General features: G+C 31.6%; 2 protein-coding genes and 1 long non-coding RNA gene across 6 annotated transcripts; all 3 read right to left on the reverse strand.

Annotated features, from left to right (window-relative positions):
* Positions 1–20,347: 20,347 nt before the first annotated feature.
* On the reverse strand, positions 20,348–22,460 carry LOC148624980 (uncharacterized). The gene is made up of 3 exons (XR_015920178.1): positions 22,243–22,460; positions 21,794–21,862; positions 20,348–21,089 (listed from the first exon to the last, which is right to left on the reverse strand). It is a non-coding gene; the product is annotated as an uncharacterized LOC148624980 (long non-coding RNA).
* Positions 22,461–31,548: 9,088 nt separating this feature from the next.
* LOC148624981 (uncharacterized) lies at positions 31,549–38,161 on the reverse strand. Of its 3 annotated transcripts, XM_088568154.1 has the most exons (7): positions 38,017–38,161; positions 37,061–37,139; positions 36,133–36,321; positions 34,372–35,188; positions 33,999–34,035; positions 33,659–33,712; positions 31,549–33,174 (listed from the first exon to the last, which is right to left on the reverse strand). In XM_088568154.1, the coding sequence occupies exons 4-7, from the start codon at positions 34,933–34,935 to the stop codon at positions 32,789–32,791; spliced, it is 1,041 nt and encodes a 346-aa protein (XP_088424280.1). In that variant the 5' UTR covers positions 34,936–35,188; positions 36,133–36,321; positions 37,061–37,139; positions 38,017–38,161; the 3' UTR covers positions 31,549–32,788. The 3 variants fall into 3 exon arrangements, with proteins under 3 accessions (XP_088424280.1, XP_088424282.1, XP_088424281.1); XM_088568156.1 differs by lacking the exon at positions 37,061–37,139 and having other exon boundaries at positions 38,017–38,149; XM_088568155.1 differs by lacking the exon at positions 38,017–38,161 and having other exon boundaries at positions 37,061–37,512.
* A 4,586-nt stretch (positions 38,162–42,747) lies between these two features.
* On the reverse strand, positions 42,748–53,455 carry LOC148624982 (uncharacterized). Of its 2 annotated transcripts, XM_088568152.1 has the most exons (11): positions 53,318–53,455; positions 52,060–52,627; positions 51,759–51,795; positions 51,423–51,479; positions 51,049–51,077; positions 48,150–48,200; positions 45,555–45,621; positions 44,274–44,626; positions 43,984–44,020; positions 43,699–43,758; positions 42,748–43,363 (listed from the first exon to the last, which is right to left on the reverse strand). In XM_088568152.1, the coding sequence occupies exons 2-11, from the start codon at positions 52,597–52,599 to the stop codon at positions 42,975–42,977; spliced, it is 1,620 nt and encodes a 539-aa protein (XP_088424278.1). In that variant the 5' UTR covers positions 52,600–52,627; positions 53,318–53,455; the 3' UTR covers positions 42,748–42,974. The 2 variants fall into 2 exon arrangements, with proteins under 2 accessions (XP_088424278.1, XP_088424279.1); XM_088568153.1 differs by lacking the exon at positions 48,150–48,200.
* Between the last annotated feature and the right edge of the window lie 2,469 nt (positions 53,456–55,924).

The raw sequence follows: 55,924 nt of genomic DNA on the forward strand, positions 1-55,924 counted from the left end.
TCATTTATCGAAATTTGCAGTACAATAGTTTTTAAAATTCATTAAATACCATGGCTTCATTCATTGTATTGCGCATGGTAGAACTTCTTGATGCTAAATTTGGCTTTCTATTTCGATACTTTAGGATTTGAGATATTTTTGCTTGCAATTTATTTCCTGATTTATATCTTCCTTTATTTTGTTTTTAATGCTGCTGATGAGAGGTTACTCCTTGAAACATGTGTACAGAATTTCGAATTTGCAATTTTATATGATTGCTAGTTTTGTATTATATGCACTTATTTTCAGAGTTCTTACACAACATCTTAAAATGCGCAATTCTTTTTTTTTGAAGAGGAGGAAGTCCTCATAACGATATCTAATGAGAAATAAAGTCTTAACTTTGAAACACCGATAAGCTGATTTCAGTCTAACAGGAAGTCAATTTTTCCGGAGCTTCCCATACAAAGTTCGGTATTTTCGTATGTTCTTCAATGAGAAGCGTTCATTATATGGTCTTAAATAATTATTTAAATTCAGACACTTTTTTTCGTTTCTGATATGCCATATACCGTCTCACTAATTAGTGAAAAGAAGTGTCAAGCAAGAAGATGATTTTTAGATATATCTATATATTTAACTTCGTATTCTTACGAGTTACATCTGACTCATATTATAATAAATTATAAATTCATATGAAGTTAGTAGTTCATATTTATAACTATTCCGATGTAAAGAACATATACCAAAAGTTTAAGAATCGCGATAAGGAATGATATGTCAAAGTACCAGTAGTTGGTTTTAACCAACATTTTAACCAATGTTTTTTCTACTTAATATTATAAACAAATATTTTAATAGATAAATAATAAAAAGTGATTTTTTACTGAAAATATAATGTTTCAACTTTTTATTTCAAACGGAATAATCAAAATACTATAATATTTTATTAAGAGAACTTAACGCCGACGTGACAAGAAATAATTGGATATTTCTCCCATATCAATGATTTGGTCTGATTTCTATTCTATTTCGATGCTACATCCGCAATTGCACGTTTTCTATTTAGTTTTAAAAATTCATAAGAAGGAAATTCCCTTAACTGTAAAGATTATGTCACTTTGCAGTATTGAAAATACCCTGCATTATCAAACATGACGGGCTGTTTTATTATCATTTAAATCTATTTTAAAGAAATTCTTTTATGCAGATTTATTTTAGTAAATATATCCATTTTAAACAAGTTACTTGTTTTCATTTCTTGCTCTGCTGACTATTAAACGGACCGGTAAACAACTTAAAACATGAGTGAATATAAAAAAAAAAAGTCAGTCAATAACTTTATTGTGTAGATTAAAACATGCTATCATCGTTAAATTTCACAATGTAAACTAGCTTTTTCTGTGTTTAAAAAGTTTCAAAATTCATCGTTAACTGCATCATGAGAACCGATTTTTAGTGGAATTCGGGTTGCATATGTACGTCTGTTTCTATTGGGCTAATATGATTTTAGGCTATGCCTATGATGGACGTAGCTCATTATTTGTTTACGGTACACCATTATGTTGCTATACTAGGTGGACAAAAGACCGAAAATTAAGACATTAAAAAGCGCATGTTTCCCTGTTTTGACTTCTGGTCCTTTTTGGTCTCTTCTGGTCTTTATTTCTACCCATCGTATGCTGCTATGGACGAAGTCTCATTCGGTGAGGAGAATATGTTCATGTGTCCGACTTCCTTCCGCGAAAACTTTATACATTTCTTCACAACCAATAATTTCCAAATTATTATTGATTAAATCGATGATTATAAAATCGTATCCATCGACGTATTAAAAGACAAAACAGCGCCTCCACACTTACGCAGTCGTCTACTTCCGTGTCGACATATTCGACTTCCGTCAAAATGTTGTTAACGCTCCGTCCATACTATTTTACTTTTCTCATGTCCCTTGTTGTTTGTGTCTATCTTCACTAAAGAGCCAAGAAAATTCCTAATTTTAGCTGTGCGAGACAGAACACGTACGCTCTCCCGTAAAAATTGGCACATTTAAATAAAGTGTTAATGAACGATCATACCTTACCAATATCGAATATGTGTTTGAAATTTTTTATGAAATGATCATTTCATTGAGAATAAGCGGTGATTGATTATTTCATGCGGTTTGTTTATACTGTTTTGAAGTGACCTCAATTTACACCTAATCGATCAGCTCTTAAATGCAGGCTATTTCAATTCAAACATTTTATTTCGTTAAAAGAAAAAAAAAATCAAAAAACATCTTTTGTCATGGAAGATTGTGAAATGTCAGGTATCCTTGGGTAAGATATGATAGCTACCTAACTCGACAGAGCCTCGTTAGTTACCCTCTTGTGTCTGAGATTTCTTTATCTTGCTCTCGTACAGGTGTTAGATTCCTATAGTATATCTGTCTGGTCGTTAACCCTAGATTTTGTTCTTTTTGATTATCGTTCTGATCCTGGTGTTCTTGATTTCCATTTCTCATTTTCCAATGTACAAATGTACTTAAATTTAATGTCTATCTCTCTTTTAAATGAATAAAATGTAAATAACACCATTTTAACTGCATGAACATGGTATAATCATCATTTTAGTGAATGACAACTATTATATATACATAGTATGTATATAATTTTAATTTTCTTTTTTGAACTAAGTAGCTAAATGTAAATATGTGTTTTTAGCTTTGCATTCAAATTGTATATGACTATCCCGTCGAAGTTTCAGTATTTCAGTAGACGGACGGCTATAGTTAAAAGATATCATATAAATTGTGAAATTTAACAAGAATAAGGACGATACATTTGCCATCCTCCCAAGTCAGAGTTTTGAGTGCACCCTCGCTCCCTCAAACCCCTGACATCACTCATTCATATTTAGCGGGTATCGTGTATTGTGGAGGAGGATGTGTATTTGCATGCATTTAAATGTTACGATTTATTTTTATTATTTTGAGTTATCGCCCTTTGTCTTGGTTCTTCATGAACTGCTTGAGTCGTATTCCTTTGTTTCTGAAAGTTTTAGTTAAAGGAACTACGTGTCAGAATACTTGTTTCGGAAACGACAAAAGTTGACTACCTCATGATTTCCCAGTATGACTCATCTACCGACTTCATCGACTTTTACCATTCGTACAAACTTTCGAACGACTTGTCGACAATTCGTCAACCTAACCACCAAAAGATTTTGATCGATGATTTAAATAAGCAATGTTTTAAGATGCTACCGAGAATTTTGATTATTTCAAACAAATAAGGAAATTGTAGAAATAAGTTTACATTATAGCATGAACTACTACTGTGAAATTTAAACTTTATTTTAAGTTTGAAACTTAAGTGCTCCATAACTGGATCTAATATGTTGATTTAATTAAGACTGATGGAAAATCAAGCACCAGTAAATCAATATTATTGATGCCAGGTTTGACAGAGGTTTTCATTAAAATATCTGCCACTTATACCTGTTAATCAGCTTAAAAAAATTGGTTTCGTAGATCGGGCTCAATACTTGAACAACTTAGATGCACACGTTTTGATATTTCTCAAGTACATTTAGCAGCATTATACTTTGTAAGTGTTAAATGCATTTGTTACTGCCACAGGAAAGAAAGCGAGTAAAATAATACGCTTCGAGGGAACATATAGCACAAGCAGATGCAAATGATATCAACAACGCTTTGTCACACTTGCAATATCTATTATCAATGAATAATTTGATCAAGTAGGTTTTCAAAGATTAAGTTTTCATAAATTGTAACTCTGTAATGCATTGAAACACACATCGGAGGAAGCTTCAAAGAAAGAAATAGTGAAATCCTTCAGAAATATCTTTGTATAAATTATTGATTGATAGATTGATTGTGATATATGGGTTAATTTTTAGTATAGAAGTATTTTATCGTAATGTGTATTACTCTAATATTTTCTCGTTAATGTACACCAGCATACACACGTTATCAAACAAAAGAACTCATTTTCCTTCAATGTTGCCTTCTACTTCTTGTTCTTTTCATTTTATTTTTGAAAGCATTTGAAGGGAATTTCCCTTTACCAAACATTAGGTCATCCATTTGTGAAAATTTCAATTATCAAAGTGTCAATCCCAGCTTGAAGTTTTAATGTGGACCTATTTTTGAAAATAAAATCGTACATATGATAAGTTATGCATGACATTTACAGTTTGCAGGTTGTGAATTTCACGTTTACTGTTTTTGTAATTCTTACTTAATAAAGTGACAGTAATCGGTTTCTAACTAGTAGACAAAAACAATGACAAAATATAGGTGTTATTATCCACCTAGACACAGCTGACAGTTGTCGATCTTTTTCTAGAAATACTGTAATTCAATCTTGAAATTGGACAAATATTTGACAATCTGTAGATTATTTGTAGATTGAAATATACTATAAAAATCTAGACTCAATCGTAGCTTAAACAAAGAAGAAGTGAAAAAAAATCGACTGCGTTAGTAATTATATACAGTCATAATTTCAGTCATGTTTGTAAAATTTGTTTCATTTAAGAATGTAACTTACGAACAATATTTAGTTTTTAATACTGCAGTTATATTTGGCACGTTTAATGCTTGGAAAACGACTTAGTCACATGTGCAGTAACCCTGTGTTTACTTCATTTCAAAATAGTTAATCTATTCGTATATATACCCTTAATTATCTATCTTTTCAATCGACAAAAATTAACATTAACCTACATTCATATCATGTAACTCAGTTGGATACACGTTTTCAATCATGTGATAACATAAGTAAGATAGGTACATTTTATTTGTCAGCAACTTGATTAGAATCACATTTGAAACAAGTTCAATTCCTATATTACATCAAATTATATTTGCCCTGTCATATTTTTAAAATGGAACTTATAAAAACCAACGTAATAAAGTTTTACACTTTAATTTCTCACTTTCATATACATGGGGTTGCTACCAGGTGCACTGGTAGGGAATTTAAAGAATTACCAGGCAAATTTCTCATATTATGTAGTACTCCAAGTGGCAAGAAAACTGACAATAAGGATAAGAAAAAAAAACCTTTCCTGTATCTTTGAAAATTGACACAACATTTAAGTAACTCGATACAAAATGATTGACTTAAATGTATATATCTGCAATCGTGAACATGTCACTCGATATGGTGGGTCAATATCAAATTTTATCAAAATCAGGAAGGACATTCTGCAGAATATCCAATGATGAAGTATAGAATATTTGTGGCCATTATCAAAACTCAATATCTTTCCATGAATTCTAGATTTTATATGACAGTCCTATCAAAACACTTACTGATAATTTACTACAGGAAATTACTGGAAAAACTAGGATGAGATTTTCTTAGCCACCAATTGGGCTCATCTTGTTATGCATATGTACGTCTGTTTCTATTGGGCTAATATGATTTTAGGCTATGCCTATGATGGACGTAGCTCATTATTTGTTTACGGTACACCATTATGTTGCTATACTAGGTGGACAAAAGACCGAAAATTAAGACATTAAAAAGCGCATGTTTCCCTGTTTTGACTTCTGGTCCTTTTTGGTCTCTTCTGGTCTTTATTTCTACCCATCGTATGCTGCTATGGACGAAGTCTCATTCGGTGAGGAGAATATGTTCATGTGTCCGACTTCCTTCCGCGAAAACTTTATACATTTCTTCACAACCAATAATTTCCAAATTATTATTGATTAAATCGATGATTATAAAATCGTATCCATCGACGTATTAAAAGACAAAACAGCGCCTCCACACTTACGCAGTCGTCTACTTCCGTGTCGACATATTCGACTTCCGTCAAAATGTTGTTAACGCTCCGTCCATACTATTTTACTTTTCTCATGTCCCTTGTTGTTTGTGTCTATCTTCACTAAAGAGCCAAGAAAATTCCTAATTTTAGCTGTGCGAGACAGAACACGTACGCTCTCCCGTAAAAATTGGCACATTTAAATAAAGTGTTAATGAACGATCATACCTTACCAATATCGAATATGTGTTTGAAATTTTTTATGAAATGATCATTTCATTGAGAATAAGCGGTGATTGATTATTTCATGCGGTTTGTTTATACTGTTTTGAAGTGACCTCAATTTACACCTAATCGATCAGCTCTTAAATGCAGGCTATTTCAATTCAAACATTTTATTTCGTTAAAAGAAAAAAAAAATCAAAAAACATCTTTTGTCATGGAAGATTGTGAAATGTCAGGTATCCTTGGGTAAGATATGATAGCTACCTAACTCGACAGAGCCTCGTTAGTTACCCTCTTGTGTCTGAGATTTCTTTATCTTGCTCTCGTACAGGTGTTAGATTCCTATAGTATATCTGTCTGGTCGTTAACCCTAGATTTTGTTCTTTTTGATTATCGTTCTGATCCTGGTGTTCTTGATTTCCATTTCTCATTTTCCAATGTACAAATGTACTTAAATTTAATGTCTATCTCTCTTTTAAATGAATAAAATGTAAATAACACCATTTTAACTGCATGAACATGGTATAATCATCATTTTAGTGAATGACAACTATTATATATACATAGTATGTATATAATTTTAATTTTCTTTTTTGAACTAAGTAGCTAAATGTAAATATGTGTTTTTAGCTTTGCATTCAAATTGTATATGACTATCCCGTCGAAGTTTCAGTATTTCAGTAGACGGACGGCTATAGTTAAAAGATATCATATAAATTGTGAAATTTAACAAGAATAAGGACGATACATTTGCCATCCTCCCAAGTCAGAGTTTTGAGTGCACCCTCGCTCCCTCAAACCCCTGACATCACTCATTCATATTTAGCGGGTATCGTGTATTGTGGAGGAGGATGTGTATTTGCATGCATTTAAATGTTACGATTTATTTTTATTATTTTGAGTTATCGCCCTTTGTCTTGGTTCTTCATGAACTGCTTGAGTCGTATTCCTTTGTTTCTGAAAGTTTTAGTTAAAGGAACTACGTGTCAGAATACTTGTTTCGGAAACGACAAAAGTTGACTACCTCATGATTTCCCAGTATGACTCATCTACCGACTTCATCGACTTTTACCATTCGTACAAACTTTCGAACGACTTGTCGACAATTCGTCAACCTAACCACCAAAAGATTTTGATCGATGATTTAAATAAGCAATGTTTTAAGATGCTACCGAGAATTTTGATTATTTCAAACAAATAAGGAAATTGTAGAAATAAGTTTACATTATAGCATGAACTACTACTGTGAAATTTAAACTTTATTTTAAGTTTGAAACTTAAGTGCTCCATAACTGGATCTAATATGTTGATTTAATTAAGACTGATGGAAAATCAAGCACCAGTAAATCAATATTATTGATGCCAGGTTTGACAGAGGTTTTCATTAAAATATCTGCCACTTATACCTGTTAATCAGCTTAAAAAAATTGGTTTCGTAGATCGGGCTCAATACTTGAACAACTTAGATGCACACGTTTTGATATTTCTCAAGTACATTTAGCAGCATTATACTTTGTAAGTGTTAAATGCATTTGTTACTGCCACAGGAAAGAAAGCGAGTAAAATAATACGCTTCGAGGGAACATATAGCACAAGCAGATGCAAATGATATCAACAACGCTTTGTCACACTTGCAATATCTATTATCAATGAATAATTTGATCAAGTAGGTTTTCAAAGATTAAGTTTTCATAAATTGTAACTCTGTAATGCATTGAAACACACATCGGAGGAAGCTTCAAAGAAAGAAATAGTGAAATCCTTCAGAAATATCTTTGTATAAATTATTGATTGATAGATTGATTGTGATATATGGGTTAATTTTTAGTATAGAAGTATTTTATCGTAATGTGTATTACTCTAATATTTTCTCGTTAATGTACACCAGCATACACACGTTATCAAACAAAAGAACTCATTTTCCTTCAATGTTGCCTTCTACTTCTTGTTCTTTTCATTTTATTTTTGAAAGCATTTGAAGGGAATTTCCCTTTACCAAACATTAGGTCATCCATTTGTGAAAATTTCAATTATCAAAGTGTCAATCCCAGCTTGAAGTTTTAATGTGGACCTATTTTTGAAAATAAAATCGTACATATGATAAGTTATGCATGACATTTACAGTTTACAGGTTGTGAATTTCACGTTTACTGTTTTTGTAATTCTTACTTAATAAAGTGACAGTAATCGGTTTCTAACTAGTAGACAAAAACAATGACAAAATATAGGTGTTATTATCCACCTAGACACAGCTGACAGTTGTCGATCTTTTTCTAGAAATACTGTAATTCAATCTTGAAATTGGACAAATATTTGACAATCTGTAGATTATTTGTAGATTGAAATATACTATAAAAATCTAGACTCAATCGTAGCTTAAACAAAGAAGAAGTGAAAAAAAATCGACTGCGTTAGTAATTATATACAGTCATAATTTCAGTCATGTTTGTAAAATTTGTTTCATTTAAGAATGTAACTTACGAACAATATTTAGTTTTTAATACTGCAGTTATATTTGGCACGTTTAATGCTTGGAAAACGACTTAGTCACATGTGCAGTAACCCTGTGTTTACTTCATTTCAAAATAGTTAATCTATTCGTATATATACCCTTAATTATCTATCTTTTCAATCGACAAAAATTAACATTAACCTACATTCATATCATGTAACTCAGTTGGATACACGTTTTCAATCATGTGATAACATAAGTAAGATAGGTACATTTTATTTGTCAGCAACTTGATTAGAATCACATTTGAAACAAGTTCAATTCCTATATTACATCAAATTATATTTGCCCTGTCATATTTTTAAAATGGAACTTATAAAAACCAACGTAATAAAGTTTTACACTTTAATTTCTCACTTTCATATACATGGGGTTGCTACCAGGTGCACTGGTAGGGAATTTAAAGAATTACCAGGCAAATTTCTCATATTATGTAGTACTCCAAGTGGCAAGAAAACTGACAATAAGGATAAGAAAAAAAACCTTTCCTGTATCTTTGAAAATTGACACAACATTTAAGTAACTCGATACAAAATGATTGACTTAAATGTATATATCTGCAATCGTGAACATGTCACTCGATATGGTGGGTCAATATCAAATTTTATCAAAATCAGGAAGGACATTCTGCAGAATATCCAATGATGAAGTATAGAATATTTGTGGCCATTATCAAAACTCAATATCTTTCCATGAATTCTAGATTTTATATGACAGTCCTATCAAAACACTTACTGATAATTTACTACAGGAAATTACTGGAAAAACTAGGATGAGATTTTCTTAGCCACCAATTGGGCTCATCTTGTTATGCATATGTACGTCTGTTTCTATTGGGCTAATATGATTTTAGGCTATGCCTATGATGGACGTAGCTCATTATTTGTTTACGGTACACCATTATGTTGCTATACTAGGTGGACAAAAGACCGAAAATTAAGACATTAAAAAGCGCATGTTTCCCTGTTTTGACTTCTGGTCCTTTTTGGTCTCTTCTGGTCTTTATTTCTACCCATCGTATGCTGCTATGGACGAAGTCTCATTCGGTGAGGAGAATATGTTCATGTGTCCGACTTCCTTCCGCGAAAACTTTATACATTTCTTCACAACCAATAATTTCCAAATTATTATTGATTAAATCGATGATTATAAAATCGTATCCATCGACGTATTAAAAGACAAAACAGCGCCTCCACACTTACGCAGTCGTCTACTTCCGTGTCGACATATTCGACTTCCGTCAAAATGTTGTTAACGCTCCGTCCATACTATTTTACTTTTCTCATGTCCCTTGTTGTTTGTGTCTATCTTCACTAAAGAGCCAAGAAAATTCCTAATTTTAGCTGTGCGAGACAGAACACGTACGCTCTCCCGTAAAAATTGGCACATTTAAATAAAGTGTTAATGAACGATCATACCTTACCAATATCGAATATGTGTTTGAAATTTTTTATGAAATGATCATTTCATTGAGAATAAGCGGTGATTGATTATTTCATGCGGTTTGTTTATACTGTTTTGAAGTGACCTCAATTTACACCTAATCGATCAGCTCTTAAATGCAGGCTATTTCAATTCAAACATTTTATTTCGTTAAAAGAAAAAAAAAATCAAAAAACATCTTTTGTCATGGAAGATTGTGAAATGTCAGGTATCCTTGGGTAAGATATGATAGCTACCTAACTCGACAGAGCCTCGTTAGTTACCCTCGTGTGTCTGAGATTTCTTTATCTTGCTCTCGTACAGGTGTTAGATTCCTATAGTATATCTGTCTGGTCGTTAACCCTAGATTTTGTTCTTTTTGATTATCGTTCTGATCCTGGTGTTCTTGATTTCCATTTCTCATTTTCCAATGTACAAATGTACTTAAATTTAATGTCTATCTCTCTTTTAAATGAATAAAATGTAAATAACACCATTTTAACTGCATGAACATGGTATAATCATCATTTTAGTGAATGACAACTATTATATATACATAGTATGTATATAATTTTAATTTTCTTTTTTGAACTAAGTAGCTAAATGTAAATATGTGTTTTTAGCTTTGCATTCAAATTGTATATGACTATCCCGTCGAAGTTTCAGTATTTCAGTAGACGGACGGCTATAGTTAAAAGATATCATATAAATTGTGAAATTTAACAAGAATAAGGACGATACATTTGCCATCCTCCCAAGTCAGAGTTTTGAGTGCACCCTCGCTCCCTCAAACCCCTGACATCACTCATTCATATTTAGCGGGTATCGTGTATTGTGGAGGAGGATGTGTATTTGCATGCATTTAAATGTTACGATTTATTTTTATTATTTTGAGTTATCGCCCTTTGTCTTGGTTCTTCATGAACTGCTTGAGTCGTATTCCTTTGTTTCTGAAAGTTTTAGTTAAAGGAACTACGTGTCAGAATACTTGTTTCGGAAACGACAAAAGTTGACTACCTCATGATTTCCCAGTATGACTCATCTACCGACTTCATCGACTTTTACCATTCGTACAAACTTTCGAACGACTTGTCGACAATTCGTCAACCTAACCACCAAAAGATTTTGATCGATGATTTAAATAAGCAATGTTTTAAGATGCTACCGAGAATTTTGATTATTTCAAACAAATAAGGAAATTGTAGAAATAAGTTTACATTATAGCATGAACTACTACTGTGAAATTTAAACTTTATTTTAAGTTTGAAACTTAAGTGCTCCATAACTGGATCTAATATGTTGATTTAATTAAGACTGATGGAAAATCAAGCACCAGTAAATCAATATTATTGATGCCAGGTTTGACAGAGGTTTTCATTAAAATATCTGCCACTTATACCTGTTAATCAGCTTAAAAAAAATTGGTTTCGTAGATCGGGCTCAATACTTGAACAACTTAGATGCACACGTTTTGATATTTCTCAAGTACATTTAGCAGCATTATACTTTGTAAGTGTTAAATGCATTTGTTACTGCCACAGGAAAGAGAGCGAGTAAAATAATACGCTTCGAGGGAACATATAGCACAAGCAGATGCAAATGATATCAACAACGCTTTGTCACACTTGCAATATCTATTATCAATGAATAATTTGATCAAGTAGGTTTTCATAGATTAAGTTTTCATAAATTGTAACTCTGTAATGCATTGAAACACACATCGGAGGAAGCTTCAAAGAAAGAAATAGTGAAATCCTTCAGAAATATCTTTGTATAAATTATTGATTGATAGATTGATTGTGATATATGGGTTAATTTTTAGTATAGAAGTATTTTATCGTAATGTGTATTACTCTAATATTTTCTCGTTAATGTACACCAGCATACACACGTTATTAAACAAAAGAACTCATTTTCCTTCAATGTTGCCTTCTACTTCTTGTTCTTTTCATTTTATTTTTGAAAGCATTTGAAGGGAATTTCCCTTTACCAAACATTAGGTCATCCATTTGTGAAAATTTCAATTATCAAAGTGTCAATCCCAGCTTGAAGTTTTAATGTGGACCTATTTTTGAAAATAAAATCGTACATATGATAAGTTATGCATGACATTTACAGTTTACAGGTTGTGAATTTCACGTTTACTGTTTTTGTAATTCTTACTTAATAAAGTGACAGTAATCGGTTTCTAACTAGTAGACAAAAACAATGACAAAATATAGGTGTTATTATCCACCTAGACACAGCTGACAGTTGTCGATCTTTTTCTAGAAATACTGTAATTCAATCTTGAAATTGGACAAATATTTGACAATCTGTAGATTATTTGTAGATTGAAATATACTATAAAAATCTAGACTCAATCGTAGCTTAAACAAAGAAGAAGTGAAAAAAAATCGACTGCCTTAGTAATTATATACAGTCATAATTTCAGTCATGTTTGTAAAATTTGTTTCATTTAAGAATGTAACTTACGAACAATATTTAGTTTTTAATACTGCAGTTATATTTGGCACGTTTAATGCTTGGAAAACGACTTAGTCACATGTGCAGTAACCCTGTGTTTATATCATTTCAAAATAATTAATCTATTCGTATATATACCCCTAATTATCTATCTTTTCAATCGACAAAAATTAACATTAACCTACATTCATATCATGTAACTCAGTTGGATACACGTTTTCAATCATGTGATAACATAAGTAAGATAGGTACATTTTATTTGTCAGCAACTTGATTAGAATCACATTTGAAACAAGTTCAATTCCTATATTACATCAAATTATATTTGCCCTGTCATATTTTTAAAATGGAACTTATAAAAACCAACGTAATAAAGTTTTACACTTTAATTTCTCACTTTCATATACATGGGGTTGCTACCAGGTGCACTGGTAGGGAATTTAAAGAATTACCAGGCAAATTTCTCATATTATGTAGTACTCCAAGTGGCAAGAAAACTGACAATAAGGATAAGAAAAAAAAAACCTTTCCTGTATCTTTGAAAATTGACACAACATTTAAGTAACTCGATACAAAATGATTGACTTAAATGTATATATCTGCAATCGTGAACATGTCACTCGATATGGTGGGTCAATATCAAATTTTATCAAAATCAGGAAGGACATTCTGCAGAATATCCAGTGATGAAGTATAGAATATTTGTGGCCATTATCAAAACTCAATATCTTTCCATGAATTCTAGATTTTATATGACAGTCCTATCAAAACACTTACTGATAATTTACTACAGGAAATTACTGGAAAAACTAGGATGAGATTTTCTTAGCCACCAATTGGGCTCATCTTGTTATGTAAATTATTACGTAAATCCATGACCTATTTACCATACTTTTGTCTTTAATCGATCTGTACCCTATTTTGGATTCAAAACCAACTGTACATTTATATATTGATTTTAAAAATGTGCACACGCGGGTATTTCCCTTAAATAAGTCTGAAAAGACGTTAATATATTTACTATATCATTTTCATTTTCAGGTAATATTTAGTTTTAAATATGTTTAATTTAGACAAAGGAACTTTTATGCACTTAGACGGAGGAAGTCTTCTGAGGTGCTTTTAGATCAAGTATACATTGCTAAGCATTCGCTTGATTGTGTTAAAGCTGAAAGTAATGTAAAATGTGAATAAAGGTATGAAAGCACACATACTCTCTCATCTTATATAAGCTGTAGCAAAGACACAACTTAAAGTATTGGTGATACAGTAAATATCATAGATTTTTCATAGATAGTTTTTGATAAATGAAATAGTAAGAAAACTTGCAGATGCACATAATTGCTCACAAGATTAAAACTAACTCGCATTAAACAATGAAAATCACTACAATATTATAACATAACGTAGATAAATGTACAACTTTATATCTAAGCCAGCACTTCACAGTTTAGTTTAGTTTCGTACTTTTGGCTAGGGATGAAAAATGACATAAATGGAAACCGATGGTTGCTATAGTGATTAAAAATGAAAAATCTATGTTGATAAAAACATTTTCTGAGAAAGGGGACTTTCAATTTTTTAATAAAAATTTAAGATATTTTGCGGAAAATTTGATATTTTTGAACCTGATTTTATCAACTTTTTTGCAAGTTTTCGCATATTTTTGCATGGTTTCTATGGTAACCCTATATGCTGTAGGTAATTTTTTTCCAGAAAATTTTTACTGCATTCTGAAGTCTTTGGCTTGAGCTATTTCTAGATATATAGATTTACAGATGCTTAACAATTTTTTAAAGTGATAAATGTTACAATGTGTCAGATTACAAGACCAAAATTAGGCAGTTATACAATACTGTGGAGTGCTGACAAAGATCTATCATTTAAATAATATTACATGAACAGTACACCCATTTTTTTGTAAAAGAAAATTCAATTATATATCTACTACTATAACTAAACTTTTGTATGCAAAGTACTATATCAAGATAAAGATAAAAAGATCTATTCAAGGAAGTGCAATTGAAAATTATAAAGGGATTCAAGGTTATTTAGTAATAAATAAGAACTTAGTAAATACATTGACATTACATTAAAACATTTTAAATCGACATGGCCATATTGACAAGTACTTTATTATTAGACATATTATTCGACACGAAGTCAAACCAATCGACAACTAGATCAACTCTATGCTAATTTGTAATTATTCGATAAAAATTAACACTGAACACACCGAGAATTTTGTACAGGGTAAATTTCTGTTGTTTTCAATTGTACTTTCATTCAGATATAATGCTTCGACAAAAAAAATAGCAATTCGATGAATTTTGACAATACCTCACCGACAAAAATGAACTATCCACATATTATCGTACACGATATTTTGCCAACATGTACAACTATATAATATGATATTTATTTTAAGTGATCGAATCATAGAAGCCAACTGAGGCCTTTTGTTTTATTAAGACAATCGTTTTTCACTAGTTGTTATATAAACAGTTTTCATGACAGTAGTTATAATTTGAAATTTGATCCCTTTATATTAGTATCTGCTATTACTTCACTTTCAAAAACATTCACGCCTTATATCTTAATAAGTTAGACGTATGGGGTCATTCAATAATTTTATATAATCAAAAAATGAATTTTTTTTTCGCACATCCGTTTCAAGGGGTTATAAGCCGAATCTTTAAAATAGAACGTCGCTTTACTTTGGAAAGAACATTTTTAAGTACTACATTTTGAAAGTTATAGACTTATAAAAATAGTTTAGTTTTGTACTAATACTTTCGTCGACGATTACTCGTCCCATGCATTTTATTTTTAATATCGTCATCACACTGTTTATTATTAATATCGTCATCACACTGTTTATTATTAATATCGTCATCACATTGTTTATTAATTCTACTAGTTTTATATTTCCATTGTTGTGTCACAGTTCCATATTTGCTGTTCGAAGTAATTCTTTATTGTAAACGAAATTCTGTATTAACAGAATTTCCTGACTGGTGAAATCTAGGCAATAATCAAAAGGAAACAAATCTTATATCAAATGACAATAACAAATTTGGAAACCACTGCCATGGTCCTGACATAGTACATGCATTTCTAAAATGACAGTTGGATTAAACAAGGTTTTATAGCGCCCTAAACCCCCTGCTTCCATTACGGTTCATTATTTCGGGTATATTTCAACACAAATGGGCAGCATAAAATTGCTATCAGTCATAATCAGTAAAATCACTATTCAAAACAGAATAGTAAGTATAGAAAGCAAAGTAGAAAGAAAGTGAAAATAGAAAGTAAATCCAAGACACGAGCTCCAAAATAAATGAGTCTTTTATAAAAATCTGCTGTAAATCAATAAACCACGGGATATTATTTGTTTAAAGTATTATAAATACCAGACACATACCTTCTATGAGTGTATTCTTGTATTCAGAGTATACCTTTCATTGTAAACTGGTGATATAATGCAGACCATAGCTATATCTTAAGGACAGTATATGAACTTCGAAATTTCAAAACTTAAACTACCACTGGTCTAAAGACAGGAATTACACAAAATGTCGATATGAAAAAGCACATTATGTCATTTTCATTTGTGATTTATTATACAGCATGCGTTGTAGTGAAAATACGAAAAAAAGAACAATCACTTTGTTGAAGATTACATCTCATAACTGCTTGATACATTACCAATCCTAGTACAACTATACAGTATGTTTGTATTAATATATTCAAATCGTAGAAGCTAACCGAAACCTCGTTCTTTGGTTATATTTTTCTTACTTCATGGTAAGAGCATATATAAAATTAAATCTTTATTTTTTCCTTAGTCATATTTATTTCGAATATCTTAGAATCAGTGCAATAATACATAAACAGGTGGTTGATGACTCCTGATTTGGAGCCAAAGAACAAAAGAATATACTCACTTTATTTATATCAATACAAAAATTAACAATCATAAAGATATTGCAAATTTATTTTCCGTATGTTGTTTCAAAGAGAAATTTTTCATCAGCAGCATTAAAACCAAATTCCTAGAAAATACGATATAAAAAAGAAAATTGTTTTCCAAGAAGTACTCAAAACCGTACTACCTGACCATTTTGTATGAGCTATATTATTTTAACCCCATGTATAATGCACTGAGTGAAGCTTATGTGTTTAAAGGTTTCGAATGTTGTGCTGCAGCAAATTTCGGTAAATAATATAGTGATATATGGTTGGTGGTCACCCAAACCCTCGGGGACATTAGGTTCCCCAGCAGTAGCATCGACCAAGTGGTAATAATTGCATATGTAGATATAAGAGACTATGGTTATATGAAGTATCAAGACGAATAAGAAACCGGAAATGACCTTTTCTGTATAGTTTGAAAACTGACACTGGCTACAAATCGGTTAGCAGTTATATTAGCCGTCACGAACGTATCCTTATATATCGTGTGGTAACGATCTCAGATCCACGACCGATTACGGTCATGTATAAGATTATTTCTTTGAAGAGGCATAGAAAATTCGTTACAACTAGGAAATCTTAACTTTGAAGGTTATGAAGATTGTATAAATGATAGTCTTGTCTCAAATACGTACTGATCATTTTCTAAGGAAATGCTGTTGAATATTCTCAGTAGTAAACTTTTCAGATGATGAGAATTTTGGAAAAAAGTATTTGCTTATCTATCTTTTATTGTTAGAGTCCGGCCTATTTCCCATGTTATTTTTAATTTACATTTCACATTGTTTCTATATTTGTGTATCAAGGTATTTCCCTTATAGATACCTTAAAAAACCAACAATTTATCAATCATTATCTTTTCAGGTTTTTATAAGTTTCATTTGTCTATTGTTAAAGAGTAATCGAGGGAACCAAGGTTATAGCGGCAATCAAAAGAATGTAATCCAAGGACAAAGACCATCTCTCATATTTGATTTTGTACAAGGAAGGCCTCCGATAATCATTTCAAAGTTTATTTTGATATCAATTCAGCTGTTTATTTTTGGTTGGGTTGCACTCGTGAAAATTGGCCTATAAAATGGTGAAAAACGGGTGGGCGAAACACATTTTCAAAATATGTTTCTCAGCAACACTAAATCGTAGCCACTAGATATTTGGTACGCAACATGGGGTCCCATATCGTGGGATGCGACTTCAGATCTGTCGCGCTTTTACTTCCTGTTTACCGACTTGGTTTGATTTATTATAACGCGGTCAATTATGTCTTTGATTCATTTTTAAAACAAGAAAGAAATAAGAAAAAATATTGATATCTTGCAATGTTTTAAGAAAGAGATACCAGCCTTTCATTGAGTATTGCGTTGTCCGTCAAATCATGAAGAGGATTAAGAAAGTGCACCTTCTTTTTGTCTATGTACAAGCTTATATTCTTTGCAAAAGATGATTGATCAAATATAGATAAAACAGCACTCTTAGGCATCAAAACGCTTAAAGAACTCTAAAATGAAGTTTAGATGAGTTACAAACGAGATGGAAGTAGAAAAATATTAACTACCCTTCTTTGCATCCTCTTTTTGGAAGAATAATCAATGTTCTACATATCATTACTAGAAGTGATATATGAGTTAAAGTGTTATTGAATCAACTTTTATATAAAAAAAAATCATAAAAAGTATGAAATTTAAATTAGTGGTCATATGAAAACCATTATCCAAAGATGATATTTACAATAAATATAATTACAGTTTATAATTTTTTATGGACCCATATTAATACTGAAAATGGCATTTCAAACAATTTAATATAAACATTATTTGGAAAGAAGTTTTGTTAAGTAAATATTTTGAAACTGTATCATATATTTATACACATGTAAAAGTATCATCATGACTAAGTTTGTTAATGATAGTTCTATACCTATATAAAGCATTTCATGTTACGGAAGTCTTATTGAAATACTTCAAGGGGAAAAAAGAAATCAAGGTTATAATTGACTAATATATTATAAATAACTAGACCAGTATGATTTTTCGTTTAGTTTTGGCAATAACTAGTGTTTAGGTCACTTGTAATACAGTACGTTCATATATATGATATTGATGTTTTGCCAAGTGCAAATTTTGTCTTGTTTAAATTAAACAATCATAAAACATTATTTTTGGAAGAAAAAAAAAAGGTATTTTTTGTAGCAATTATTTGATACTACTATCACGCAGAAACATTCTAATTATATTACAACATAAGCCTATAATGATGTTAACTGCCTTTTTATATGCTTTGCTGCGTACAGCGCAAGGAGGAAGTTTGACAAGATATATATGATAAGTTTGATACAAGATTTTTTAACATAAGAACGGAAACGAAAACGAAAGTGACACTGGGACAACAATTCTACCTTAGAGTAAAATAATAAAAACAGTCAAAGGCAATATCTAAATCACTTCAATGAGCGGTGAGAAATAATCTAGTTTATCTCCGACTGGCCAAGAAACAACAAAAACACTGATAAAACTCAGACATGAATATTCCTTCTGTAACAAATATATAAACAATGAACAATAATTTTAGTTGTATGAACAAACTAAGAAGGAAAAGAAAGGGGAATTAATGCAATCATTGTTATATTTAACGATAGAAAGATATTCCGGTAATTAACTTGAAAATTAAAAGGCCAATAACGCAAGATGTAAATCTAAAGCAAAATAATGACTAATTAAGCAATATCAATAAATGTAAACCATATCATATCATATTTCTTATAATTCGAATCATAGTAACTTATCTGAGACCACTTTTTATTGGAATACCTGTTGTAATACGTAGGACAAGCTTTATTGAAAATGACGTCTGTATTTGAAATTCAATCTCTGTTTTTATTTCAATTTCAATGACCTTCACCCATGAAATCATTGTTAACGTTTTCGTCGTTGGAAATAGTTATCTCAAAATATATACTTATACCATTATATGTAAGAATTTAGTCTGACCATAATGAAGGCCGTTAATACCTAACCGTGAATTCATGGCGTCACACTATATTAAAAAGATATACGATGTGAAGGTCATAAAAACAGACAAAAAATGCAATATTCATTTGTATAAATAACAGTTTCATTAATATTTCGTATTGTTTTCAATGCATTGTTTGTAATTTTACAACAGAGGACGCTTAGCCTACCGGTGCACCTGGACCCAGTTTTAAGTGGAGTCCTTTTGTTACCTTGTATGTACGATTTTAGTTACTTCATGTTCTTTGTTGTGTGGGTCTGTTTTCCATATCTGGTCTTTGTCCCTGGATTACATTCTTTTGATTACCGCTAGAACTTGGTTCTCTTGATTATTTTTAAGTGTTTTGCAACGTCAATAACTCTATTAGCTGGTTTAAACATTTTTTTTACAATATTACCTTTAACTCATAAAATAATAACAAAGACGGTCAGATTTATACTACATGTGTACTTTCAAATTTCAAAACCCATTTTATAAAAAAATATAAATTTGTCGGGTTGTACCATTCATGACACAAAAATCTCTTGGAACGTTAATGGATAAATCGCATGAAGGTATTTGATGAAAATTTACTATAACGGACTGATACGGGCTTTCCTTAAGTGTATTTTGTGTATTAGATATGTATTCCTTGGAAAACATATAACGTAGAGCAATCTAATATTATGCACAATTAAAGAACCCTGACCTTCCAATAAGAACACAATCTCAATGATCCGAAAAAAAAACTACCTATAACATATTATCGTAAACCATTTGATCTATACAATCGCAAATATATCATATTTCATATATATATTTGCACAGAATTAAGACAGTAACTTTAATTTGAAGTCGTAATCAAATTTTAGTTAAAAGTATTTTATAAGTTGATAAGAGAATCTGCAGATAATGTTAGAAAATAATGAAATGTTAGAGTGATGTCAAGCTACTACTCTAAAACAAAATATAGAAGTCACAAAAAAACATAAATAATACAAATTAAAGCGTACATCACAGACAAAATTAAGGAATAAAACAACTAATTTGATGCTTGGTAATATCTTCTAAAATGTCATCATAAAATTTAAATTCCCAGATATCGGCAAAAAAAAAAAACACAGACGCGTCAACAGTGGAATGATTCAAATATTATATGACCTGAAAATGAAAACAGAAAACAAAGACTACCTACATATATCATGTTGCAAATCGAGTGGAATAGATTAAAACATACAAACTGAAAATAAGGAAAACAAGAGGTCTAACAAAAAAACTAACGCACAGGCAATATGAGGTGCTCCGGAAGGGTAAGCATGTCCTGTTCTACAAGTGGAACTTGTCATATTGCCAGTGAGTTTAAAGTACATTTCTTTGTAAGCCTATATTTCAACTTTTCCCACCTTCATCATAATGTAAAAAAATGAATCACTTTAATTGTGTGAAAATGTTATTGTTTCATATCTCAAAAATCCTGAAAGGGAAATAAGATTTACGAAATCTGAAACATGATATAAAAACAAATAAACGTGAAAAAAAAATCCTGGTATGTCGAAAGTGCTATTTTATAGCGGAATTAAAGTTAATCTTATCACTTCGAAAATTTTAAATCAACGGACATGTTATTTTCTATTAATATTAAGTGGGTAAGGCTAAAAGCATTAGCTTTAATGAAAAGTACATGGAAAATGCAGTTCTTATTTGGTTTAATTCATCTAACCAACTTTATCATCATAATTTCTTCCTGTAAAAAGAAATTAAAAGATCATGAAAGCGAAAAATCGAAAGATGCAAAAGTCTTTTCACTCTGTTTTAAAGTCTTTGTTTGTATCATAGTAAGTGTCTGTTTTAAATTATGATTTATCAAGCTTCTAATTATGATAGAAAACCTAAGGTATATATATAATAATGTTGGATTGTTTTAGTTGAAGTTGGTTTGCAAATGTTAACATTATCACGGTTGCTTAAGAAATTAAATTGAGAGAAGACGGAAAACCAAGGCTTAATTTTCCAACTGGAATAAGTTATTAAGGAAATACTATACACCTTATTATATGAGTAAGAAACCGTTAATATAACGTACACATGTTGCTACTATTAAAGAAAATCTCAATCAAAAGACAAAGCTGTACGGCCAAGGATCAAGGCTTTGTATATCAAATTTTGGCATGTATAAACATTGACTTGACGCTTGCCAATTTATGTCATTAAGTTCGTCAAGGTTATACTTACATATCAGTATATTCGTTTCTATGTATGATTAGGTAATTGGTTATAAGGTTTACAGCAGGTTATAGTTTTATATTAAAAGAGGAAATAAAACAACCGTTTTTTTTTCTATTTATTGGAGCAATTAATTTTTAAAATTTACTTTAACATCCGTAGTACTGTTGCTTCCCGTTAAAGGTTTTGATAACATTTATTCAATCATTGGAATTGTTTACTTACTTCAAACTGTATAATCTTGTGATAATTTGTTCTGCACGTGCTTGAATTATACACCATTTATAGAGTAAGCTGAATAAGTAATTCATAAATCATGATCAGTGGAATAGAATTTTTAATCGTTGATTCGAGCATTATATAAACTTTCCCAATTTAAAATTAAACGAATTCAAATCATTAAACATGAAACAAAAAACAAAAACAAAAAACAAAAAATAAAACAAAACAAAACAAAACAAAAATAAAACAAAACGAAAACTTAACACTAAATACACTTATATTATTACATATTGTATAGGATTGATATATATCATTATCATATTTGAATCACAGTTTCCAGTCAAACAACAAGGAACATTGGTTAAAATATTATTAGTCACCTGTAAACCCCGACACAAACGTATAATTACAATTTTATACTTCTTAGAACTTAACTTAAAATAGATACTTACGACTGTATATAACGATGTCTATAATACTTTTATAATTAACTAAGTACAATAACAGCAAACGCTTCGATAGTTTACTTTATCACTTCAGTTGTTGTATATTTAGTGAGTGAGCACGCTCATAAAATCCCACGCTTGCCCAAATATGCACTCCTTTCCTTTCAAAATTTCTCAATTTAAGAAAAGAAAAACAACCATACAGTATGTTTCTCTCTGACACGAAATGGAAATAAAAAATGCAAGATTAACAACCCATAAAGGTTACCATGCATTAAATTTCCAATTTTTAAAGTTAGGACACTCCTAGAACCATTCTAAAGTTGGCTACTTATGGATAAGATTCTTTGCAAAAAAAATTGAATAAAATGCAAGAAATAATGGAAATAGGAAGAACTAATCAGTTGCATTTTACACTTGCCGTACTTTTGTCATTGACTGACATCTGATAAAATCAATCCAAGCGAAATGAACGAAATCAGTCAATCTATTTGACACTATAAAAATACTATTAAACTCACACAAGTTGATATAAAAGAATTTTGGTTTCTTTCATATTTTACTCTTTTCATCTTTTATATTTTTACCTTAGTACATGTTGCAATATGTACCATTTTACAATTACTTTACTTTTGTTTTCGTTTACAAACCATAACGAACAACTTGACATGCATTATACTATATGATGTTGAGATTTTAGTCGCAGAAGATTGTGAGACTTATAAAGATATATCAATACAATGCCCCGGACCTGTCATACACCACTTACTTGAGAACGAGTAAGTGAATCTTACAACTAAACGACGTTAAATAAAAAATGGAATAACACATCTGATGCAATTAAAATAAGGTTTAGGGAAATAAGCGGACAAATATTCGTTTATAAACTTATGCAATGTAATACATTTTAAGGGTTTGTAAACACGTCATCGACGTTTTATTTCATACGTTACGTAGCTGTAAAAAATAAGGACCATATTGGTTCAAAGACTTGTGGGGATTAGCTGACTATGGGTCAATCGTCTCTGAATAGAAAAACGCTCTGGTATAAAATACCTGTTTTTGCTTTATAATATTTGCTTCTTCTATAGATAACAATACAGTTTTACTGTAATTTACTTCTTTAAATAAACGTTAAGTATGCGAGGAAGATTGATTCTTTTAACTAGGAACGTTTTTATAATACCGACAATAATGCACCAAGATTAGACTAACTCTTTACTTCTTAAATTTTGAATAGTCAATATATAGTATTGATATTTTATACCAAGTAGTTCTTTTGTTGATATCAAATTAAAGGTATTGGACGAACAAAACAGAATAACAAAAACAGTCTAACACATTTGAGATGTATAATTTTATGTTTCACACATTGAGCAAATACCGATGTGTCAAAGAGGGGCAATCCATGGGCGAACACATGTTCGCGAAAACAGAAACGCACAAGAATTACAACATATGTACTTGCATCTCATATGTGACTCCTTGAAGGATTTTAAATTGTCTAAAAAGTTGGCACAAACTTTAAATCTAATGCTTTCTTTCTATTTTTGCACGATTCTTCAGTGAGACTTTACTTTAAAAACATTGAGTTTTGAAGATGTCGAAGGTTAAGGCTACGCGTATTCTCTCTTCTCTATATTTGTACATTTTAGGTCCAATATCAGACTTTCTTCATATTTATTTTTGCAGTTATAAAGAAAACGATTGCTTTATTGAGAATGATTGTTCTCCACATATTATTGCCAATATAAACAGTTAGCTTTAAGAGTAGCTTTATTTAGGAAGCTTTATTTGATATGCGGTAAAATATCGGACATTTATCCTCATCGATACTTATTTCTTGAAATAAATAGCAGAAGGGGCCATTTTATTGTAGTGTATACCAATAATCAATAAAGAAAAGCAGAGGACACTTACCCTACCGGTGCATCTGGTTCATGCTCCCAGTTTTTAGTGGAGTCCGACTTGCTCATTTGCTTTTGTTACTTTGTATGTATGAGTTACCTTACGTTCTTTGCTGTGTATGTCTGTTTTCCATGTCTGGTCTTTGTCCCTGGATTACATTTTTTTCATTACCGCTATAACCTTGGTTCCCTTGATTACTCTTCCATCTTTTTTTATTATTTTAATAATAATATGTTTACTTAGAAATTCTTGACATACTTCCAATCCGATGTCTTAAAACAATTTTATTGGACCAGCCAGATTAAACTGTCTATTTTCAATGCCTGTTTCCAAAAGAAACTTTTGACACCGTTAACTAGTAATTTAAATCGTTTTACTTACATAGGATCTAATATATGAGAAATCAACGACATTATGAAAAGGTGACTTCATATTTTTATCACATTTATTTTCTTCATGATTTATTGGACATGGAGTGAGCAACTCAGGGGGTGATCTCAGTTTTGTTATTTCATGGCAAATAACGCTCTACCAACCGACGTACATTCTTTAGATTCGGTAATTCTTTATACGGGTTGTCTGCCTTTAATCTTTAGTTTCTTTGTTTGGTAGTTTGTGTTTGTTTGTTTGTTATGTTTTGTTCTTCTATTTTTAAATGTTGTCCGAATTATTTTGTTTGAGTACGAACTTTGAGTATATATATACTGACTCTGAAATGACAAGATTCGATCAAGATACTCAGGAGAATTTTATGTTTTTTTCTCATTTGCCTTTCCATATTGTATTCGTATTTGCGACCAAAAAACAAAGGAACAAAAACAACATAATCAGCCCAAAATAACCTAACTAAAACAACGAATATCCCCTATATCAAAACTATTCAATGTTGTGACATTTCAACACATTTGTCACCGTTGATTAAAAATTCAAAATTTGGTATTGAGCCATGATTGCCGTGATAATAATGTACCTCAAGATACAAAATCTTAATGTTGATATATTCATACAGGCGATTATCTGATATAGCACCAGTATATTTAGATACTTACTCAGTTGCCTGATACACTAAAAGATTCCCCTCTGGATATCTTCCGGAAACGTGAAAATCAGAACAACGTTTAGCATTAAAAAAAAAACGTGTTGCGTCATAATTATATAAGAAAAAAATCGAATTGATAAGACTTAGAAGTCACCGAAACAAAACTTTATCACGCACTAAGTCCAAGGGCCTATATCATCCGTTCAGATCTTTCTTTAGCTATTGTCAAAAAAGAATTTAATGCAGTGGATATTCTCGTACTTGTGGGTATCTATTTTTCGTAGTTTGTAACCACTTCGCTAGCTTGTATTGTTTATGCCGAAATTGCGGATTTCGTTGGGAATTGAAACTACTGCTTGCTCTTCTAAATGATTACACTGTAGCTGCCATTTTGTTTCCATTTTCTAACTTTTACTGCCAGACTTTACATTTTCATTTGATAAATAGAAAGCACTGTCCCCAAACAGTTATATCTTAAAACCGACAATTGTCCATTTATACTTTTAGAAGAATGTGCCTTTTGAATAAAAGTATTTCGATCTTGTCAAATTGTGCGTATCAAATTCAATTCTTTCTCTAAAATATTAGCGTAATCTTATTTCTGTGGAAACCTTAATTTTGCAAAATCTATTTATTGCAGGAAAAATGTGATGTAGATAGTAGAAACAAGTTTTACGCACAACTCTTTGGTGACAGTGGAAACTTTCTGAACAGATTTAAGTATACAAAATCAAGTCTAAATTATACCCAAATTCGATGCAAATTTGGTCGCTCCCTTATCGGAATTCGAACCCCTTTTCTGCTCTAACGTCTGTGGCAACTCCGCATGCACCGAATCCAACGCTCTGGACAACTCGACCAACTAGACTATATGAAAAACGATGTAACTGATGGTATTGAATATATGTTTGCGTCTCAGAATGTAACGACTCTATTAGCTGCACTGTTCCATCGGATCATGTTTGATATATTGATACAGGGGTGATAACGTAAGCATGTAAGGCTCTGAAAAATTCCATACGATTTTGGAACTGTCAAATTTGCAAAGCAAATTTTTGGTTGTTCCCTCTGAGGAACTCGAATTCGTACCGCCGTGACATCTTTGGCAACACCGCTTGACTATCATGACTTATTATTTAGTTAAACCACAATAACTTACTATACAATATATTATGTTACAGGAATTAAAATGCAAAATCACTGAAGTAATAAGAACAATTAAGATTACACCGTTTGAAATAAATATTGGCACCTACTCAATGTTGTCTACGTATTTTATTCTTGTAAGTCACCAGGAGCAACAAACTATAATCTAATACGTTTTTGATCGTACTTAACAACAGATCGTTTGATGTATCATTGAATCGTCTTTCTTTGATACTACGTAATAACCGTAAAAAACGCTCTACTTCTTCCCATTGCAAAAAGCCAGACAGTGTTAGCTGTGAAAAAGAAAGTAGAATTGCACTTTATGGAAAAAGAAATAAAAAGTTTTAAATTGGTAAGTGCAAAGAAAAAAACTGTTGAAAACAATCAGCCAGGTGTATCCGCTAATACTATACTTAATTGACTAACATCTTGATGGTACATTGTGAGGAAAAACTTGTATATTTGACTTCATAACTCATCCCTTCTATGTTATGACTCAGCAATGCTCAGGATCCTGATTTGTTAATTTGTTATAAATACACGTAAACCAGACTATTAATTTATTTGTTCACATAATTAGAAACGGATGTGTTTTGGTAATTGAAGTAGATGTAAGCTATTTAAGAAAACCAAAGTTTTTCCAAGTACTAAGTTATTTCCGAAAAATTTTGAACCTGCATGCATGTAGTACATGTTTATGTACCTTGAAAGCAAATACATAAGTTTATAACAAAATACACCTAACGTAGCTTATCTTGTCTATATATCTATATGACTTTTTTTTGGATAACCCCCTGTACCCCGATTTGAAAATTCCTGAACAACCTGCGGAATATGGCCGAAAAGAGTCTTGATAATGTTTGAATGACAAATTATCATTTCAACAACAATAACAACAAACAAAAAAACCTGTACAGTAAATTTGTTCTAAGAGAGCAAGCATTAGATTTTTATGGGACTACCATAAAACATTTTATCCTGTCTTTTTGTTCCGGAAAAACAGGTCCTACCTTTTTCTTTGGTGCAAAGTGCCAAATATTTTGGAATCATAAACGACAAAATAGTGATAATAAGTCAGATTCTACGTTTTTGTTATTGTGTTGTTTTTTCTTCACATTCTCGTCTGAAGTTTTTATTTCAGGAAAATTCTAAGCTTACCAAAACTGGGCAGATATGAAAAAGTAATCCATTTCCACTTTATTTATACTTAAGAAAAGATCAGCCTACGAAGAGGAGGAGGGTACCACAACATTGAAAAACCACAGAAGTCTCAGAACATTTTAAACTTCTTTTGACGTTATAAAATTGGAGTTACCGTAGAAGTTAAGAATATACCTAGTAATAAAGGTCAAACGTTGTTCCGTCAGATTTTTCAAGACAAATCTCCTAACTTTTGGTAACGTTCATGTTTTTTTTTCTTCACTTTTTGCTTTTTGTTTTTGACTTACCATCTGATTGAATTGTTTTCTGTTTTATTTGGTATCAATATATTTATAATGTAATGATGTGTTTTATTTCTACTAATTTGGTTGTTCCTGAATTAAACATTTACCATGTAATGCAGTCAAGAAACTATTTTTTTTAAATAATTACACACAACGTGTCATTTAGTTATTGTTTATGATGATACAAATATTGAACAGAAATAAAGAAGAAACGGGGAATATGTCACAGATGCAAATAAACGTAATGTCTAGTGAATAGGCAGTTTAAGGTACTCCCATCAGAATAAAAAAAAATGCCTGCACCAGCGACAGACAATGTATCGTTTTAGGGGTAACTGGTATCAAACTTCACCCATTGTAATTAATAAACAAGAGAGCTGTAGGTTCCTGACCCGGAACAAGTGCAAGAGATGCGACAGGATTAAACTGGTTTGAGGGAAAAATGTCAGATTATAATCTTACTTCTATTTTTTTCAAGAGCTATGTTAGGTCGAATTCAAAGTCTTTAAATTTGCGAGTTTTTAACGCTAATCAAATTTTATTCTCGCCCCATATCGGTCTGGGAAAGACTTACAGTTTAAATTACAAGATTTACTTCCCTACCGGTGCACCTGGTCCATACTCCCAGTTTTTAGTGGAGTCCAAATTGCCCATTTACTTTTGTTACTTTTTATGTTTTATTTTAGTTACTTTATGTTCTTTGTTGTATTTGTCTGTTTTCCATGTTTGGTCTTTGTCCGTGAATTACATTCTTTTGACTTCCGTCAGAATCTTGGTTCTCTTTATTACTCTTCATATCGTCATTGTGAACTGTTGGATCCTATCATTGGGATTTGTAATGTTTTTTTTTTCTTTATTACAATCACTATAAACAAACAGCTTGATAACCGATCGTAAATATATGTCGATGATTCAAAAATGTCTACAACAAAAAGACCTTTTTCCACAATGACGGAAAAACTATTTCTGAAAGTATGGACTATATGAGCTTCTATAGGTACATTGTACAACAAATTATTTTGACAGCATTCCAATGAATGTTGTTACCTTTTTTTCAAATTTCAGTTATTAGTTTAAAATTTGGCGTTAGTTATTTAATATTCTCCAACTACAATTATTTGAATAATACTTGAAGTTTGTCTTTCAGTGAAGGAGCCTCAATCTTCTATCCCTTCAAGATACAATGCACGTTCGTAATGTAATATCACTTACAGCACGAATGGAAAGTTTGATTTAACTTGGTTTTAGTATATATTTCCACACTTTGAATTTTTCCTTGATATATTGATAAATGGAGGATTATTTTATTTTGATAACAATTTTGTGTTATTAAATAATGAACAGTTGCCATTGATTAAAAAATATATGTTTCAGTTTTGTCTGTTGAAGGTTCAACCAATATAAACTATATTTTACTTTTGGAAACCTATAAAATTTAAAATTTAATCCAAATGGAATACTTATTAAATGATATGTACAAAAAATCTAGTCTGAAAATTCATTTTGAACGTGGAAAGTATTTTTTCTTGATTGTAAAGAAAAACAATTATTACCATCGACACTCTGTTTTTGTAATAAAGAAAAGTACAGATTATCATTCTGTTATTAAGCCTATCTTCAGGTTTTAGTACCTTCTCAATATAGAATACACGGTAAATTGCAGGCTTTCCGCGGAAGTAAAACCATTTTTTCTTAGAATATACCGCGAGTTCCAAGAAGTTAGCTTTACTTCCTTCAATGACCCTTTTGCACAAGTAAGCAATTTTCTTTATATATTACACTATTGCAAAAATAAAAACGTACTCAAAACACCGTATTAATGAGGCAAGCCGTGTACTTTAAGTATTATTTTATCCATGAATTGCTAGAAGTTAAACAGTGCAATCCGTTATCAGTAAGTTTACGTTTTGGTCTAACAATCATGGTCTCGTCGATTAATACTTTGAAGTGTGTATCTCCAAAATGAGAAAAGATTTACATATAGCCTTCGTTCTTTCTAAATTTGGTTGTTATTTTTATGTTTACATTGTAGTGTGATATCCCCTTCGCTGAACCGGTATATTTGTCGTGTTATGGGGTACATGTAGTCAAGGCAGAATCAGGGGTAGAAAATTTCGCACTATTCATTAGAGGTTCATGGGCTAACTTCAGCGTTTTTTTCCAGTTTTGTTTGTTTGTTTGTTTGTTGGGGTTTAACGTCCGAGAAGCAATATTTCAGCTATATTCAGACGATGAACATGAAATTGATGATAAAATGAACATGAAATGATGATGAAATGAAAAAGGGATGGGACACAAGGACAATGGGGTCGACAAATTTTGATTGCCACTGGAAATAGGGAGAGATGGGTAGGGTCGGGCAATTTAGCCTCCTGTGGCGGAGCCCTATGGTTCCCACTCCGGGAGAATACCACAGTAGGGTTCTTTAACGTGCGAGGAACGTGGCATCTTTCCCAACACGATGCACCACTATGGTTTACGGTCAAGTTTTCCGTATTATAGCCTGACAACCCCAGCATGTAACACGCCAGGGGTACCCCATTCCACCACCTGGGGCACACATCTCAGTTGCTCTGTGGGCAGAGCACCCTAGCCCCCGGCTAGGATTCTGAGCACTATTTAGTCGCCTTTTACGACAAGCTTAGCGCTGCTGCAGGCCTATTCTATTAACACCCGGACCTGCACGGGGCTTTTCAGTTTTGAACGGCTGTTGTCTCTTTGATACATTCCCCATTTCCACGTTCTTCTTCCTTGTTCTAATCATGCTTTAGTCTTTAATCTGTTTGCTTTTACTTTCTAGACATGGCATAGATTTTCTGGATTCAATGTGTGCTACCACTGCGTGATTTTTATTCCTTTTATTGCATTGATCCTATTTTCTATTGATGTTATGAAAACTTATCTAAATAAATTATTGTACTCATTGGATATGGCTGACCTTAATTTCTAAATAGCAAACACTAGTTTTCCTGTAAAAAATATTTTGCTTATAATGCATTTACAAAATCTGAATTTTGCAAACAAAACAATTCGAAAAAAAAAATGCGGCTTGCCTCTTAATAATAATAATATTGTCGCATAGAACACGTCTTTGTAACTGATAGAAAGCTAGGCAACATATGGTAAACAAGAAAAAGACCCTAACAACAACAAAGGATCTAAGTATCCGTGGCATATCTTTTTGCTTCTTTCAAGGACTAAGCGTATGTCTAAAATAACCTCTCTGATCATTTTAGGTAAAACAATGGACGATAGTCCGCCCGGTGTAACTAGTCTGAAGTTATGTTTAAATGTATCTTTGTCGCCTAACAAGGTTCTTTTCATACTTTTACGTCAGTTGTATCTACGCCCAATGCCTATTTTCTCGGTGCTGTCTATTTTTATTCTCATACTGTTCAAATAGTATTCCCTTTTACTTCTCTTTCTATTTCCATGATAAAGATTGTGCCGTTAGTTCGGTGTAATATATTATCAACATTCATCGGGCAATCGCTATTATTTATGATCGACTCAGCTTCATAACAAAATTCTGGAACATTAATTATAACACAGTGGGAACGAGCATGATATTGACTTGGTTGACCAGGTTCTTCCACACGTTAACTTAAAAGATACATTAAGCATTGGCGGTTCATTTTTCTTATGCTAAGTACTTCGTGGTTTTAGAAACGAAAATCCAATTTTTAGGGAAGAAGCATGGAGGGACATGTAAGATTAGGCCCATCAAAGAAAAATAATGTGACAGGTCAATCCGTAGCACAAAAAAAAAAACAATTTTCATGATAATTTATTAAAATTAGTTAACATTTTTACACAATTACATTGTGACATATATTTTTAACATAAACATACATGTATATGTAAATACGAATAGTACAGTAACTGTATTATAATTGAGCATATGAATATTCACATTATGTTCTCCGATAGGAGAATTAGTAGAAGGGGAAAATATTTCATCAAGTCAAATAAAATAACTTTCCGGGAGAGAAAATGAACCGTTGTTAATGACTAGAATACAGTAACTGAGATCTATTTTGTGATATATAGTAAAATGAACACGTAAAACAGATAACAGTGACACTCATAAAATAACACACGTGCTATAGAATTTAGCATTTGCGGCATATTAACAGAAAACAATTATAAAAGAGGTCACATTAACTCTACCTTGTCATAATGTAACTAAATGAGTATATGGATGTTTAGAACGTGGATGGGATAATAAACATACATGTACCATGATTGAGGAAAAATTGTAACTTTCTATTGGCACAAATCATGGACACCCGCCATTATACAACCCAAGTTATATCTATGACGCAAATATCTGAACACGTTATATTTACATTATATATATATATCACAGATAAGTGTTATTATACTGGCACTTGTTAAGTAAATGCTATGCATTCGTATATAGAATGTACAAAAAACAACTTTAAATTAAGAACAAGGCCACCAGTGTTGGCTTAACCTTTGTGCATTGTCTGTCGTAACTTGGCTTTTTAAGCCAAAGTCAATACCGTTGTAACAACGATCGAATTCTTGAGCAACTAGGATGCATGTCTTCCTTACATGATTCACATGTCGCGTTGTCTACTCTGCTTGGTTATTCAGGTAGTGTTAGAGATACAGTCTTCTAACAAGAAAGGCGTCGAAGTTTTCGTTTAAAATTCTAACCCCAATGCGGCTCAACGTAATGGATACCCGTACATAAAAGTAACGCAAGCAATTGTTCTAGCCAATCTTGAAAAAGTGAAGGCTTTCACGAATGTTTGCCAATACAAAGTTCTCTTTTGGAACTTTGCAAGACTCTTCACCGAAAAATTCTGGTCGCTTGAAATGATCCCTGATAATTAAATCACCGGTTTTGGCACTTTGTCATTTAGTGTAAACATATTTCATACCGGTATCACATGTCCCATACCACACCGGAATCAAATCATATACTATATGTTATTGCTAGAGGATTGGACAACGTCGGAGGCAAACCTCGTAAATGTTAATATCACAATTCGAACATTCCAAAAGAGCTACTGCTCCTAACAGGTCCAATGTCTCTCCGAAGGGGTGTTTTTAAAGCAACCTGGAGTTCGTCGCCTTTTTCCAAGAACTGCACTTTTTCGATGTAACTGACATGATTGAATTGATTGTTTGTTACTACACAAGTGATTTTGCTAGATTCAATCGCCCTGAATCCGTGTCCAGAGTTGCTGTGCATTAATGAATGGTGTACATTTCCGATGTCGGTAACTCCTTTTACATTCATATTGATTGACACACGATTATAGATGAAATATACACCAGTTCTAAGTATAATAATCTTCTCTCCATTCACTTTTACCTCTGTGGTGTTCATTTTGACCTCATAGTTTTTCAGGCATTTTAATGTTTCTGAAAATACAAGATATTGAATTCTTCAAAAGCTCCTAATTACAGTGGCGGAACCAGAAAAGAGGAGGGGCAGCTCCAGACACATCCAACCATTTGGTAGTACTTCCCCCTTGTGTCCGCCTATCATGCTTCTAATTTTTTCTTCTTCTTTCTAGATTTTTTAATGTGACAAGGAATCGAAGTGAAGTCTTTCTTTTGTGAACAAAAACTGTCAGGGAAAGACTAATATACATCACAATACAAAATATTTCGTAGAGATTGTCTATCTTACTTATAATAATATCCCTGTCGGAAAGAATATGTACCCAGTAAAAACTGCTCAGACATGAACTTCATAAAGAAAAAAAATGGTTTTTTTTGCTGTTGATGTCGAAGGAATAGAAGAAAAAAGCCAAAATTTAGGTCGAAACATTCAACAGGTTACAAAATGAGACAGCAAAAATGCAAGGGGAAATGTTCAGATAACCATAATTGAAATACTTACGTTTTGAGCTGCATACTGGTAGTTCAGCAGTTGGGGTCGTAAAATGAAATGCAACTAAAAGATGAGAAGAAACACAATGTTATCTACTACAACTAAAGCGTTTTCATAGATTTTCCTCATCTTCATTAGTATTTCTAGTTTGTTCGAATAAATTGAGGTTTGAAATCGAAACTGAATTATGCAAATATATACATAGTACATAAGGATTTGTTTCAATTATCGATTGGTGTGAAAATTAAGTTAAGATTTATTCCTGTGTATATTAACTTTTATTATGAGAAAATTATGATCAAAATGACTGCATTTGGTTACTCTTTAAGTTGGAGAGTTATATATCTACCTTTTTTCTTTTCGTTGTGGCTTTTCGTCTGCATTTTCTGTTAAAAGAAAAAAATCATGTCGTTTAAAAAAACAACATTGTAGTTATACATAAACGTTAACCAATTAAAAAAAACACTAAAACTGTGGACCGTCTGGTTTTACAAATATCTGAATAAAGAAGATAATCTTTTACTTACATACAAGTCATACATTCTATAGATTTAAGTGCTGACAGATTAAACCTTTTTGGCTACAGACCCATTTAAAATTTGGAATTTCCAAAAACAGTTCTTCTTACTTAATGAATATTACATTTAACGAGAGTACATATCTTTAGTTAATATAATTTAAGAGATACATTCCCATTGTAACATTATCTTTAGATAAATTACCTTAACGACTGACTCAATCATGTCCCCCATTGAACACATTTGCCCGACAACTTTATTGATTTTCTGTCCGTTCTTGTACACTGCTCCAAGTGTATCGTTGATTATCTTACATTTTACCAGGTCAGCACCATCTTCCCGCAGTGCACCTTCCCCTGACGTCCTCCGATTGGGTTTTGGATGTTCCTGGAGTGGTTCATTTTTGGGAGTAGGAACCATAACCGAGATGCTCTCTTTTGGATGTGATTCAATGTCTTTGTCAGTTGAGATGTGGGGAATAATGAATACCATACAGGTTATCACTACAACCAGTAGTATTGCATTGAGAATCAACATGACGGTGAAACTGATTTTAAGCTTATGATACGATAGAACGATGTCTTGATATTGTTTATTCATGTCTTGGTAAGGAGAGCTGATCAGACTTTCACACGTACTCTGACTTCTCATTCGTTGTCTACCAAAAGCACTTTCGACGTCTGGGGACTGGTTGTCCGCACAACTTTGACACATAGAAACTTGTGAAGTTTCTCCTAGTGTAAAGCCAATTTTACGATTCTGTTCCATTTTTACAATTTACATTTATAATTAGACAAAATACTTATAGCCAGTTCAATCACACTTGGTTTATTTATGGGCTGTCCTTGTATGAACTGAATCAAACTAATAAATTCGTCTACTTAAAAAGTCAATTTTATCGCACCAACTATTCTATTTTCATCTACAATTGAGGATCTTTCCGGTGGATAATCCTGAACCGAACAGTTCATTTATTAGATAATAGATTACGAAGTAAGAATAGATCCCCTTCCGTGTTGGACTGAAAACAGATAACAATAAGACACATTACACCAACATTTAAATTTCACATTAAAAATGACTGGCAGTCAGATGAAACCATAACCGAGTGCTCTAAAAAAAAAACCCCGAAACATCGACAACCAATTAAAAATGCGGGAACGTATCTGGAAACTTTTAATAGATATAAGTAGAATTACCACTGATATATTAGGTTAAGTCTATTTTCTGTCTGTCTGCTTGTTTATTTTTATTTAAAGAAACAATTTTTTTAAAGGTTATATTTTATGTTAAAACAATAAAAACACTCAGAAAGTTCAATAATAAAGCAAATTCATTATTAAGCATTGCATTATGAACACACGAAAACAAAATTAAGATTTTTTCACATTTTTCTAGAGGAAAAAAATGGGGCCACATGTTAGCTCATTCATTAGAAATCTTTGGATCCGCCACTTGGATACCTTTGGAAATATGATTTGTAAAAAAACAAGATTTCATAGCAGAAAACGTCTCATCTTTTTACCATATCGGTCTACTTCCTTCAGGATCTAACATACACCTTTCAAATGTGCGCACTAGGCAAAGATGTGTATTAAATAAGCAAAGAATCTGTGCAGTCAATGCAGATGAACATATTGCTAGAAATCATTATGTATATAAAAATAGGAGATAGATATGAACTAATTTAAAACTTCATCAATTAGCTCATGCAAACGTTACATACATAATTTTGCTATTTGCAGATATTTAATTTCCGGTTTCTGGTACAGGGGTAACTTGAAAGCCTTTTTAACCATGCCGAACTGTTTAATATTTTAATTTATTATACAAATAAATGCAAAGAACACAGCTCGATCAAGTCACTGATAAAACCGCAAATTCACCTGATAAAAATGTAAATATTATGATTCAACAAGATGTAAACAAACATTTCAATTTCGAACATTTGCTATAAAGACTTACTTGCTAAAGGATAAAAAACATCTTTCAATCAATCACTACTGAAGAGTTATATTCGGAAATCGTCTCCAGGCGCGTCCGAACACTTTTGGATTCATCCGATGTTTGAATTTCCGGAAATTGGGATGACCTAACTGTTCAGTGCGTGCTCATTGTAAATGTACCTGACGCCAAGGACGTATCAGTATTTATCTACAGAGTAAAGGTTTAAATTTCATTTCAATTGAATTTGATCTGCTTTTAGGTTATATTAATTTTGTTATGCTTGAATTACTTAGGTGCAACGGAGTTACCTCTCTTTAAATATATACGCGGCATACGTATATATATACCATTTTTTCAACCGATTGGTTAGCTTAAATAATAATAAAGGCATCTCCGTTTCATTTTTGCTAGAAATTAATCATGAATATTAGTTAGGGCTGACACATTCAGCACATTTATTTACCTACATGAACGATTTAACTCCTTGTATCAACAAGCGCGAAATATTTGCCATCCCGGTTTCCTTCTAAATTTGCAGGCATTATTTTTTTATATTCTGTATTATTCTAAATTTAGTCTCTTTTACAGAAAATTAGTGTTTTACCTTTTCATATATGTCAAACTTTCCAAGGCCACCTAAATAATGCACCTAATTACATTAATTTTAATGGTTGAAGTATTCTACTTTTAACTGCATGAATTTAATCAAACGTCAATAATTAGTTTCAGAATAAGTTTAGGAGTGAGAAAACTTTCTGAAATGATCAAAGATTTGTCTAGTGAAAAATAATTGATTCTCAAATATTTGACTTCTGTATTTTTTTTAATTTTTTTTTCTTAAGTATTCATTTTCTTATAAACATTTATGTAAGTGAAGATTACACGATGTAAAGTGAAGAAAAATGTAGAAGTGATAGGATAATCAACAAAAACAAAATATACTTACTACAATGTCTATGCTTGGAGCGAGATGTGCATAAAAGGGGCTCTCTATTTCAACTTTTGAAATATTTCATCGGTTTTTCCTACAGCGTAATAATTTAATGTCAGTAATGACAGATTTAATATGTAAAACGGAGTCTACGTGATGACACAATTGTAAATTCAAGTATATACAATGGTAAAGGTGAAATACAAAGTTGACAACAAAATATGTAAATATTATCATCTAAATTCATATACGGGACACATGATACATTGTGATGATAATTTACCTAATCTCTGTTTTACCTAGAAACGATTGTCAAATTTCCCGTTTATTGCTTTTACATTCAAGACATTTGAAAAGTGAGTTGTTCTTCTTATTTTCGTTGTAATTCAAACCAGTACCATGTGAGTGATACAAGATGGCCATGTAGGATTTTATCACAAATGTTTAAAACAAAACACCGAATAAAAGCTGTCTTTAGACCTAGGTCTCCTCGTCTCTCGATCGTTATAACCAAGTAGTATTACCTAGAAACGATTGTCAAATTTCCCGTTTATTGCTTTTACATTCAAGACATTTGAAAAGTGAGTTGTTCTTCTTATTTTCGTTGTAATTCAAACCAGTACCATGTGAGTGATACAAGATGGCCATGTAGGATTTTATCACAAATGTTTAAAACAAAACACCGAATAAAAGCTGTCTTTAGACCTAGGTCTCCTCGTCTCTCGATCGTTATAACCAAGTAGTATGCGTGAAATCGATATTATTACGATTATAGACAGATTTTGGGGTTTCCGAAAGGCACCATTTATTTAAAGGTTGAAAGTCTAAAAATTACGATGTTTTCATCACAATATCCGCACATGGCTAGTGTATCCCACTCACCTTCTTTATGATAGTAAAACACTTCTGAACCCTCTATAAAATTAGAAATATGACCATAGAAAAGGAGAAAAAGATTAAAAAAAACTTACTGTATATACAAGTGTAATTATAATATCCAACTGTTTCTTATACACAAGAGTATGTTTTCAATTTAAAATGTATGCGCTTCCAACACAAACAAATTACATAACAACTAATATCGATTAAAGCATATCAAAATAACATGCATGCATCTCTATAGCATTACATACAAAAAAGGTGATATTCTGGTTCATATGTAAGTACACTAAAAGCTTGTGTGACTGTTTACATCTAGTACAGTACTTGTAATATAACACAGACAAAGAAAACCACATATACAACAGAACGACCGAGAAATCATAAAAGATGATAAAAACAGTCATTGCACCAAGAAAACATTACAATCGTACAGTGAGTATCCTATTCTTGGCAGAGAAATTGACACACTGACATTGTCGTTATAATCTCTTTTATCAATACAACATCGTTCTTATGTTACTTGTGTTATCATAATGAGTGAAATGATTTTAATTGAATAGATTTATAACTGGAATAGATTTCTATCCCATATTTATAAAATATTCAACTTATATCATTATTTTCAACACCTCATTGATAAGTGTCAGCTGTTTGTTATCTAAATAAGAGGTTAATTGACTGAAATCATTTATTTGTTAGTTTAAAATAGTTTTAAATTTAACACCTGAAGTGTTAGTCAGGAGGAGAAGGGTTGCTAACCTCGCGATAAGTACAATTTATATCATGTTGTATTATTGTATTCTTTTTCACGTATTTGTTAGAAGTACAGCCGCGATCCCCACTCAAGTTCAACACATTATACGTTGTTTTCCCTAGTTCAGTCAATGTGTTCCTTGCTTTAGTTACGGATCAAATGTTCCAACAAATACTAAGGACTATGCGTAATAAAGAAAATACCTGATTCAAGGAGTGGAACATATGATAGCTTCGGCATGCTTTCACTTTAAGGTTTATTTTTGGTTCTAGTACATGTCATCCTTAAAGTTTGAAAATTTGTTATCCCAGTTATATTTGCTGTAACCTTTTTGCATTATGAACACCAGATCTGGCTCAAAACACGATAAAGATGTGATTCAAAATCGCCCAGAAATGTTACAAGCTCACGTAACCGTCTATGACTAGTTAGGCAGCCAATAGATCAGTTGGAGAATGAGGCGTTAGTCTACTATCTAAATAAACATAGACGGTCACATGGGAGCTTATAACATATATTTCACCGTTTAATAAGGATGTGACTTCAAGTGTTCTGATCATAACACCCTGATATGTGAACTGCAAAATTAGACAAAAAGCATAACAAATACACAATTGTCAACTCGTGATGAAACATAGTAACTTTTTGAACACGCGAGCTTTTGCATGCATGGCAAAAATCGTATTTAACTATATCAAGATTCGAGAATTACTTAAAAACTGAATAAAAGGAGAAACGTCGGGAAATCGCGGGACGCCTCTTATTAAAATGTTATAACTGTCATTTGTTAATAAAATACATCAGAGGGCGAAGCTTAATACGACCGCTCAGGTCAAACCCTGAAAGGTTGGGAACAGTATGGACTAAGTGTAGAAATGAATGAAGGTGGTCTAAGAACGTCAAAGTTTTAAAAAGAAATATGAAAAAAGCAATTTATACAAAGTTGAAGAAATCGTTTATCTCTGATTCCTTTTGACCCCTAATTCCTATAAGTTAAGGACCATAACTCTTATATCTATCAAAACATTCTTTTTACTTGCACTTCAACCCACACAAATTAAAGCACAAACTACAAAAACAATTCACAAAACAAAATCCGCACACGAAAATTATAATGATAAAACAAACTAGCGAAAAGTTTAAAACAGTACGTAATTAATCACTTACTCACTTAATGAGCATGGGAGTATGGATACATGTACGTTCAAGCTTCAATTTGTATGCAAGGACCAAGTGTAAATGAATTACGCTTCATGCTTATATAGACTCATGCCGTGCATTATCTATGTATTATTTTAATATTAAGTCTAATTAATATCACTGACAGTAGTACTTTCTAAAATTGCAAAACTAATACATAACAGTCTACCTTTATTTACTTTGTGTAATGAATAGCGATAGGTCGATGCTGAGAAAAAAATCGCTATAAAGAAAGAACCGTCAGAAACAATGCAGAGAAAATACATTCTACTCATTATTCTAGAGCAGTGTTTTTTAATAATGATATAGAATATAATGTTTTCTGATATGGTATAAATACGTGTAAATGGGTCAAGAAAGTTTCAAAAGTCGTTGCCATCGTCATATCAAGTGATTGAACAGAAATTAAGTTTTTTTGGGGGCAAAAGGGTGGAATTCTGGCGTAGACTGTCCATGTGAAAGTCCACCGTGTTTCGAGAAAGAAAAACAAATAGGTATTAGGTATAGCTTTTAAGGATAAACTGATGTAGAAACAGAAATTGTAGTAAAATTGTAAAATTTCAATTTTTGGCACGCCTTGAATTGGCACTACATTTTTTTTTAAATGCTTCACGTAACTTAAAGATGATATTTACTGGGTCTATATACTGTACCTCTTGCTTGTAGTTATAGCTGATTTAATTAATTCGATTCCTACCCTTCAGTTAGCTTTGCACCAAATGACACAATAATTACACACAGGAACTACCCCCAGGCTACGCTAACCAGTAAGTACAGTAACTTCTCGTTTACCTGTTTTAGTACTTTAGAAGTTAGTCTAAATACACGTAATTCATACTTACAGGAAACGGATGACACATACTGCGGTTGAACTAGCGGTTTTGATGTGGATTTTAAAACCACTAGAAAGACAATTTAACTTAGATTTGTATGAATGTGGTTTATTCATATCAATATAAAAATGGTAATCTTTTCTCTAGTTCCACGTCAGTTAAAAATCAGGTCTTTTTTGTGTAAGCACTAATTTAAATACAAAGACAAACACCAAACTAATATTCTAAGTATCGTCATATATAACCGATTTTTATTTGTAGACTAAAAAGATAAATTAAATAATTTAAGACAGCAGTAAAGACGTACTGCATTGTGTCCAGCTGGTCATTTTCAAAGCTGTCATATGGAGGTTATTGATTCGTTATGTTATCTTTCTCTTCAGTGGCTGCTCATGGTCAGATGTCTTAAACAATATTTTAACATTAGTCATGATAACAAGTCGCAATCTGATAAAGGATAAGCTATGCCTTTGTTTGGTTTGTAGACTTGTACGTTAGTAAAAAAATTCACGTGTAAATTATCATGCCATGTACAATGTGGGATCACTCAAATAGACATTTTGATTCGCAAATTGGTTATCTAGCCACTACTCCTTTACTTATTTTATTTTTTATTTCATATTCAATTTTGCTTCTTTGGGAATGTTTCTCCCCTTTGCTAATCTGTCATTTATTCAATTGATGTGTTTTATTTTTGTTGTAATTTGATATTACCTAATTAATATTTTGATACACAGAAACTCTGCATCATATGATTTTCGAATAAATGAACTTTTCCATCAATTTGATATCTTATTAACAGCAATGCAAGCTCGGACACTGGCCTTAGTGTATCTAAGTGTGTAATAATGATGACTGTCGATCTGTCTGTCTGTCTGTCTGTCTTTTTTGCGTTTATAAATAAACATGTTGGAGATTTTGTATAAAATATCGCTCCCTTGTAGAATTCCGAAGCGACCTTCGCATAATAAAACACAACAGTTGCAGAAGTAACATGTGTTTGTATATTTTTTTTGCTGTCGCCTTTTATGTAGTACCAACATATAGAAAGTTTTGTTTTGGTGTATTTTTTGTCAAAATTTTGACAACCAAAACGACCTAGTCTGGGTTTATTGATAATGACTATACCGGTAGAGGTGATTAAAGCGATGACAGATACTTAATAGGTCATTTAAATCGTGAACGTCTTAAATATAGTACACCCAAACTTCTTTTTGTTGCTCAGCGAGCGGAAAATGTATTATTGAAAAAAAACCAGGGTAGTTTACGGATTGTGGTTTTCCTATGACTAATCATATATAAATATATACACAGTATCAAATATCTAAGTAACTGTAGAATTGGCTCATTGCAGAGCCGTATGTGCTTAAATCTTTAAATTATAATTGTTTAAATCTTGAGTATTAATAGAATCAAAAGTAGGAAACCTCAGATTCTTGGAAGAAACAGAATTCATCCAAAAACTGATTAATGTGTATACAAGGAACTCTTCCTTATACACCGTCTATAAAATATACAATCAAGCATAACAAGACTATACTACCGAAAATGGCATGCAAACAATTGCAAATTATTTATTTACCAGAAGTCCTTACATGCAGCAGAATAAACTTGGAGGAGTGAAGCTCGATGTACGCTCGAAGAGGTTGAATCCTGAGCAGTTGGGGCAAATATGAACAATGGTGCTTGAATGTTTGACACAGGATAAGTTGTTGTCCACACTGAAAGCAATACCCAAAGTTGCATTACCCTTATAAATGCTTCATGGACAGACAAACAGGCAGACGGACGATGTATTTTTATCAAACCTGAACTTTTCATTTGGTTATGATAAATAAAACGATGCTGAAATCAAAGGAATAAACAATCAACAATTTCATGATAAATGGTTGAAGCGTTTTTTCGTAACGGCCTGAAAAACAGAAATGCATAACAATAGAAAGGCAGTTTACCTCAATATAAATAAACAATCTCACAAAGTTTCATGAAAAAGGTCGAAACGCTAAAAAAAATAATTAAAAAACGGCACAATCTTCTTTTTCTTTTGTTGTTTAATTTAAAATTTACAAAAATCGAAAGAGAGCGTATATCAATATATACAAACAATTCATCAAGTTTAATGAACATTGTAGCAAGTGTTTTTTAAAATTTAACATCATCAGTTAACAGTTGAATATTCTGAATTTTGTATTTTGTGCAAAAAAAAAAAAATACCTGAACATATGAAAGACCTGTAGTGTTTTGATAATAACAATTTGATCTATAGCTTGAACATTCCAAAAGTTCCTTCGCTTACAGAGTCTTGCATTTTCACACCTTGTGGGTAGTTCAGTGCAACCTTAATTTGACTATCTTTTTCCAAGAACTGTATCTTCTCGATGTAACTGATGTGGCTCATCGTATTCTGAATTACTCCACATTTGATCATGTTTCTTTCAAGATCATTGAATCGTTGGCCAGTGTTACTATATCGTATCGAATGCGTAATTACTCCCATTTCAGGTAGTTTTGTGTTGAGTTCTGCATTAATTACTACGCGGCTGTATAAAAAGTAGGCACCACTAGATGAAACCATTATTGATTCATCTTTGACACCGATGCTAGTTGTGTTCAGAGACACCTTCCAGTTCTTCAAACAATGTAAGGTTCCTAAAAAGCATTAATAATAATCTGCATTAATTGATATTTACCTATTTATGGACCATTTTGCTGTTAATGTTGCTACCTGCTGTCAAAGTGCAGTGTGTATTAATCGTTTTACATTCTTTGCATGAAAGAGTAATCAAGGGAACCAAGATTCTATTAGATATCAAACGAATGTAATCCAGGGATAAAAATCTTACACGGAAAACAGACACACACAACAAAGAACATAAAATAACCAAAATAATCAAGTTATTTGACTAATTGTGATATAGTCCTACATCGATTATAGTCATTACAATGTATTTATGGTGTTAAAGGGTGTACATAAAATAACTCACTGCTGTCTTTACATCTTTCTGTATGTGTGTTGTTTGACACCAAATGGAAAGCTGAAGATTCTGAAATGAAATGACAATTGGATAATGCTGGCGTACAAAGATCGTGGACTTAAATTTTTAACTTTAGATCTTTATATTTTTTATTAGTATTACATCTAATTTATTTGCATAAAACAATTATGTTCAAAGAAATGAAAAGGTAAACTTAAATACGCGCAGGCTGGTCAGTCTTTTTTTACAAATGTTTTATAAGCGCGAGTTGGTATAGGAAGAGTTAAAACTTACGATTTGATTTTTCTTTTTTCATTGACTCCTCTATGTGCTACAAATACAACAATACATTTAGAAGATATTTCAATGAGTAAAAATTTCTTTTGTAAAGGCAAGTGAATACACAATTTATCTAACAAAATATTATTGCAAGAATGTAATTCTTAGTGTATTTAGATATATGGGCGGAGTAACAGCGACGTCCTATACATAGCCTAAAATCATATTAGTAAAACTGCAGAAACTTTTAAGTCATCTCTTAAAATAAAAACGTTTATCTATATTCTATTTGTATCATTACTTACCTGCGTGAAAGAGTCGAGTAGATCTTCCATAGAGCATTCATCATTATCACCGACTTTATCGACCATCTGACCATTCTTGTAAAGTCTGTGTAATTTCTTTTGAATCATGAGGCATTTCACACGAGATGAACGTTCAGATGTCTGCTTGTCTGTCTGTGGTGAGTTTCTCCTTTCTTCTGTTATATTAGGCACAATGATGATCAAACATATTGACACAACCACCAAAAGCAATGCGTTTAATACCAGCATACAAATGAACGTGAACCTCAGTTTCTTGTATTTCATAACTGCCTTTCCATAACTTAGGTCAACTATTAGTGCTGCTGACGATTGTTTACGTTCCATTTCTGCAACTGAATAACCGTTACTATAACTACCTTTATGTTTCCCCATTTTGTATCGATAATCAAAATTTTCCTTCAGCCGTGTTAACTTCATCAACTGTGATACTAAGATGCCTGACCTGTTTTCAAAGTTTTAAATGAATAGAAAAACATTTCATTTACATATTGTAATGGGGTTATATAATAGCTCTCCGTAGGTGTTCTTTTCCCAGACAAAAAACAGAAAAAGAAGGATAGTACTTTAAATCTTAAAATAGATCCAAGAAACATAACATACCTTCTCAAAGAGTCAAAAATACAAGTCTTTTATATATTTATCTCTTTTTACAGTACTATCCTATAGTACAACCATGCGTGATTATTGTCGAGGACAGTAAATAATTTTTTTTTAAATTTATCTCTCAAATTCTTTTACCCAAATTTACATCGAAATCTTCATAGCAGACCGTTTGATAAAAGTGAAAATTATTCCATACTTCTTTCCGATTCATCATCAATTAAATGTGATAGTATAGTTGTTGTTTCTGTCTATTTTGCCAGAATGACCGGCTAGTACCACTAACTACACATCTTAAAATCGCTGCGCGTATAGTAATGAGTTATGGAAGACATTTTATGTTTATTTTTTTAAACCTGATTTGAGTTAAACTGTGTCAAGATATATCGATATTAGATAGTTAATAAAAAATGATAATAATGAAATTAATTTCTAAATGGTCAAATAGTTAAAAACTAACAAAAGGAAACTACTAAAACTTTACCTTTACATATGACTAACAAAAAAACCAACATTACAATTATTACTAAAGTCTGGTGTATATTTGAAACAAGAAGTATTCAACGATAATTTTGCTCGTAAATTCCTCATTGTTCGAAAACGAATGATTTGCTGAATCGAAAATTTTTCATATAAAGTTCTACGTATATATATACTTACAAATCTCTACATTTCCCTTAATATTTATGTACAGCCTGTTGAGTCTATTTTTAGATCCCAGTAATACCTGTAAATATACAAACGTAACTTCCACAATGATTGGGAATTTTCAATTAATATGAAAGACTTGGGGAGAGCTAGGAGAAAAGAAGTAACAAGAATTCCAAGATCCTGAACTATTATTAATATTTTGTTTTTAGGTTATTCAAAGTATTATGAGACTTTTTAATTGACAACAGTTATAAATGCCATTCTATCATCATAAGAATTTGAAAGATCTTGAGTTATTGTATTTTATTTTAGGCTAATTGAAATCATTAATGCATTCCAAAAATAGTTATTATGATTCAGGTAATTTCCAACCCATGACATGAGCGTAAAATAAAAAATGTCACAAGGTTTAATCGACATCCAATAATCTGAACTAAGTTAGTATAAGAAAACAAGTACTATCTTTAAAATTTGATCTTTTAACTTATAATTTTCTACAATTCATTTAGGAAAATAGCACGTGGCACGTAATTTTAATTTTCCGTAGAGTTTTTCGAACGCAGCTAAGTTATCAGTATTTGACCAATCAGGAAACAGAACTGTGATCAAGTGACTTGCGTTTCCATGGAAGAGCGTCTTGAAGGCCAAAGGGTAAAAAGCGAAACTATACCGACTGCGTCGGAAAAAAGCTGAAAACGAATACAGAAGTAACAAATAACCAATAACTAGTGTCAGTGTACTCTCTTCTCTTTCTACACTTTGAATTATTATAAGGTGGTGAATAAGTGTTGAGTACCCAAACCATCTATTGGAGTCTAAGGCTATTAAATTAAATGTAAACAGTGAATTCATTGAGAATAAAAAAAAATGTATTATTACCCAATAACAATGCTCTGAAAGTTTCCATATTATATTTAAACAAATGAAGTTTTGAGTTCAAAATCAGAATTCTAATTTCTACTAAGACAAATTGAGATTGATTTCCCGATTTGCCCTAGGAGGATTCCGGATCGTCCTGACTTAAATGAGTGTACATAAATTAAAAGTTATAATACATGTAAATAAAGAAAAAAAACTGGACGTGTGTTGGGGTTATATAATGATAAAATAATTGTCTAATCATCTTTTATTAAAAAAGTAGTAAAGATATTTTATTGATCCCAAATTGCTTAATCCCCGTGACCTGACTTTAATCCTTTGAATTCAGTTTAAAATTGTGGTAATTTGTTATAATTAAATAGAAAGTAATAACATGGAAGACCATAAAAGATCCGTTATAAGATATCATTTTACAGTTGGGGATACAGTATTTTTTTCCGGATTAACTGCTGTTAATCCAACCGATCTTGCCGAAATATCTCCCATTCAAGTATGTCAAAGAAATCGCTCAGTTAACAACAATGCCTGTCAACTTTCATTCACTTGGAACTGTGACCGAAAATGTAACACTCTGAGATGTTAGTTTCGGAAAGCAAAGCTAATATTTTCAACTAAATGCCACTAACAGAATCTTACCAAGTGTTGCAATAAGTAAAGTGCTCCTTAAGAAAACCTGAAAATTGTTCATAATATTGAAAAAAGTTGTGTTTTTATTGTTTTAACTTGATCACATATTGTAGCTCGATTGAATAAAATATTAGTAAATGTAGTTTGAATTCAGTGTTCAAACAAATTTTATAGTTTAAAATGTCAGGACAATCCAGGATTCTACCAACTTAAATTTCTAGTACGATTCTAGATCCTACAAAAAATTCAGTAGGATCAGGACCCCCTCCCCCATTACAAATCGGGATGTCTCAATTTGTCCCAGTAGAAGATTGGAATTTTGATTTGTACTGGATTTAAACCAGACCCTTCTATATATATATATATATATAGATAGGTAGATAGATCCTGATTATACAAGTAAATAAAGTTATATCTGGGTGTGGAATACAATAAGGCTAATTTTGTGGAACGATAGTGTAATACCTAATATTTTTTTTAATTAAAACACTACTCATATTTTGAACGACACATTCATAATGTCAACATTGTAGTATCAAGGTCCATAGAAAAAAATTCTTAAGCTTTTGCAATCGAATTCAATTTATAAATTTCAAATGCAAATCAGTAGTTTGAAATGCCATTCTAGTACTTTGTTTCCATGGAGTCGTATCGATTACAACATGTAGAACATACATTTATATTTATAATTATATTACCTATGTGACCCTTCTAGATAAACAACAAAGTCGAGTAGTACAACTTAAAGGGGGCACAATGCTATGTAACGAAAGAATTAGCACAAGTATATATATATTCACTGTAAAAGATATTTGAAATAAAAGCTTACGTAATAGCTCTTTTGGATAGAAACTCTATATAAAGTATTAATGTCAATCATTGCTGATTGACACAGACTTTTCTTTCAACAATCTTCATCCAGAACATTAATTTTTCGTAAACTTTAACCCTTTTTGTAGAGACGCAGATAACATTCGACGAAATTTGAGTACGAGTTGTTTTTTACGTGAATAACTGTCAATTTCAGAACCGATGACAAATGTTTTATTTTATTCATTCAAATTGTAAGTATCTATAAGTGATCCGTAAGTAAATTACCGTAGCTATGCAGACTGTTTTTACCGCGCTAGACTTCTTACAGTTAGGCCCCTGAAACAGGGATATGTAGCTACAGGATTAAAGACATCATTACAGAAGTTTAATGGTCGTCATCATGAACTCGTGGATCATTACGGTGCATCCATCTGCACCATGAAAACCGTTTTGTTTAATGTGTCATAGTATTTCTTTTCTCTTTCTTCTACCATATACTTGACTTTTTTTGAGTCACATATGCTTTTTGATTAGATATATTAAATAAATTAAAGTTTAAAAAGACCAAGTTGAGAATATTGATGTATCACCCATGGCCTGATTCTTACACAGAATGGTACTGAAGCATTTGTCCGGCGAAGTCAAGGTCGTAGTTGTTTCACTTTCGGTCCAAGCGATTGTAGAAATATGGAGTTTAAATGTTCAAATAATGGTGTTGATTTAAAAAAAAACATATTTGATGGTGATACATGCGTTTGTTCATTAGATTCATCATTTGTCAAGTAGTTGCTGAGCAGTAAATATTGATGACTGTATACTCGATTCTATTTGAGAAAAAAAGTTGAAGCGAAGCACTCCCAAATCTGAGATTACCCTATAGTGGTAGCAAGCCCCAATTGTCTATATAACTATCAATTCTAAGAACTGTCTTTATGTGTGTGCCTTTAATCTTAAAGGTCGAATTGTATTTGTTTGGTTATCATATGACACGTTTATCATTTACTGTATAAACGGCTTTTTATTTTATTTATTATACTATTGACTTATTTTTAAAATTGGTTGGTGTTATATGGTATAATTCTTTAAACCAGTTTTGTTGTTGTTGTTGTTGTTGTTGTTGTGTGTGTGTGTGTTCAAGAAGAATTTTCTTCCTGAATTTTCTAAAGTTCGTAACTCAGGATAAAATCTCTTAAAATGTAGTAAATAGTGTAACTTCACCATTGTAAAACTTTTTTTTATAACAATTACCTCTATTATGTATACAGAAGTTTTCGCAAGGAAAATACACTTATTTTGTGCATCTACTAGTAAAGTTCATAACTTTTCTACCTTTTACACCTTTTTGTGGGTCAGTTTTCTGCAACGCTAAATGTTTGCATTTTTACTGTCGATGAAGGAACATAGTGCATTATTTATTTTAAGTTTTTTTTAAGGATTTTATATTGAATGACTGACTACACGGAATTTATTGCTAGTTGTTTAGTAAACAAACTCGCTCTGATAAGTCATGCATGGGAAGTTGAACCGCAACATGCATAAGGCATAACGAACTAGTGTAATATAGTTTTATTTGCAGAACTGTTGATTTCATCTTTTCATAAATTTAAATATATCGACACAGCTTCAAAATTTGAAGTATGATTTTCTCGACAGTCAACTGCTTGCAAAAAGAATTTCTGTATTTCGAGTTACATTCTGTGTGCTTGCTAAGATAATCAAAATTAGTGTATATTTTAATTATGTAGAACTATCAGAGTTACGGTTTTCCCTATACATGTATTTGTTTACAAAAGTTATCTAACCTTGACTTAAAAACAGAAGTGATAACAGTGGGTCAATAAAAGAATTATCCATCCAAATATAGAATTTTCGTTCAATCTGATATAACAAACACTCAGAGAAGTAATGATACTTTAACTAAACCTCAACGAAAAACATTTGTTTGTCTTGAGAAACAACCATGAACAAAAATAAGAGAACTAAAATATTAGATTTTTGGCAATGTACCATTTAACTGAACGACCCTCATAATTGTCACTAAGATTTAATGATGTGCCTTGATATTTCTTCTGTAAGTGATATGTTATAGACTTTCACTTTTATCTTTTTTTTGAAAATTTATTAAGGTAAAACAATCATTTAAGTAACTAAATTATTGTATATTTATGGACTAATGCATGTTGGAAGAAAAATGTACTAAGTGCATGAAGTATGAATTCCTTTTGTTTTTCTTTCACCGCACATAAAAGACTAATATGGGCAAAATATACCGAGGCGTCACAAGTGGGTTATTCCACATACAACAAAATAAAACAAAACATGAACTGAACGTGGAAATAGAAATTAAACAAAGGCGATCTACATACACAATGTAACCAACCGAACAAAATGAATAATATACAAAACTGAAGAAAGAAAAATTAAGACCACACGAAAAAACTGAAGCACTAGAAATATAAACTCCCACAATAAATCGGGGATGACATCAGGTGATTCGGCAGGGAAAGTATGTCCAAATCCGACATCGATACCTGTAATATTGCAAGTTAATATAATCCGGTGATAGTCTTGCAGCAATAATGGCGCTCCCCGACACGAGACACATAAAGGTCCCGTCAAAAAACTATGCACACTTCGACGATGAAGTGCTTCTTAAGTTCTTTACGATAAATATTTGTACAAGTTTAACAATAAGGTTTATGATGCTAAATAATGCATGCCACCACAATAGTGCGTATTACGAAATGATATGTTAAAGATGCCAATCATAAAATTTTCTCATGATATTGTTCAAGACTGTCTGGAGATAGCATGTCGCAAAGTTTTTTTATAACTCAAACATTCCGAATGAGCTGCTACTTTCCACTGATACAATTTGTGGGCTATGAGGAGTTTTTATAGCTATTTTAAGCTCACTTTTCTTTTGTAAATGAACAACTTTCTCAATATAACTTACATGGGTAAATTTGTTTTTGTTCATATTGCAGGCTATTCTACTTGACTCCAGATCTTTAAAATTATTTCTTGTATCACTAAACCGCAATGAATGGTCTATGTCTCCGAGAGAAGCCTCTTCAGTCGCCTTTACATGTATTGTAACTCGATTGAAAATGAAATAAACACCTTCTTTCGGTACTATAATACCCTCGTCACTAACATCGATATCAGTTGTGTTCATATTTACCTGCCAGTTTTTTAGACATTTCAGTCGTCCTGTGGAAAGAAACGTTAAGATTTAGATACATAGAACTGAAAGCAGTCAAAGGATATTTTGTCATACTAGTATATGTGTAAAAATTATACAAAAAGACGTAATGTGTGCTTTAAGACAGTGATGTGTGTCATTTGTTTGAGTTCTCCTGAAAATGTTTGTATTCTTGTTATAATAAATGTAAAAGAACTTCCAAGTGTGTGATGATATCCCTCTTTTCAAGCAACAAGTTAATTGGCGTTTCAATGTTAAAAATAATGAACGTTTGGACAATTGTCAAATATCTGTAGGTTTATTTTTAAATAGTATTGCATAAGTTCATATGTTCCATATTTTGTAAAACTTACTCGAATCTTTATTGCATGTCGTTAGGACAGCGTTTGGTATGGTAAAATGAAAAACAGCTGAAAATTGAGGAAAAAAATCTGCAATAAAACTAGGTATACCCTTTACCAAAGCACTCTGATTTTAGTTTAAATTGTATATTCCAGTATAATTCTATAGATTGATTGGTATTTTACAAGAAATATTGATAGTTTAGGAACAGATATTGTATACATTTACGATCATACTAAGTGTCTTTACTAGGAATAGATTGATTGATTGATTGTTGGGGTTTAACGTCCGAGTAGATAAAACTAGATACAATATTCTTGAATGCATCGATTTTTAAAGGGACTTACCTTTCTTGGTTGTGTTCATATGCGACATCTTGTTATGCTGAAATATTTTTTAAAAAGTGTTGAATACGTTTTTTTTTTTTCGGAAATAAAAAAAGTCAAACGTTCATGTCGCAAAATTATACTTATGATGATTAGTATATATTTGAAATATACATATGTTAAATATAAGAATTTTAAAACTGTTTTTGTAGGTATTGCTTATACTTATGAATTTGTATTCTGATGTATCTGAATTTTACCTTTTTGACGCTTCGGTATTTTGCTGATATTTTATAATGCAATATTTTCTTTAAATGATTACCTGTACAATTGATTCCAGCAAATCAACGGCACTACACCCTCTTCCTTGTGCTACTGTGTCGGCTTTTTGACCATTGATGTACACTGCCCCTAGCTTACGCTGCAGTATTTCGCACTGTATCAAGTGATCTCTAGAGGAAGTTACTACTCCCAAGCCCCGTGGTGTTTTTTGGTTAGAAGATGAGGCAGGTTTAGTTGTCGACCGCAGAAAATCGTTGCCGTCTTGTGAATTATCACTTGAAAAAAGGTGTGGAATAATAAAAGCTAGACATGTTGTCATTGAAACCAATAAAATACCGTTCAGTATGACAACAACAATAAAGCTTATTTTCATTTTATGATAGGATAAAACTATATCTGAGTACTTCATCTGCAAATCCTGAAGTTGTATTGGACCAAGTAAACTTTCTGATACACTTTGTTTTGTCATTCTCCTCCCACCCAGACATAACTGGAAGTCATCGACTTCTTCGCCACAACTTGTGCACACAGAAGCTTGTGATGATTCTGATATTGTTCTAAATTTTGGTTTTGATCCCATTTTCTGGATTTTATAGTTACTTCAATAGCTACAAAAAATATAAAAGACTGTTCTGTTAAATGTATTTTTTCAAATCTTTTATGTCTTTTAAACTGTAAAACGAAAGTAAAGGTAAGTTCACGCAGTAAGTGCAGTTATTAAAATCTTACGTTGAAAGAAAAGTCAAGGTACAGGAAAGAGGAACTTGAAGAGTTTTAATTAAAAAAAAATTTCTAGTGTTTTTTTTTAAATCTTTTTTCGTTGCTTCCTTTAATTCTGCTTTTTCCTAACTTATTTGAGATAATAGAAAAAAGAAAATATATGGTGAAATTCAACAAATGCACCATCCTACACGAATTTCACATGAATTTCACATGATTTTCACCTGAATTGAGCAAATAAACTAAGTGACAGAGTTCACGTGAAATTCGGGTGAATGGAGCCTTCACGTGAAATTCACACGAAATGTTCACATGAAATTCGTGTTTAGTGAATTTCACATAAAAATCATGTTAATTTCATGTGAATTTCACATGAATTTCACGTGAAAAATATTTGCCTGTGTATTACCTTTATAAAAATATTAAATAGATTGTCAAAAATCTTTGATAAGTGTAAACACACATTTCAGTAAGCTCTACTAGAAGACGATGTACAAAGCCATAAATAATTTCAAAATGGCAGTAAAGTGTAAGTGAAATTATTTGTCATGTCGGTTTCTGTAAAAATATATACTTACGTTTGCAGAAACAACCTCCACAAGAAACATATAACATTAAAAAATCCTTATTGTGTTTTACAATCCGTGAATCGTATTTTGTATCTTGTATACTAAATTATCTGTATTGCATACTTCGGACGTAGATATATATATAGATATAGATATAGATATATTTATCACTCAAGTGGATATAGGTAAAATGATATAGTCTCATTTACAAATTGATCTAGCATTGAGTTTTTACTATTTGTTTTATGATCTTACGAAAACAATCGTGTTCATTTGAAAAAAAAAGAAAATACGTTCATGTGTTATTCAATACAAAAACAAATTATGCTTAATGCGTCGAATTTATTTTCTCAAGTACAGTTTTAATGAAAACATGGTGTAGGTTAAATAAAACTCTTCCAAATAATTCAATTCACTATCGGACTTCAATGCACAAATGCCGAAACGTGTCAGGACTTAAAATTGTATTTATGTATTATTCATGTAGTATTTAAGTTTATGAACAAACGGGTATTCTGGTTTCTCTTTTATAGCAGGTGTGACGCTACGCATTATTATTCTGTTACTCGATTACTTTTTAAGAGTAATTAAGTGTTATAAGCATCATTTTAATTATCGTTGTTGTGGCACATTAGTGTAGACGGAAACTTATATAATTCATTGTGTACGCTGAGCTATGAAACATCGAGTTGCTCAAGAAATCTCACGTCCAGGGTAGGTAAAAAGGTGAAGATATGGCATGGAGAACAAAACTGTTCTGATGGTGCATATGGTTAACGACCGTAAATCTTGTTAGATATTGTTTGCATGGTGGCTTCCTACGGAGAGTGGGGTAAATATTTATATGATACATGCAGCATGTACTAGAGCTAGACTATCAAAAACACATTTATCTGAGTTTCATGTCATTTGCTTTAAGTATGCACTCAGTTTTACATCAATAAATTAATTACTTTTGTTATATCTATGTGGAAATTAACACAATGAAATATTCAAAGATTGGATTAATTAAGACGTTTACAAATGTCACTATCTGGGATTAAATAAAGTTCGTTTTGTTTTTGCCTTCACCATTTATGTTCTATTTTAAACAGTAAAATCCGCTTTGTCTCTCCTTTAAAGAAAAACTTAAAAGAAAAGTTTACAAAAAAATTTTCTTTATTATTCCATGCATTGAAAAATGGCAAAGCCACACGAAACATAACATAGGTCAGCCATCACTGCTTAACCACGTTTGCCCCTTCTACATGAAGCCACTCTTAAAACGTAAAATCAGTCCTTCCAATGGTAGGCGAGATGGTTGCGACAAAATTTGGTGGATGGACGGAAATTAGGAAAAGCGACAGGGTGATTCAAATTTCCACACCAATTGTCGAGTTTGGGTATAGTTAAACAAAAAGCACACTTGAAAAACCAGAAAATCATGTCAAACCAAATAAATGTTTTGATACAAATAGTTCAAAGATCATTGCATAATTACTGTATTTTGTGATCTCATTTTAGCATACAAATGACGAAACACCTTATAAATTAAACGTCCTAAGGAAGTAATCAGCATTTAATTTTAAAATATGCAAAACAAAAGAATATTGGTTCTCCTGTGCAGGAAATGATGCAGCTAATTTTACTTTTGAGACTTATTACTGTTGGATGAAAAACATGTATCTTTTTTTAAAGGGTTTTCTCCAAATAGTACAATTTATAGGGAGACACGGTAACTTTCTTTTTACTATCAATAAAAATAATTTGTTTACTTAGTCTTGGAAAACAACTGTATGTAGTTCGGTTTACTTAAGATTATAAATACAAATCTTTTTTAAAGACATAACTATTCGACTATCATTCTATTACAACTCATTCATTCCAAAAGTTTATGTCGTCACTGTAGATTTCATATTAATATAGCGACGAGATACAATGTTTTCTTAAGCCAAGTACCTCCTTCCAAGTATAGTATCTTTTCAAGATAGCTTACATATAAAAATGGTAAATGTGATACGACTACCAATAAAATATCCACCAAAAATTAAGCAACGAACATTTGAACTTCTACAAGTCACAACTCGGTATTCAATGATAAGGCAAAACTCATACTATACGGCAAGCTGTAAAAGGCCCCAAATAAATCAAGTGAAACTTTTCATAAAAGACGAAATTTGACCATAACTATAAAAAACGTAAATAAATGGTTAAATAAATAAAAAACAGCCACTGTATGCTCCTGGCTTGGGACAGTCATATAAAATGTGTGGTGGGGTTAAACATGTTTATGATCGCTTATCTCTCCCATTGGACAGTGTTTGGGAAACAAAGCAATAAAATTAACAATAAATACCTGTTGAATTCGGATTTAACTCTTGAGATCAATACAGAATTCAAACACTTTAACAAATAGGAAAAAAGACAATAATCTGCATCTACTTCGCAAAATCCAAAAGCAACTAATAACCACGCCTTACTTACTCAAACAAAACCATCAATGTAAACCCGTCCAATCGGATTTAGTGAAAATAAAACAAAACACAAGATAAAAGGCAATGACATTCACATGCATATAAACATTATAATGTTGATGGGATTCGTTAATCTTGAACTTTGTAAAAGAGCTATTAAACG

The sequence above is a fragment of the Perna viridis genome, chromosome 2 (genome assembly GCF_037379345.1).
Source record: "Perna viridis isolate PV_CMFRI_1.1 ecotype Kerala chromosome 2, ASM3737934v1, whole genome shotgun sequence".
Taxonomy (NCBI): Eukaryota; Metazoa; Mollusca; class Bivalvia; order Mytilida; family Mytilidae; genus Perna; species Perna viridis.

Bases quoted from the DNA above. Each gene is read 5' to 3' on its own strand.
- LOC148624981 (XM_088568154.1), bottom strand. From the start codon at position 34,935: ATGGAACAGAATCGTAAAATTGGCTTTACACTAGGAGAAACTTCACAA. The intron at 34,036-34,371 runs GTAATTTATCTA...TTCTTTTAACAG, and splicing joins TGATTGAGTCAGTCGTTAAG to AAAATGCAGACGAAAAGCCA. The intron at 33,713-33,998 runs GTAGATATATAA...CTCATCTTTTAG, and splicing joins CCACAACGAAAAGAAAAAAG to TTGCATTTCATTTTACGACC.
- LOC148624982 (XM_088568152.1), bottom strand. From the start codon at position 52,599: ATGGGATCAAAACCAAAATTTAGAACAATATCAGAATCATCACAAGCT. The intron at 51,796-52,059 runs GTAATCATTTAA...AAAATATTTCAG, and splicing joins TGCTGGAATCAATTGTACAG to CATAACAAGATGTCGCATAT. The intron at 45,622-48,149 runs GTAATTTACTTA...GTATATTTACAG, and splicing joins AAACAGTCTGCATAGCTACG to GTATTACTGGGATCTAAAAA.